Source organism: Mustela erminea, chromosome 5, assembly GCF_009829155.1.
Source record: "Mustela erminea isolate mMusErm1 chromosome 5, mMusErm1.Pri, whole genome shotgun sequence".
NCBI lineage: Eukaryota > Metazoa > Chordata > Mammalia > Carnivora > Mustelidae > Mustela > Mustela erminea.
Genome location: NC_045618.1, coordinates 13,085,316 through 13,148,669, shown reverse-complemented (window position 1 = coordinate 13,148,669; position 63,354 = coordinate 13,085,316). Strand labels below are relative to the sequence as shown.

Here is a 63,354-nt window from a genome sequence, read left to right as displayed (position 1 = left end):
CTCTCTGCCAAATAAAGAAATAAAATCTTTAAAAAAAAAAAAAGAGTGTGAGAGAAGTCCTGGAGGTGGATAGTGGACAGATGTTGGAGGGTTTGCTAAGACGACACCTGCCACCAGGCATTTGAATCTTGGGAGAACAGGTGGGTGCTTCACAGCTTTCCGGGGACCATAGCTGAAGCCAGATCACATCTGGCTGCATATCCAGCGGCAGCCGGACCAGCGGCGGGGCCTCACCTGAGCTCATGCCGTGTTTTGAGATTTCCTGTCTTTTTCACGCCCCGTTCAGCCGTGTTGCTGAGTCTGGTTACCTGGTCTACTTCTGAATTTTGGGAGTTTGCCCCAAAGCCTTGCAGATAACATTCCTTTTTACTTGAGTTAGCAAAGTTCTTTCGCTGTGGCTTATAGCAATACATTCCAGCAAATCACCTTTCTTTCGGCACTCATCTTTCACCTTTCCCTCCTCGGTTTCCAAACCGAATTCTCTCACCTGCGCCTAGAAATCTTTCCCTTCCTGCCTTTTCGGGAATCTTCTCACGTTGGATGTCCTCCTTCCCATAACTTTCTGCAGCAAAGATCCTGCTAACCAGCACCTCCCCGCCCCAGCCCTTTCCTCTGACTTATGGCCGAGGATTCTCTCTGTCTCGCCCTCGGCCCCTTGGGCTTCATTTCTCTGTCTTGGCTACTTCCTCCTCCTTGTTTACACCCCTGTCTGGGCCTCTTCCTTTTCCCATAAACTTTCTTACTCATTATACAGTGGAACACGTAAGGCACCCGTTCCAAGAGGGAGGATTTTGGCCAACTGCAGCTGTGCCCCAAGGATCGGCCTGAGGCTCACGGCTCTTCTCTGGATTAAAACACTCTGCGAAAGTACCAGGTCTCACCATGATGCCTCTTCACCCCTGGACCCAATCTCCCTCCTGTGTGTTTTGACACGCACACCATCCTTTCTACAAACATTGCGTGCATCACCATTCTCCCGATCCCTCCACAGCGAAGCCTGAGAAGCACCTCTGATCCTTTGCTACGTCTGACCCCCACCAAGTCCCGTGTGCAACCTGTCTTACCTCTGGCCCTTCCTTTCCATTCCCCTATCGCTCCCTGCATTCAGTCCATCTTCCCCTGACAGCAGGGTCATTTCTGAGATAATTACCTTTCTTCTAATGACTTTTGTTCTCACCTTTCTCATACACATCCAGTAAAGATTAGTCATCAAAAATATAATGAACCTTATATGAATATTTAAGAATCAGGTACTCCTTTAGCTTGGGTGGGGTAAACCTTGCCATTTTCTACGTTATCATGTTCTCAGCATGAATTACTTTAGGGAGATGCTGATCTCTGAGCATCCAATGTGAGCTGACCGTCCCTCTGATCTAACTGACGAGGTGTATCGGAGGGAATTTTCGGAAGATAAGAAGGTCAGCATTTTGTACCGAAAAGGACTTTGTCTTAGAGTGGAGGACTAAGATATTCTCTTTATAATTACAATCCAGTTAGAACAGAACCTTTAAAAATTATTTAATCAACTTATTAATTAATTAATTAGATGAACTTATTAACTGAAATGTATAGAGGTGAAGTCATTGGTCTGAGACTTAGCTCAAGTCTAATTCCCCACCACTCAAATCCTAAAACTCATATTCATACCTTTTTCCTAATTGAGGTAAAAAACGCATGACATGGAATGTACCATGTACATAAAATAGGGCCCCCAGGTGCACCTTTTTTATTTTATTTTTTGACCACTTTAGAGAACTCATATGAGGGGACTCAGAATATCTGGTGTGTGTGTGTTTGTGTGTGTGACTGGCTTATTGTGTGTAACGTGATATCCTTAAATTTCATCAATATTGTAGCGTGTGACAGAATTTCCTTCTTTTTAAATAATAATATTACATTTTCTTTACTCATTCATACCACATTCTCTCAGCCCATCCATCCATCCGTTGGTGGGCCTTTGGATGGCTTTTTCTCATGGGCTACTGGGAATAATGCCCTATGAACCTAGAAATGCAGAAACCCCGTTCAGATCCTGATTTCAGTTTTCCGCAATACAGAAGTGGGATTACCGGATCATAGAGTATTTTTTAATTTTTGGAGGAAACTTCGCACCATGTTCCACAGCAGCTGCACTGTTTCACATTCCCACCCATCGGGGCTCCAAATTGTTCACGTCCCTCCACAGCCCTGCCCGCTACCAGAAGTCTTCGTGACAGGAAGGGTAGGCTGATGCGGCAACCTTGGTAGTCGTCGTCTTTGAAGAAATTGCCACAGTTTTCTATCAACCACCACCCTGATCAACGTGCATCGATACTGAAACGAGACCCTCCTCCCAGCTAAAAGATTACAGCTTGCTAAATGCACAGATGACCGTTAGCAGTTTCAGCAAGAAAATATTTTTTTTTAATTTGGGTGCCTGGGGGGCTCCGTTGGCAAAGCAACGGCCTTCAGCTCGGGTCATGATCCTAGAGTCCTAGGATCGAGTCCCGCATGGGGCTCCCCGATCCACGAGCAGTCCGCCTCTCCCTCTGTTCTTCTCCCCTCTCATGCTCTCTCTCACTCTCACTCGCTCTCTCAAATAAATAAATAAAATCCTACCAAAACATATTTTTTAAACAAGGCTTATTTTTTATTTGTTTAGAGATAATGCTATTGCACACTCACAAGACTGCAGTGTCGTGGGATAAACACCTTTTATATGCACTGGGAAACGTGAAAAAAAAATGATTTCCAGAAAAAATATTAATTATTGAATTATGTGCTTTATGGTGACATTTGCATTATTGTGGTGGCCTGGAACTAAATCTGCCTGCCCTGGGCCCTGATGGCAGCACTTTCCCCCTCCTCCCTCCAGGCAGGCCCAAGAGTGGGAACAGCTCCCCCTGTTGTTAGCATCTGGGAGTCTCCCTCTGCTTTTTGCCTTGCTTTCTGCTTCCACAGCTCCAAGGAACAGAGCATCTGATACATTGGGCAATTCTCCTTTTGTGTATATACGAGCTAGGTATATTTTGCATATTATACAAATTGTGTGAACATCATTTCTTTCTCTCTTTAAAATTGTTTTAAAAATTGGCAGCTTTCTTTACTGTTCTATTACTCTCTGTTACTGCCAAACTGACTAAAAGTGCCTTGTAAACTGCATGGGGGAGGTCTGTTTGCTTGCCATCTCTGAAAAACTTATTTTCGCTACATAAAATTTAGAAATGTCTAAACATTTAGCAAACAATATCTTAAACAAAAGGAAAACAAATTTTAAAAAGTTAACAAAAGGAGAAAAAATTGTATCTTAAGATCTGCTAAGATAATTTATGAATTTAAGGTTAGTCTAATCAAAATTTTATGAAGTTGGAATAGGGAATTGTTGTTTAGGGTTTTCTTATCCCCAGTTTTTCAAATCAAAATTTATTCAGATACATATTAATTTACTTGTGCAGATGTCTAATACAAGCTTATGTGTATGAAAACAGCACAAAAAAATGTTCATGCCATAGAAAAATGTTCTTAAAAAAAGAGAAATGTTGATTATTTTAAATGTTTGTATCCATGCCACATTTTGATAATTATTAAAGTAACTGGAGATCTTTAACTTAAATCTTTAACATAATATTTTGTAGTTTTAGAGGGTCTGGTGAAAATAATACATCTGTAAGAATTACAGGAAATGACACTTTAATGGAAAAATACTATCTGAAAACTATAATGCTAAATCTACTTGAATAAAAGCAATTGTACTATCAATTAAATAACTATCTAACTAACTATCTATCTAAATAATACCTAAACTAAAAAGAGATAAGTCCAAATAACTTAAAGACAGAAAACACATGCAGATGTTATGCTGTCGTTGTGGGAGTTCAGGACTGGCCTGCGGTGAGCTCAGTCAAATTCGCAGGGGTCCCTGGTGGTGTGGCCCAGCTGCCTGGGCCCTCAAGTCCTGGCTCTTCTCCTTCCTGGGGGTGCTGATGATCCAGGGGTTCTCTGACACTTCTGGGCCTCTGTGGGCAGCTGGTGGAGGAGCAGGAGTAAAAGGGCCACTTGGGAAAAGCTGGAACATTTCCCTGTTGTGATCACTTTCTTTCTTTAGCTCCTTGAGGCTTCTCTCGGTCAGCACAGCTGCCATCCAGCTTTCCTGAGCTCTCTTTGCATGGAAGAGGATCCCCTTTTGATAGTGTATGGCATTTTCCTCCAATTGTCTCCTGGTGTCTTCAGCAATCTCCTTGTAGATGTCTCGAGTCTGAGACATGGCCTTGGTGTTTCTACGTGTGCAGGAAGGATTTCACTTAATGTCTGCACACTGCTCTTCTGCCTCAGACCATTTTCTCTCAACGGGGCTGATGCATTCTTGATATAATTTAGGCAGAGTTTGAAGCTTCTGTTTCAGCTGCTGAATCTCCTCTTCAAGCTGTGAATTTTCACGCTGCAAAGAGGCCTCCTTGGCTTGAAGATCTGTTATTTGTCCCATAAGCTCCTCATTCATTTGCTTTCCTTCCTGCAATTGTCTGTCTAGTTCCTGCTTTTTCGCTTCAGCACTTTGAAGGGACACATTGGAATCAGCATCATCAGTGACACCCTTCAGATCACCCTCTGACCCGTGGATGGGGCCATCGTCATTTTCTGTTTCCCTCTTTTCCTCGACCTCACAGTTGACATGACCCAATGATCTCCAAGGTGAGTGGGCCCGGGGAAGGTCTTCAGCAGGTTTTCACCCACCGGTACTAACTGGCTGACTTTCTCGTTCAGGGCCTGTTGGAATCCTGCGTTTGACTGTTCTAGCCTTTCTTTCTCCTGCTCCATTTCTTGGAGTCTCTGCTTCCATTTCGCAGTTTCTTGGGCGAGCCGTTCTGCACTCTGTAGATCAGGAGGGTTCAAATCACCCAGGGTTTTCTTCCAAAGCTCTTCTCCATTCTTCTCTGAGGCTTTGAAGATGGGTCTGTCACCAGTCTCTTGAGATGATTTAGGAGGCTGGCCCTTCAGTAACTTTTTCAGAAAGTCAACAATATTCTGAAGAGACAGCCTACAGTGGTTTGTATTTATTGCTGATAAGCACGAGGATTTTAAGGTGCGAAGACTGGCCTCCGCCCCGGGCAGACCTCGGGCATCATCAGCTTGTGTCAGCGGTTCCATATTCTCACTGCCTTTTCCACAGACTTCAGCGTGGGTGAAACACCTTTCGCCTGACACCTTCACCCTTCTCAAAATGTGTTGTTTCTTCACTGGCAAAACCAGTTTCACAGTTTATACCAGGATCTCCCAGGGAAATCCATGGAGACCTGACACGTGTCTCCAGCTTTCAGAAATCACCAGCGGAGGACCGCACAGGTGGTCTAGGACCAAGTGGAAATGGATCTTTGGCAGGCAAGAGGCCATCCACGGCTGTGGAGAGCTCCCTAGCTCTGCCTCCAAAGGCCAGTGTTTTCTGTGTCTTGACTGAAGGCTCAGAACCTTGGGGGGGTGCTCTACCTCTAAGGTAAACAGTTGTCTGACAACCAGAGCACAGCAGTTGCATTGGGGGATGGGGAGGCCAGCCAGCTTCTAGGACACAGTTGCCCTTTCACTTTGCCCTGAAATAAAAAGTGATCTCACTTTTGGCTTCATGCTATGGATGCATTCACATCTTTTCTTATGCATAATTAAAGTAGAATCAAAGGAACATTTTCTTGAGCAGTTGCTATATGCCAGACATAAAGCTATGACCGCCATCTCATCTCATTTAAAACAACTTTCTGTGATTATTACTATTATCATTATTGTTATTAATTTAATAACAGTAAAAGACAATAAGATTCAGGGGATTTAAATACTTTGCTGCAAAGGCCTTGATACCTAAGAGGTGTAGATTTGAGCTCCACTCTGTTGCAGGAGATGGGAAAGGCGGCCTAATCACGTAGAGACAAGAGTACAGACGCAGGTGTGCCAGGCTTACCACAGCTGTCCCAGATGACCAGGTTCCGGCCTTCCTTCAGGTCGATGGTGAGGAGGTAGGCAAAAGGACTGGGCAGGTTACTCAAGCCATCACTGGCTTCCCCAAACATCTACACAGACAGAGAAGTAGGTTAAGTCTGCTGTTTGGCGATCGAGGGAGAGAATTTCAGAGCTGAAGCAAACCTCACTACATAGGCAAATCGTCAAGCTGCATCTCCCACACCCCATGCTTGATGGCCTGGCTACAATGATTTATTAGCACATCCTTCATGTTTCTCCCCAGTGGGATTTTTTACCAGAATTCCTGATCATATCTTTGCAATCTTAACTCTGTCCCAACATAATCACACACGTGGTAAGCCAGTATCTGACATACCCTTAAATCTCAGTGATTTCTGGTAGGATTCTTTCTTCTGGAACTCAAGAGACAGCCCAGAGGGAGGGAGTAGCACATGCGGATTCCACGTGTGTCCCATAGACATGGGTCCAGACTCAGATGCAAAGCGGCTTCCTCATTTTCTCTCCCTTCCCACCAAACCTTTCCACCCTGGCACACCTCCTCCACATTTCTGTTCACGACCACTCCACCGTCAACCCGGAGCCCACACATCCGTCGGATACATACCCCTCCCGTGTCCACATGTGACACATTTTGAGCGCTCTCCCTTTTGCTAATTGTCCTCCATTCCCTGCCTGCCCTGTGGTGTCTCTTCCACTTACCCTCAGTCTTGCTTCCCCTCAACATGGCTCACTTCCCTGTCCAGGAATTCATCAACTCCTACCGGCCACAAGGTCGACTCAAGTCCATTTCTGAATATTTATTCAATGAATCCAACTAAAGTGTTGAACTAGAACTTTGCACTCTAGCTCAAATTTTTGTCTTTCCAAAGAGAAAGGACAGATAAAGTAATTTATTGTTCACTTACTGGACATTCAATTAATCAATTTTGTGGCTGGGTCTCCCTTGACAGCCTTCTTTTGAAAGTTTCCCTCATCCAGGTTTCAAAGCACTTCCGAACGGCTTTGTCTCCTTTACCATCCCACTCAACTGCCTAGCTGCTCTGTATTTTTAGAAAAATCGGTCCCAGTCTGACAGATCAATAGACCCTGAATTAATCTTTCCCAGCCATAATGTGCAAGGCCTGCCTTTGTAGGTGGATCTGCTTCGGCGTGCTTTAAAAACAGGCAAAGAAATACAGATCCACACATTTGCTAAGAAATCATGTTTACTCCAGTGTTTGTTTTTAAGGAACGTCACTCACAGATTGTTCTTCAAATTGTTGGGATGTCAGAGAAGCATTCAGATCGCCACTTTCACATAGCTTCTGTAAAAAAAGAAAAAAAAATCCCGCTTTCAAAAGGCAAAATGGTATCAGCCTACAGGGATAGATAGACTTTATCAGGTCATTCGCTTTGAGTCTGCCATCTGCATGGTCAATTTCAAGTGCGCAGGCTGCCTTCCCACAGACGTGGCCAGGGTTGGCGATAACAGTTGGATTCAGTAGAGCCCCTCTGGCTACAGCCTCTGCCAACTTAGTCCTCGATCGGAGGACGAACAAGGCTGACTCTGCTCTACCACCAGGCTGCTCTGCCATCTTTCATTCAACCAGGCTCTAGTGGGCAGGCAGCATGAAGTGGGAGCACCTGAGCCCTCCCACCAGGTCCCTCCCACCGCGGGCCTCCCTGGTCCTCTGCCACCAAAGAGAAGTGGGCAGATCACATGGCGGAGACCTGGGCTCATCGCTCAGGAGGGAACATTTCAAAATGTGATCTGGAAGACCTTCCTCCCACCTTATCTTCCAGAGTCTGTACAATCCCCAAGCAAAAAAGTAAAAAATGGAATTCTGAATGAAAGCTCAGAATGAGATGGGTGTGGCTTTCCTAACTGAAGATACCTATGAAATGATCCCACAGGGCAAGGAAACGGTCGGTAGTTAGTGTGGGATACAGTAAACATATCCACTGTGCAGGTTTTAGATGCAGATTCAGGGTCCAGGAGAGCTCTCGGACCCCTTGAGGTGTTCTGGGCTGGAGATAAGGACAGCTGTCTGCACAGAAAGGCAGAGTGTAAGGGACATGAGTTAACGGTCTTCCCGCATTTTGGATATGTTCCTGCTGGGCTGGTGCCTTAGCCAGGGCTGATTTCTTGTGTGAGAAACATGGGATTTCTCCCTCCAAACAAGGCTGGGTAACTCCAAAGTTTCAGGAAAACTGAGGCAGGCAGTCAACCTGCAAAGACAGCTTTGATGACCATGAATCGCTGAGGGTAGACACTCTGAGGACCAGGAGCACTGTGGTCACTCACTGGGCCTTCCCATCCACAATGCTCATCAGGGACGGCCAAACACAAGTCAGAGATCCTGCCTGGAGGGTAGGCTACCTTCCAAGACATGAACACACACACACACACACACACACACACACACACACACACACACAGCTTGTGTATGTGTGTGTCTCTCTCAAGTAGAGCTTCAGGCAGCAAGAGATTCTGGGTTCCCAAGCAGCAGCCCCCAGAAGATGGGGGGATGTGAGGGGTTACAGACAAGCTGGGGTCCTCTGGTTCACCCCCTCTGCAGGCAGTGACAACATGAAATGCTACAACCAGGCAGCAATGGGCCCTGACCCCAGGATGGCCTGAAGCATCACACATCCTACCCACTTAGAACGGAGGCCCCATGGCTCCTGCATCTGTGGTTCTCACACAGGCCTCTTTCTCCACCCATCCCAGCCCTGATGTCCCTTGACTGTGTATATAATTCATCTTCTCATTCATTCATCACGATCACAAGGGTGATTTCAGACACTTCGACCTTTCCCCTAGGCTCCCAGCACCGCAGCCACTAGAGGCCCCTGGCCCTGGAAGGACCACCGCTGCCCAGACAGGAAAGGATCCCCAACCCTGTGTGTGGGAGACCTGTTAGCAGACCGAAAGGGAGGCACCAGCGGGGCCTTCACTAGTCACCCTCCTCTCTGGCTCTTCATACTTCCCTTGTTGCTCTATGTAAAAACACATCCTAGGGTGTGTGGACAGGACTATCTGAGGACTGCGTTAGGAAAACAATCAGAATCTCACTCTACTCCCCCAATTTCAGTGTTTGCCCTCATGCCTTTTACACTGCACACTATTATTTCCTGGAAGCTTAGCAACTCTTCTGCCTGATTTACAAAGCGAAGAGAGACCAGACACATCTTCACGGGCAGAACCAAAAAACCTCTCCTGTCTGATCTTCTGCAGCATGAAGACCCACTGGTAATGTCTCCCATTTTGCAGTCCCACATCCTATCACAAACCTACCACTGTTGGGCTCAAAGTTTCCATTCAGAGTGCACAGTTACTAGCCAAAGATCCAAAGATTGTGGTGGCCCAGAATCTTCTATCACCAAGAAGAATGGTGGACGGATAGGGCCTTTAAAGCATCACCCCTCAGAGGGCACACCCAACATGCTCTCCCCCAAACTAGCCTCTCTGTGCTTAATGATAACATTAATTAAGGGACAAAATGAGTCCACACAACCACCGTCACTTACACGCTATCAAACATGAGCACAGAGCTCTTACTCAAATATGTGACAAGTCTTCCACTTACAACAACATGGAAATTAAATGTGAAGAATGACATTAATTCAATATTATGGCTGGTTTTACTCATAGAAAAGTCACAGAACTTAAAGTTATGGTTCCCACAGCCACCGTAACTGTCACACACCATATATACACACCAACGAAGGAAAGTGATCACATAAAGAAGAGCAGAAATGCTACATAAGCACTGAGGACCAAGTTACGGCCACTGGGGGACACATAACCTTGACTATTCCCTTCCATTCTGCATAGAGACGAAGGTATTATCCACTGAGTAGAAGTTAAATGATTTCACTTGTTTGTAAACCTAGTAACTGCATCAATGAGTTCTTCTTTAAAAAGAGCACAGTTATGACTTTCCTCATAGGAATCCCTGGTATCCCACAATCACGAGGATATATTTTTGATGTTCTCAACAAGCATAATCAAGCACTCTGTTTTTCATTTGACTTTTAAAAAGTTAACACACAAAAATTGTTGTGTACAGCATTACAATTTTTAAGCCACGTATAGATTTGTGGGACCATGACAACAATCAGGACAGAACAGTTCTGTTCCCTGATAGCACTCATTCATTCAAGCCCACTGGGGTCCAGCCTGTCTTCCCCATGTAGTTTCACCTTTTCCAGAATATCCTGCACATGGATTCATACCGTATGCAAACCTGACATCTGACATATTTCACTCAACACAATGCCTTTGAAACCCATCCTCGTGGTCCTCTGCATAAATTGTTTAAATTAAACCTTTTTCTTTGCTGAATAGTATTCCACTGAATACATGAGTCGTAATTTATCCAACAAGTGCAGGTTTCAAACATTTCAACCAAATGATTTCCAAGGACTCATGGAAAGATAAATAATTTTGAATATCATGAACACTAAATAGTTTACTATGACAGGGGCACTTTTGGGGTTCAGTAGGTTAAGTGTCCAGCTGTTGATTTCAGCTCAGGTCATGATCTCAGGGTTGTGAAACTGTGCCTCACATCAGGCTCTGAACAGGGCATGGAGTCTGTTTATGATTCTTTCTCTTCTTCTCCCTCTGTTCCATCCCACCTCACCACTTATGCATTTTCTCTCTCTCTCTCTCTCTCTCTCTCAAAAAAAAAAAAGAAAGAAAAAAGAAAAAAGTTTAATATGACTAAAAAAATATAGCACCAACATTTTAGCATAAAAACTAGTATAAGGTTAGCCAGCTCTCACACAACTCTCATTGCTGCTTTTTGGGTGAGTGGTTTTGTGCTTTTGGTTTGGTTTGGTTTTTAAAGACACAGACTTTGCATTGGTATTTCCTTTCTACCTAAATAGAAATTGGTGGGAAGGTAGTATATTTTGCATTCTCTTTAGTTGAGAGTACTCTATCTGCAAGAATGCAGGTTTATTAAAATTCAGCAGGATATGGGAAGAAATGAGCATGGATGGGCAATGATATAAAAAAGAAAATCTCCCCTACTCACTCACCAAGGATCTTAAGAGCAAAACACAGATGACAGTAAACATCTTCCTTTTGTGTGTGCAAAGCGTGATCTTGTACAAATACCCCCTCCCATGGGGCTCATCGAACGCTCTCACCATGAAGCACACACAGGAAGCCAAATTATAAATCATGTAAACAATCGCTGGGCATTTAAACCTCAATACAAGGAGACATAAACCCACATCCCGAAAAGCTAAGTGAGTAAAACGCTGGCTGAGAAGTGCACTTCTACAGTGTCTGAACAACACTCAAGAGTACGTCACTATAGCGAACAGTACATGGATACAGATTTACTTAACGACCGTACCCGCATCTAGGTTCCCGAGAATTGGGACACTCTGGATGGCAGCGTTCATACACACAAACACCTACCAGACAAAGGAAGTAGCAAAATGCACGAAGGAGATGGGATGGCTGGACAGACCCCAACGCAGAGCCTGGATACAGTGACAGAATCAAAACAACACACGTGGCGATGAGAGGACAAAATTAAGACATCAGTTGAGAAAAATCCAGGTCTACCAAATGGCTGAGTTCATGCCTATTAAATTTGTACACAACTTTTCAAGGGGCTATTTACTGTACAATCGTCAGCTACCTAGTTAGTTCCCCCCCACACACTCCCAAGATTGTTCTCTGTAAGTGATTACCCCGGGATACTGAGATGCAAAGTAGAAGTCACACATGCATGCATGTGTGTGTGTGTGTGTGTGCATGTGTGCATACAAATATGCTCTATTCAATCACATGTCAGTTTAAAGCACTGGTCAGCAACGTCCAACCCACCACCTGCTTCTACAGATTAGGTTTAAACTTTGGAACACAGTCCTATCTATTCATTGACATGTTTATCTATGGCTAATCTCACGATACCGTATGGGGGCTGGGATGTTGCAACAGAGGCTTGTGGGCCACAAAGCTAGACATATTTATTATCTGGTCCTTTGTGGAAAAAGTTTGCCAACCCCTGGTATAATCAACCTTTATTTTCACGCTCAGTAATATCTGTCCACTCACCTTGCATGCACTGTTTTCACGCTTGTTACCAGCAGGTAGCTTAAAAGAATAATGGTCCCCATTACACTTTCTTAGCACTTTGTAATTTACAAATATACACATGCTCCTGTTAAGGGGCCCACAAGCTGTCATCAGTATCACTGATGTAGGAATAAGGAAGCCGATGTGAACAGGATAATTGGCTGCTGGAGGGAGATTAAAGAGTTAGACTTTTACTGGAGTGTCCTGGGTCCTCCACTCTTTTCACGGTGCCCAGATCCAGGAGAATCCAAAATTAGAATGCCCAGCTCTGTGGGGGGGATACGAGACTTGGGAGTCAGAAAGACCTGATTTCGAATCCTACTTGTTCTACTTCCTATCTTTGGGTTCTTGCACAATTTACTTAAAATTCAAGACATGAGAACATCTCCAAAAGGGCCAAAAAAGATACTTACTTTACAGATTATTTGGAGAAAAATTAATTCATTGACAGGCTGTCTCTGGGCCAGACACTTTACTAGGCTGCTTGTATGTAGAGGGAACCAAACAGATGTGGTCCCATAAGATAATATTCTTATATTGTAACAAGCACAGGTCCTTATATGTAACCTCTCAGAAAGTGATACTGGTGTTGCCTCTCTGTTACTATTGCTGTCTTACTAGTATGATTGTTATTAAGGTGGGGGATGTGTTTAGGAAGACTGGAGGAAAAAGCTCAACGAAGGTGGTCAGCCAACCAAGTCCCTTCCTTCGTTCCAACCATCCCTTTCCCTCTGATACTTTCATCACAACAGAGCTAGAGGGCTGGTAATGAAGTCTCAGAACAGTGCCCCCACCCCTCCCAAGCACAGCTCATTGACCTGTGCATGCTTCCTCCATGGCTCTCCTCCAAGGCAAAGCTTCTACTTACTGCTATTCCCAGGGTCTAGAGCAGGTGTTATAAGCACCACCTGTATACTACTTACCCCTGCCTGTGAGCAACACCATTATTGAGCCCAAAGGGATCCTTCTTAGCCCATTCTTTGGTACCCCCAGGTAGCCCTATGGTCTCACAAGCTTGCCCAACAGAAAAGGAAAGCCCACATGACGTACACAGCCTCCAAAGTAACTCACATCCCCAATCACTGTCCCCTCACACTGCTGCCCTGCTATTCCTGAATCACACCAGGCACTCCTCTGCCTTCCCGGAGCCTGTACGCTTACTCTTCTCTCCTCTAGAGAAGCTCTTTCTCCAGACACCGACACACCTGAATTCCTTGCCTCCTCTAGGTCTTTGGGTAAATGCGACCAGCCCAGAAGAGGTCTTTCCGGACTTCTCTGTTCAAGCACTCCCAATCACCTTCTCTGCTTTGTTTTTCTCTATTACACCTGGCCCTCTCTGAACATATCTGTAGCCTGCCCCCATTGGGACCAGGATGAGATCTCCACGAGATAGTGGGTGTTTGTTCGGTTGACGGTTGTGTTCTACAGCAGCATCTGCACATAGTAGGCACTCAACAGAGGAGAAAGGGGGGAGGAAAGAAGAAGAAAGAGGCCAACCCCACAGAAGATCCTGGAACACGGCTGACGTGCCCGTCTCGTGGACACGGTGATGGTGAGGAATGATTCTGGAGATAAATCACTAACAGTACAGAACACGGAACTGAAAGGTAGAGAAATTAATGTACCTGTTCAGTTGTGCCAGCTGTAAGCTAGTTCCTCTGTACTGCTTTGTCACTGTGCTTCTCTGTGGTCACGAAACTGAAGCTCTGTGGTTGCCTGGTAGTGTTTCTGGAAACCTCCCAATAAGGTAAGGTACTTCTCTAAACCACTCAACTCATCTGCATAAGCTAGCACCAAAGCTAGTTATTTAAAACCTCAACTGCCAAATGAAATGTCAGGAAATCCCTAGTGGGTGAATACATGGACAATGTGGTGGTAGGAGGCAATAATCCTTTCATTCAGGATTATTAGTCGCTGAGTACGACAATAAGGCCATTCAACCACTATAATTATCCTCGCCTTTAAGAGGGCACAGTGGACACACAAAAATAACTACCTTCCTTCGAGGGGCACCTGGGTGGCTCAGTCGACTGAGCGCCCACCCGGCTCTTGATTTTGGCTCAGGACATGATCTCAGGGTGCTGGGATCAAACCCTGCATTGGGGGTTCCGCACTCAGCATGGAGTCTCCTGGAGCTTCTCTCTCTCTCTCTCCATCTTCCCATCCCCCTGCTTGTGTGAGCTCTCTCTCTAAAATAAATAAATCTTAAAAAAGAAAAAACTCCCTTTGACTACCAACTTTTTTAGATCAGCGGCTCTGAGTCATCTCATTTCCAAACTCCTGATGTACACAGAGTTTTGCACTTGGATTCAGACAATCCTGGATTTAGCTCCTGGCTCTAACACCAGCTTGATGATGTTAGGTAAGTCATTAAACCTCCCGGGCCCTCATTTTATTCTGGGAAATGTAATGGTTGAAACCACTATAATAACTAATAAATACAAACATAATATGCAAACCATGTCAGGTGCTTGTGCCCTCAACCTATTTCTGAGCTAAGAGCCTTTCATTTTTTTTTTTTGGCCTTAAAATTTTGCATGAAACTCAGCAACTTGGCTTACTCCCTGCCTGAGCTGGAGCGGATGTGCCCTCCCTCTTCAGGCCCTTTCCTGACCACCTGCTACATGACTCCTCCCCATTCACCTTGCCCAGTGATCCAGCACGGATCAGGGGCCGGGACCACCTCAGATCTTCATCATTGTCTTTGTGAAATCTGGGCCTATGCTCAACTCCACCATCAACACCAAGGAGGGGAACCAGTGGCAACTTTCTGTATTTTCTAAATACCTGACTTTATAAAGCAGAAGAGAGTATCTTATAAAATGAGTACCAGGGAAGGAAGTGAGAAGAACAAAGGCAAGGGGGGAAAAAAAAGAAGAAAAAAGAAGCTACTCTACCCCTTAACTGTATTTAACCTGACACTTAGGAATTCCTTTAGAGCCCGCCTTCCTTCCCCCAGGCCTCCATGTATCACCACCTTCCCCAACCCAGCGGAAATTCATGCAGCCCCGCAGTACCTAGCATGGGCTGTGGCTTGAAAATCAGCTGTGGAGAAACATGAGTCAATATATTTCACGTAAGGGCCTGTGGGTGGCTCAGTTCGTTGAGTGTCCAGCTCTTGGTCTTAGCTCAGGTCATGATCTCAGCGTCGTGACACTGAACCCCACGCAGGGCTCCACGCTCAACATGCAGAATCTGCTTGAGATTCTTGCTCTCCCTCTCCTTCTTCCCACCACTTAAAAATAATTAAATATTTAAAAATGTGTGTGTGTGTGTGTGTATATATATATATATATATATATTTTTTTTTTCCACATAAATGAGATGTGCAGAAAGCTGGAATGGAAAGAAAAAAAAGGTATGGTGTCTGTTCCTCAGGAGCTCCCAGTCTAATAAGAGATGCCAACTTCAAGTGGCGCCTGGGTGGCTCTGTGGGTTAAAGCTTCTGCCTTTGGCTCAGGTCATGATCCTACGGTCCTGGTATCAAGTCCCGCATCAGGATCTCTGCTCAGCGAAGCCTACTTCCTCCTCTCTCTCTGCCTGCCTCTTTGCCTACTTGTGATCTCTGTATGTCAAATAAATTTTTAAAAAATCTTAAAAAAAAAAAAGAGAGAGAGAGAGATGCCAACTTCTAAACAACCAATGAAAATACAAAATGGTGGAGGGGTTTGGCAATAAAAAAAGGTGCCCTTTACCACCTCCTATCCCCAAGTTTTGGTGATGAGAGCAAGCAGGATAAAACTGTAAGACCACCTTTCATCCATCAGAGGCCAGACATACAAAGTCATGTAAAGGAGACAATCTGGTTTCCGGGCAACCATGTGACGTTCTCAGCCTGACTGAAAGTGATATTTACACAGCTAATCAAATAGTGTGTCAATCCAAAAGAGGACAAGGTCATGCAAGAAGACCTGGATGAAAGTTTGGACTTAGTCCTGAACCCTATGGAAGGAAGAGAGAGCCCAGCCCACAGGACTCTAAGAACCTTGGCCTCATGGCCTAGGCAGGTTGGCATGTGGGCATCATGTCATTGGCCCAAGCCAACAAAATGTGAGTATGTCAAGTCCTCATTCGGAATTTTCGGAATTCAATCGCTAGTGGGAGATGGATGGCTATCTACACCATTCAGTGCAGAACCTATCCATTCTCTTCTCAGGGATTTGAGTCCACAAAACAGTCTCCTGATTCTATGTGACTTGTAATGCAGGCTGACTTCAGGGAGCCAATACACCCAACAGGCTCTCCAAAGTATTTCTAGGCCCTGATATAATTATTGCTCACTTCACTTTAATGAAGTTGATGCTCATTATGTTTTGACTTCCCAAATAACTTGACAATAATGACACAGTGAGCTGTTTATATCAAAATAAATATGAGAGTCTACATAGTATTTAATTCTCATTGCATATGAGTCACCATTTGTCATTTCTAGCTCAGTCTCATGGGTATTGGGTTATCATGAGGTGGTACTCTGAGCCAGATGGCCAGTGGACAGTTAATACAGGTCTTGGAAGCTAATGATCTTCTCAGGGTCTTACTCAGTGACACCTTTGCCGACTACCCATTGGCCTTCCCTTCCCTACTCCCTCTATTTGCTCCAAACCCTTTCTCCCTCTACAAATTTCTAGAGAAAGCAGAATGAGGTTAGTGCTCCATGACAGCAAAAGTGACATGCTGTGTAAACAAAGGTAGGGGGAAGATACAGATTATATAGTCAGGAAACCCAGACAGGGAAAAGAAATTTTCAGCTGGGCTTTGAAGGATTGAGAGAATTTATGTGAGAGAAGACAGATGTGAGATGGGTCTCTGAAGATTACAGAGACCATGAGAAGCAAGGAAAGGGGAACAGTCTAACATCATTTCATGTCATTTCACGGGTGCCACCTGGTGCATAATGGTGATGTTGCCAAGAAACAAATGTTTGTATCTGTGAGAGCACTTCAGAGAGACAGAATTCTGCCAGAACCAGTTGTGATCAGGTTTCTGTGGACTATCCAGTGTGGTATGAATCTGGGACCCAAGAGAAAAGTCTGGAGAATCCTCTTCCAGCAAATGCATCCTTTATTCTCAAATGACTTTCTTCTACTTTGGTCTTAGGGATGGTTGAGCACCACAGTGAGACTGTTCCATACTTGACTATTTCAGACTTCCATGTGGCCTCTACATTCTCACATCCCTTTTTCCTCTTCCTTCTTAATTTTTTTCTTTGCTTTCTCATTCCATTTCCCCTAAATGTAAGCCCATGCCTCACTTCATTGCTGACCCTGACAGGAGTGGGGAAAAAACTGGAAGACACTCAGCCAACATCATTATCTGGGGTGTTATCCCACTGCTGCAGGTTCAGCCTGGAAGTTGCCCTTGGACATAAAACATGGGAGACAAACATCAATGGGTACTTGAACCACAGATGTTCCTTGCTTTACCCCTCCCCGCTCTGGAAAGCTAGAAATAATATCAGCCACACCATGAATACTCAGCAAACATCTTATTGTCCTTGTGGTACCCCAATATGGTGGAAGGAGCTAAAAGGGGGATAGACAGAGCAATGCACTTGACCACATGTGATCCCATAGGCCTGACTAGCTACAGCCCAGTCCACGCCAATCCTTCCTTCCCTCCTCATTGCTTCTCCCATTCCATGAGAGTGATAGTAACCTGTCCACTATTCATCAGGAAGAAAAGAGATAACCTGTATCCTAGAGACAGATTCACCAACCCCCAAACTCACACGACATGGATTCACCAGAACTTCCATCTTCATTGAAAAAAGGACAGAAGAACACATTCAGATTTAAGGCTAGTATCATACTTGGGCTGAAAAGTCTATACCTGTCTAAATCTCTCTGTTTTCAGTGAAATCATATAGATAGAAATTTCATTTCCAGTATGTTTCTTTCTAAAAAATCCTAAACAAATAAACAAAGAAATTCTGACTTTAATGAAATTATAAATTGAAGAGAACTTACAACAAAGACACTGATAAAAACTGTATGAACCTGAATGGATACATTACTATCGTTGATTTCCTCATATGTAAATAGTGATTGAGCACATGCTCTGTGTCAGGCACACAGCAAGGCCCCAAGAAAACAAAGACAAATTAGACATGACTCCTTTAGACCTACCCACAGACCAAATTACACAGCTTAGTGGGGAAGATAAGCAAGGGAGTGGTAACTTCTATACCATGCAATAAAGTTTAGATCCTCGGGTAGTGTGAGAAGCCCACTCAATATGGTGGAAGGGAGCTCAAAAGGGGGATAGACAGAGCAATGCACTTGACCACATGTGATCCCATAGGCCTGATTAGCTATAGCCCAGTCCCGCCATCCTCTGCAAACCAAGCAGATACGTAGCACTCAAGTGACCATGGGAGGATCAGTCTCAGTTTCTACTTTGCATGTCCTAGGACAGGAAAATAGAAGCAGAAGATTTGTATTCAAAAAAGAGGTTTAGAGACACCTGCCTGGCTCAGCTGATGAAGCACATAACTCTTAATCTCAGGGTTGTGGGTTTGAACCTCAGATTCAGGGCACAGATGACTTCAAAATAAAATATTAAAAAAAGAATTTGCTTTCTTTTCATGGGTGAGTTAAAAAGGAAAATTATTTAAAATAAATTATTCCAAGAGTTTTGCATTTAGCCCAGAGAAGAGAAAGTAACCATACCAACCATCCATTTTCCATCCTTAAACAGCCCCTCAACACAGACCACCCTTCCTAGCACACATCACACCAGAAAGTTCCTCAAACACCTATGTGAGGAGCAGCAAAATTCTCACCACCTCCTAACTACCCCACTCACACTTCAGGTTGTGTCCACCATATTTCCTCACCCATCAAATCTACGCCAGCTTGGGCAAGCCCTCACGCCCTGTCACAATGTGTGTCTGTCCCCACGCACTGATATCCTCCAACCACCAGGCTGCCAAGAGGCAAGGCTTAGATGTTTTGCACAGAGAGTTCCAATATCTTCTTGCCTCTTAAGATTCCTTTAGAGCTACACAAAGCTGTCTCTTAATACCTCATAACTTAAAGGCAGGGTTACTTTCCTAACCTTCTCTATTTCTAGTCACGACCTTTATGGTGCCTGAGTTAGAGTAGGTACTCGAATATTTATAGTCAGCAAAACAACTTCACTGCATTAACCTAAAAAAAAAAAATTATTCTGGGGCCACCTGGGTGGCTCAGTAGAGTGTCTGTTTCTTGGTTTCTGCTCAGGTCCTGATCTCAGGGTCCTAGGATTGATCCCCACGTCAGGCTCCCCACTCAGGGGAGTCTGCTTGTCCCTCTACCCCACCTCCTATCTCCATGCTCCTGCTTTCTCTCTCTCTTGCCCATAAATAAAAATAAAATCTTTTTAAAAAAAGTAATCATGGGCGCCTGGGTGGCTCAGTGGGTTAAGCCTCTGCCTTCGGCTCAGGTCATGATCTCAGGGTCCTGGGATCGAGCCCCACATCGGTCTCTCTGCTCAGCAGGGAGCCTGCTTCCCCCTCTCTCTCTCTGCCTGCCTCTCTGCCTACTTGTGATCTTTGTCTGTCAAGTAAATAAATAAAATCTTTAAAAAAAAGAGTAATCTTAAAAGAATTCTAATCCGAGAGTGTTAGCCTATCAAAGCCAAAAAACCCACACATTTTCTTCTGATCAGTTAATAATGTAACAAGAAGATAAACTTCAGTATCCAATTCTACATTGGATATAATTACCCCCTTCACACCGAACTATGAATTATGAATTATGTTTAATAATTCACCTGATTTATATTTTGATTACTGGAAAAACATATTTCAAATTTATAAACAATGGTAAAAACTGTAACATGGTTACGAAAAGAATTTCATAAAAGTAAGTGGTAAGGAAAAAGATAGTTAAGTCATTGAATGGTTAATCGTGACTTATCATCAAGTTTCCAAAGGAATCTGGTCACAATGTACTCCAGATATCCAAGATCCATTCCATAATGACACCCAAATATATGACACAATTAAATATAAATATATGACACCCCAATATATAACAGTCTTTGGTTAAATAAAAAAATTTGGTTGAATAACAAAAATCCCAGTTGAAGATCCAGGTTTGTATGCAATTATAACAGAAACCTAGAGTCTCCACAAAAAAAAATTCACTTCTTCCCTCAAAGCTGCAACCTACTTTAGTGTCATTGATGGGGAATTAAAAAAAAAACTGATTAAACCAGTCACCATGATTTACTAATCTGGGACTGAATTTATATTAAACGTGTTCTAGATATACAAGATTTTCTCATAATTGTATTTGGCTATTTATCTCATCAAAATACTAAAGCATTAAAAAATCAATGAAACCATAAGAATTTGCATCCTTCAGGTTTTTTTTTAGAGAATGCAAGTGAAGCTGTCCACAGGCAAACATGCACACGTGTTCACAAGCACACACAAATGCACACACATACAAGTGAGACTGAAGCAAGTTCAAACCCTCTGACAGTCAAACGGAGACACACATTCATACATTTCTTAGGAAGATGAATATGCAGGGGTCCCTGGGTGGCTCAGTCAGTTAAGCGACTGCCTTCGGCTCGGGTTGTGATCCCAGGGTCCTGGGATCGGGCCCCATGTCAGGTTCCCTGCCCAGCAGGCGAGTCTGCTTCTCCCCCTCTCTCTGCTCATTCTCTCTCTCTTTCAAATAAATAAATAAAATCTTTTTTTTTAAACAAATCAGTTTATTCTCTGATAGTTTTTGAAGTCAAAATCTGAAATAGGTCTCCATGAGCTAAATCACTGTCTGCATAGAAGAGTTCATTCTGGAAGTCTGGGGAGACTGTTTTCTTTTCTATCCTAGCCTTAGAGACACCTGTACTCGATGGTTCATGTGTCCTTCATTTACCTTCAAAGCCAGCAAGAGGACATCCAAAAATTGTACTTTGACTCCACGTCTTCAACCTCCCTCTTCCACATTTGGGGAACACTTTTCATCTATTTTACTTAATTTTTTTTTAATTTTAATTTTTAATTTTTTAAATTTCTTTTCAGTGTTCCAGAATTCATTGTTTACGCACCACACCCAGTGCTCCATGCAATACATGCCCTTTGTAATACCCACCCCCAGGCTCACCCAACCTCCCGCCCCTCCAAAACCCTCAGATTGTTTTTCAGAGTCCACAGTCTTTCATGGTTCATCTTTTTTTTAAAGGAATATTAACATGCATTTTTGTCTACCATAACACTGAGCAGTGGTGGAGACACACACACACACACACACACACACACACACTTAAAGCAAAAAGTTCGAGGAAAAGTTATGCTCTTAATTTCTTTGCCAGGAACATGGGAAAAGGAAAACTCATCCAATAGGGCTTTTAATGCCTTAAAGTATCCCAGAGAGGTTATTTGTAATAGTTTTAAAATACATAGAGGTCAACCCTAAAACGAATGGGAACAGTGGGTGCAATCAATATTACCTGAATTTAAATTCTTATAAATGACATTCTCTCCATCCAAGCGAACCACAAAAATAACTCCAAACCAAATCTTCCAAGGGCAAGGAGTACACATAGAAAGGAGAAAAACAGAAGAAGGAGCAGGAAAGTGCCCAGCCCTGGTCTCACCTCTGGCTCTTCCAGGGCCTCGTCTCCAGCCGGCGTCTTCTGCAGCAGATCCAGGATGCCATTGCTAGAAGGCCTCCTGTCCTCGGCGGGAGAGGCATAGGCCTCCTCGGAGTCCGTTTCCACCACACGGAGGTAGCCGGCTTCTTCCTGGCTCCAGTCCAATTCCTCCTCAGACTGTTTCAAGGAGTTACTGCTGCTCTTGGGCAAAATCCCCGCCATTGACAGGCTGCTGGGCACCGAGGTGTATGATGACTGGGGCCCAGAGTAAGGCCTGCCCTCTGGGGCCAAGGCCTCAGCCTCCAAGAGGTCAGGGACAGAGAGGCTGAGGCGGCGGTCCAGGGAACGCCTTGCCCGTAGGTCTAGGGGCTTGTTCGGGTTCTTTTTCACCCTCCTCTTGCTCAGGTCGATTAACAAAGGCCTGGTCCGCTGTTTCAAAGAGCCCCAGACAGACGGTTTATCCTCCATGGCTGCATGAAGACCCAGGAAGTCACTCCATGAGAGAGCTCCTCTGTGTGGGAAACAACCGCAGTGGCTCCTAGAAAACACCATGTGAGGAGAGAGAACACAAATGAGCCTTCTCGGTAGTATCTAAGCACATTGAAGTGTAAGATGTGACTGGAAAATCTCACACATTCCACTAAGGGACTGAGATGGAAACATTTGGTTGGTAATGTTTACAAATATTTTTAAAGCATTTTTTAAAAAGATTTTATTTATTTATTTGACAGAGATCACAAGTAGGCAGAGAGGCAGGCAGAGAAAGAGAGAGGAGGAAGCAGGCTCCCTCCTGAGCAGAGAGCCTGAGGTGGGGCTTGATCCCAGGACCCTGGGATCATGACCTGAGCTGAAGGTAGAGGCTGTAACCCACTGAGCCACCCAGGCGCCTCCCTTAAAGCATTTTTAAGACACTGAATTTTTAACATTTTTGTCAGAGGAGCCATAGAAAAATTCTAGTCATGAATGGAACTGTGAGGTTGATGTGAAAAGAATGTTTCATAAGAAGACTGCTTTCTCTGACTTAGTTCACTGCATTTAATGTCCTCCCTCCTGGTTCAGCCATGTTGTTGAAAATGGCAGGATTTCCTTCTCTCCAGATGCCTAACTCATATCTCAATGTGTCTCACATTTTTTTATCCATTCACCCCTCAATAACCACTTAGATTGTTTTCCTCATCTTGGCAACTGTGAATAATGCTAAGGTGAACAAGGGAGTGAGGAAATGCTGATTTTAGTTTGGGAGGATATATATACCCAGAGTCATATAATACTTCTAGTTTCAGTTTATTGAGGAACCTCCATATTGTTCTCCATGTGTCTGATCAGTTTACCTTCTGACAACAGTGCACAAGGGCTCTCTGTCTTCCACATCCTCACCAAAACTTGTGATCTCATATCGTTTTTTTTTTTTTTAATAATGCCATGTAGAGTTGAAGTTTGCTAAGAGAATACATCTTCTGTGATCTCACCACACATACACAAAAGTTCTAAATATGTGAGGTGAAATTTACAAATTAACAAGTTAATATGTTAATTAACTTGATTATGGTACTCATTTCACAATGCATGTAATTAACTCATGTTGTCTACCCTAAACACACACACACACATAATTTCTACACATACAATATTTGTTTCATAACTAAAAGACTACTTTCTTATGTTGCCCCAGGGGAAAGCAGAGCCAAAATTTGCCACCACAATAACAGCATCTTTAATCAATATTATCAAATAACCAGTACCTTTTAGTGTTTGAACCAGGGTAGACAAAGATTCTCTGTATGAAATCAGTCAGTAAATATTTAAGACTTTATAGGACACATGGTGTATCACGATTACTCAGTTCTGCTGTTTGGCACCCAAGGAGACATGGACAACACCTAAATGAGTGTGGCTGTGTTCCAATAAAACTTTATTTACATAAATTCAGCAGAGTGTAGTTGGCCAATCCCTGCTTTAAAGTTACCATCTTCCTTTCCACCAAGATAGGTGCATTTTGAAGTATACACACATACTCATGTTGACAAAAATTCGACCTGATAATCTTAAAACTTTATAGTAAAAATAAGGTTGACTAAAGAGAAAAGCATTTATAGAAGTAAGAGGCCTGTTCTTGTTCCAATGTACCAAGTCAGAAAAATTGACAAAACTATAAGGGAAATCTCAAGAAATGCAAGCTTCAGAGCTTTAGCTTCAGAATATATGATTGAAAGTGTTTCCCGCAAACAGTTAGGTGTGAATTACAGGAATGCTTCACAAATAACATGTAATTATACAGAGTGGTAAATACTATGCAGGAAAAGGGGTGACTTGACATATTACAGGTTGGACTCATTAGGGATCAAGTCAAAGTCAAATCTTGATGAAAAAGAATGAAATTGACCACTTTCTTCACCATCCACAAAAATAAGCTCAAAATGGATTAAAGACCTGAATGTGAGACCTGAAACCATAAAAATCCTAGAAGAGAACACAAGCAGTAATCTTTTTGACAATGGACATAGCAACATTTTTCTAGCTATATCACCTGAGGCAAGGGAAATAAAACAAAAAATAACCTATTGGTACTATGTCAAAATAAAAATCTTCTGCACAGTGAAGGAAACAATCAACAAAATGAAAAGGCAACCTGCTGAATGGGGGAAGATATTTGAAAATGACATATCTGATAAAGGGTTAGTATCCAAAATATATAAAGAACTTATATAAATCATCACCCAGAAAACATATAATCCAATTAAAAATGGGCAGAAGACATGAAGAGCCACTTCTCCAAAGATACCCAGATGGCCAACAGACACATGAAAAGATGTTCAATACCACTTATCAGCAGAGAAATGCAAATCAAAACCACAATGATATATTACTTCATACCTGTCAGAATGGCTAAAATCAAAAAAACAAGAAAATACAAATATTGGCAAAGATGTGGAGAAAAAAAAGAACCCTCATGTACTATTGGTAGGGATGCAAATTGATGCAGCCACTTTGGAAAATAGCATGGAAGCTTCTAAAAAATCAAAATAGTTCTACCCTTTGATCCAGGAATTGCACTACTGTGTATTTACCTCAAGAATAAAAAAATACAAACTCAAAGTATTACATGTACCCCATGTTTATTGCAGCATTATTTATAATAGCCAAACTCTATGGAAGCAGCCTAAACATTCATCAAGAGATGAATGGATAAAGATACACACACACACACACACACACACACACACACACTAATTAACTACTCAGCCATAAAGAAGACACACACACTTGTCAAAGAAAACCTTCCCCGTATATAGATTAAAGTTGCAGATAAAAACAGAGGACCAAATCAAAGCCCTAGTGTTCTCTTTTTGAAACCACCCTGCCAAAAATGCAATTTCCGAGTTATCAAAAAATAGAATCTCTCAAACAGCACTCATAAAGTTTCACTTTTTGGTGTTATCACAGAGGCTTATATTGAGAAAATGCTATTTCTTCCTTCCCTCCCCCTTCAAGGTTGAAGCAGCATCCCATCTTCTAACAAGGAATGTTTACTTCAGAACAGCAAGCTGGGAGGCAATCAGCCCTGTGTTCTCCAGGGCCAGAGAGCCACGTGCCAAAGCACATTGGCTATTGCCTAGGAAACCCCCTTCATGGCAATAGGATCTGGGAAATAAACTTTTTAAAGTGACCTTGTGAAGCCAACATCAATGACCCCTGAATAAAATTTCATCTGGTGGAGCAATTTAGACACCATAAATACAATGGAGTGCCGATTGAGAAATCTGGGTGTAAAAATATAAACAGAGTTTGGATTTATAAGGCCTCTTTTGGATGTGACAATTCACACAGTGAGCATTACGAGTCTGATCTATCAAGTAGAGAGTCAGGTTGGGAGAACAACGTTTGTTTCGAGAAGGGAGAGGCAATGTGACAAATAGAAACTTTCCTCAGCCTTGGTGAAGGTACACAGATGCATACACACACACACGCACACCCAAGAACAAACACCCTCACACACCTACGTGCAAATGCCTAATTGAAGCTGCTGCTGCTCTGGGATACCTCCCGAGGTTAATCTTGCAATTCACCACAGATCCCAGAGCAGGGAACGTCTCAGAAACAAAATCATGACCATATTCTTTTGACCTATTTCTATATTAAAAATGACCCTAATGTGTTGCCCTAACAATGAGTGTTCAGCATAATATTTTTCCTGATCTTCCCCTCAAGAATGTCTTGCTTATTGACTTCCCTATATAACCCTAGTTGTGGAAAGGGCTCCATACATCTTTCTTTGAAAGGCAAAAGATTTACACCATCTTTTTTTTTTTTTTTTAATTTTTGACAGACAGAGATCACAAGCAAGCAGAGAGGCAGGCACAGAGAGAGGAGGAAGCAGTCTCCTGCTGAGCAGAGAGCCTGATGCAGGGCTCGATCCTAGGACCCTGGGATCATGACCTGAGCTGAAGGCAGAGGCTTTAACCCACTGAGCCACCCAGGCACCCCGATTTACACCATCTCAAGAGAAACCAGATCACCTATGTATCTTTTAATAATCTGTGTTTATTGTAGAAATAATTATATGAGATCTTAAAAAACAGCAAAGCATTTTTGTTTAGAAATTTCCATTTGATTTTCTTGTCTCTCTGAGTGAGGCTACTGTTTTCCCAAGCACCTCTGGGAACTTAGATTTCAAGTGACTCAGTGTCCCCCTCTGAAAAAAGCATACGGAGGAAAGTTTTTCGAAGACAATGTTTCTTGATGGTATCATGGAGATCTAAGTGGCTTCAAAGGTTTGCTATTAATTTCTGATAAGTAAATGGTCAATAAGTGATACTACTTGTGAATTATGCCTTTGCTATAGACTACGCCGCAAGACGCCTGCAATTTGGAGGATTGTTATGGCTGTTAGAGTGACGATGCTATTACGGCCATTTTTTTTTTTTTTTTCAGATATCAAGTCTTAGAACAAAATATTCTTACTAGTTTTTTCCCTAAATGTTAGGTTATTAAAGTTATTAATACTTGACCTACTGTATTAAGAGGAAAGACAATCTTAAGATATACTTAGCAGATATAATGCTGGGGGCGGGGGCATGGTTCCTTTCAAAAATTAATAGCTTTGAAACAGTACCATACTGGATTTACTGCCTTTTCCTCCTGGTCTAGCCTATGTCACTTTGCAGTTCAGCTTTCTACATCTACTATCACTCTGAATATCAAGTAGTTCTGTTATTTTAGTGCCTAAAATTCATTTCCACATTTCCATTGTAAAGGTTTCCAAGTGTGCCAAACTTACATCAGCTAATAGTTCAAAACAAAAACTTGGAAAAGAGAGGTTAGGCTATCGCTTCCTCTTAGTTATCCTTCCAAATTTTCCTCCTGTAGATAAGAGAAGAAAGATCAAGGACACTGGCATATCTCCTTTAATCAGAGAGCAAACCATTTGTTTTATTCCTCTTCTAGTCCCAGCAGAGTATTATTACATATGATGATCCATTTCCAGAACCCTTAACCAATTCCATGGATATGGAATGTAAGCTCACTAGAGTGGAATGTAAGCTCCATAAGGGCCAACAAATTCAGGTGGATTGCAATTTTCCCCCAATGATAAGAATTATAAACAATTAGAGTAATGCCTGGTACGTACAGATACTCAGTATTACCTAAATAACTTCTTCCCTTATAAATGTCAGTAAATTTTTTTCACTTAAGCTAGATTTTTAAAACATAGTATCAAATATTTTATGCATTCATTTCTGCATACATAAATATGTACTGATACATAGAGTCTGATGTGGAGCAGGTGAAGGGGAACAGAATTTTTCACCCCAAAAATCGATCTTTTGGGCATAAGGATTATTTTATTTTATTTAAGAAACAGCAGACACAGGAGAAGCTTTGAAAATCAAGTAGAAGTTACCCTTTTGTAAGAGATCTTTGGGTTTATAAGGGAAATTTCCCCTTGTAAGGACATCTCTTTTTCAAGATGGGGAGGGTTCTGTCTCTAGAAACTCCTCAGTGGAGAAATCAAAGACTTAAATCTACATAACATTACCCTTATTTAGTGTGCTTTTCCCAGTAACCTCTCATAACTGGCATTCTCACCCTCCACCAACATCTTTTTTTGTCTGTAACTGAAGATAGTATTTAAGGTGCTATCTTGGGCCATTTTGGGGAGTTACTCAGTTTTCCTGGGTCTCTCCCATGTATACAGGACATACATTTTTAGACAAACAAGGGAAAAAACAAAAACAAAAAAAATTGTCTTTTTATTACAGGAGGGTCCCAGCCAATAACCTAGGAGGGTAAAAGGAAAATTATTTTCCCGCATCCACACAGGGATAATGTAACGGCATAGGCCCCAGTAATAGTAGTTGAGTGTTCATGGAATTTGCATTCTGATGGACCAGCAGGCAAACAGAATATAAGTAAGCAAATAAGTAAGCAAACAGATATAAAATAAAAATTGCAGAATAGGAATGATATTATAAGAAAATAAATGGGTGCTGTGATAGAGAATAATAGAAGAAACTACTCTCAGGCTTTTAACAAATCTTTATTTTTTTCTTTTCCCTTTCTTCCTGAGCCTAGAATAATAAATAAAATCTCTCCCATTTTACTGAATCTTCTAAATAAGAGAGAATATTGTAAACAAAATTGCAGACGGGTTTCTTCACTATGGCATAGAATTTGTGACTCACAAAACCATTTTAACTATGAAGGATGTTAGTTCAGTCATATATTTCAGGCTTACTTAAAGAAAAAAAGACACATCTTAAAAATAATTGTATCCATGTGTACAATATATTGATTCTCTTATTAGTTATAACAATGGTGTAAATAGAAAGATGGCAAATTCAAGAAATCATTCAAATTGGTATTTTTCTTCTTATTGGTCAGATTCTCAAAGTCATATTAACCTACCACACTTCCTTCATTCCTTTACAATTTGATGTTTATTACTTTGTAGTAGGTAACTTTTTTTTTCCCCAAAGCATAATACCCTTGTTGTCCACCCAATTTGGTATATGTTTCAATATTGTGTTCCTTTTCAGTGCTGAGTAATGTTTTTTTAACCCTTCACCCATTGAAGGACAATAAGGATGTTTCCATTTTGAGATCATTACAAATACAGTTACTATAACATTAAAGTACAGGTTTTCATCTGGATGTAATTTTTCATCTCTCTGGGATAAATGTCCAAGGTTATGATTACTAGGTTCTATGAGAAGAGTATATTCAGTTTTTAAAGAAATTACTAAGATATTATCCAGAGAGACTATCCCATTTTACATTACCACTAGCAAGATATGAAAGATCCAGTTTCTTGCATCCCAGCATTTGGATTGTCTTAATTTTAGCTGTCCCAATAGCCACATAGTGATATCTCATTGTGGTTTTCATTCGCATTTCTTAAAGACTAATGATCCTGAATATATTTTCATGTGCTTGTTATCCATTGGTCTTTGATAACCTGTACTTTCCTGGTGTTTCCCATTTTCCAGTTTTGTTGTTTATGGTTTTGTCATTTTTTATGTATTGTATTTGTCAGAGGGAGAGCACAAGCAGGGGGAGCAGCAGCAGGCAGAGCAGGCAGAGGAAGAAGCAGGTTCCCTGCTCAGCAAGGAGCCTGATGTGGGTCTTGATCCCAGGACCCTGGGATCATGACCTGAGCCAAAGGCAGATGCTTAACCAACTGAGTCACCCAGGTGCCCCCTTTTTATGTATTGTAGACATGATTTCTTTGCCAGATATTTCCTCTAAGTTTGTGTTTTGTCTTTTTATCTTAAGGTATTTTAGAGGACAAAAATTGGTCTTTGATGAAGTTCAATTTATTGTCCTATACTTTTGTGGGTTTATTTCTGGGTTCTCTATTCTGTTCCTTTGATTGGTTGGTCTTCCGCTCAACAAGTTCTATAGTCTTTTAAAGTTTACATTTCTTAATTTTTATTTTTGATAAATTGCATATATTTTAAGTATATAACAGTCATTTCATATACTTTGCAAAATGATTGCCACAAGCAAATTATCACATATCTGTCACCTCACGTACATTCGCACAATACACACATACATACACACATATACCTTTAAGATCTACTTAGCAAATTTCAATATAGTATGTATACAACACAGTATTAACTAGAGTTACCATGACATAAAATAGACTTTCAGAACTTCCTGTTTTGATTACTGTTTCCTTTAGTAGACATAGTAATTTCTACCACTTTTCCAAAATTGTTTAGCTATTATAACACCCGTTGCCTTTCCAAATAAATTTTAGAATAAGCTTGCCAGTATCTACAAAAATCCACTAGAAATTTAATAAAAGTTGCATGAAACTTGTAGATCAACTAACTTGGGGAGAACTGACATATTTACTATGTTCATTCTTCCAATCTACAACCACTGTATGTGTCTCCATTTATTTAGTTCTTTAAAAAATTTTTTTCCATAAACATTTTATAGTTTTTGGCATATAATTCCTGTACCTGGTTTATCATATTTATATCAAATATTTCACCATTTAATTGTAAATGGTATTTTAATTTCCATTTTCACATGCTTCTTGCTAATATATAGAAATGCAGTTTATTTTTTTTTAATTGATCTTGTATCCTAGCATTTGTTGAACTCACATAGTTCTAGGAGTTTTGGAGGACTAAGTTTCTCACAATTTTCTACATAGACATGTCATCTGCTCATAGAGATAGCATTGTTTCTAACTTTCCAATTTGTGGGTCTAATTTCCTTTTCTTGCTTTATTGTGCTGGCTAGAATATCCAATACTATGTTGAATCAGAGTAGTAAGGGTAGAAATCTTGCCTTGTTCCAGATTTTAGGGGTGTATCATTCAGTTTTTCACCATTAGGTATGTTAGCTGCAGGTGTTTTAAAGATGATTTCATCAAATTTAGTTTTTTTTTCTATTCCTAGGTTTGTGGAGAGATTCAATCATCAATGAGTGAGGAATTTTATCAAAAGTTTTTCTTGTATTGATACAATCATATGACTCTAGCCTATTTTTTTTTTTTTTAGATTTTATTTGTTTATTTGACAGAGATCACAAGTAGGCAGAGAGGCAGGCAGAGAGAGAGAGAGGGAAGCAGGCTCCCCGCCGAGCAGAGAGCCCGACGTGGGACTCGATCCCAGGACCCTGAGACCATGACCCGAGCCGAAGGCAGTGGCCTAACCCACTGAGCCACCCAGGCGCCTGACTCTAGGCTATTGATGTGATGGATCACAAGGACTGATTTTTTTTTTAAATATTGAACTAGCTTTGCATTTGGTTGTGGCATATAATTTTTTAATTGCTGGCTTTGATTTGCTGTTATCTTATTGAGTATTTTTGAGCTATGTTCATTAGAGATCATCACCTGTAATGTTTTGGTTGTTTTTTGTTTGTTTTTCACTGTTTTGTCCAGTTTTGGGTATTTTTACTGAATGATCAATTCAGGATTTAATGATCTAATCCACTAACTCATGAAATAAAAAGCTAAGCCCTGGCACTCTGCCTCCAACTGCCCCATCCCAGAGAATCCTGAGGAGACTGGACAAGTCAGAAGCATAGCTTCTGGCTGGGTTTGCAAACAATGTTGCCAAACTCAGATAAACTGGAGTTGTTCTAGAGTTTTACACCTATGAACTCAATTTCTTTAACAATTATAGCTCCAATCAGATTATTTTATATTGGGTGTTTTTTTTCTTTGTGTTTCATCTTTTTTAGTTGTTTCGGTAGAAGGCTTCATTTGATACCACTTATTCCTCCATTGCTCTAAACAGAGATCTTTTGAAAATAATGCAAGTCACATTTTTAAAAATTGTCTAGAAAGAAGGCAGCAAGTCTCTGCATAATTGAGACCTCAAGAAATAAACCAGATAAAACACTGGGGCGTGGGGGCCTCTCTGGACAACACTGAAATTGTTAACAAAAAAAGTTTGGAAACTGATAAAATGAATTTTGCTAAGCAGTGCAAAAATCCAGGTGAAAAATAAACACAATTATGATACTGAATAATTATAATAAAATATATCCACAGATATCTTAAAGACTAATTGCTGGCATTAGGTCTGAAGCTAACTAATACCTATGTATATCTTACAACATTTATTTTGGAAGGCCCTCACAGGCAAAAGATGGGTGCCCTGAACCAGTGCAAGAATAGGTCCTAATTCATTTATGAAAATCTTACAGACTCCAAAGTGAAATTGTTTGATTACAACTATTCTTACCTTTATAAAATACAATTCTTAGAAAGTATAGAAGTGGCTTTAATTTTAAAAACAAGTCACAGCAGTCTGCTGTGACTGCTGATTTGTTAAAATCCTGCTAATGGTAGATTGCTTAGACAGGACTCAGATTTACATAAACATTTAAAATAATCAAAGATCAGAGATCAAATATCAAACTCAGGCAAATGTCCATTTCCCTCTTCTTTGCTTCAACTGAAAATCAAAAGGGCTAATTTTACTAGTATCAAAAACATTTCCCCTTCTTAATAACCCCATGAGACTGAGGCCAAATCAAATGTGATATTTGCTTTTATATAAAAAACAAAGTAAACTTTTATAAATCAAATTTTATGCAGTCTATAATGTAAAGAACCAATGAGAGAGATTTATCTCAAAATCCATAAATTGAACACAAACTCACAGAATAAATTAAATCAAATATGAAAGAAAATCAACATCTAGGTTTAGGGAACAATAAATATGTAAAAAGATTGAAAAATAATATAGCAAGGCAATCAAAACCTCCAGCAAAAGGAGTGGCAAGGGATTGGTCCTACAGATAGAAAAATGAAATACAATGAGAAGAATGGTGTTAAAAGAATTTCCACGTCACTATCCGAAATGAGCACAACATTACCTTGTGGCCCTGCGGCAGGGATAGAGTTTCTGAGCACTGATCTTATTTCCATCTCTATAGTGCAATGGCTTTCCCTGGTCCTCAGAAAATAAAGCTTGCTGGGAAATTAATTTTGCAACTACTTAGTTCAAAACGATTTTTTGTAAAAAACACTAACGTCAGAGAAACTCAAGCTTATCTGAAAGGGAAGTGACAGCCACTTGTAATTGAAGATCTGAATCATCATGCTATTGTTCAAAAAGACTAAGCCAATGTGGCTAAACCATTATCATCTATAAAGAAATTGTTGCCATACCCTGAGAGTTTGTGCCTCTATCATAGTAAACATTTAGTGGATATGTGTTTATGGTGGCAATACAGAGGACACTAATGGGATAGAAGATGAAAGGAAAGTGTGGATTTGTCTGTTTTAAGATTTTATTTGATGAGAGCACAAGCAAGGGGAGCAGCAGAGGGAGAGGGAGAAGCAGGTCCCCCGCCCTTCCCTGAGCAGGAAGCCCAGTGCAGGGCTCGATGCCAGGACCCGGGGATCATGACCTGTGCTGAAGGCAGACACTCAATCAACTGAGCCACCTAGGTGCCCCGAAAGTGTGATTTTAGTAATTATATGGTGTCATTTTATTTAAGAAAGGGGTGAGAAGGAAGAAACAAAAGGGAAGAGAGAACAAGGGGAAAAGATTGAGTTCTCTTGGACACTGCCTCCCTGGACTCCTATTGCCTATGGCGGCTGGTATCTATCATACTAGTATGGCATTCCAAGATAGCATTAGCTCAGTAGTAATGACAATACCATTTGTTAAGCACCCACCACAGGCAAGATATATCATTCTAAAAACATGATCATATCTAATTCTCAAACCAATTCTGCAAGATATGGTCTTTACAGATAATGAAACTGAAGCCCTGAGGCAGTTAAATATACCGCCAAAGGTCACACAGCTAGTAAGTAGACGAGTTCAATTCACAAGTCCCTACTTTTGGGGCAAGTGGGTGGCTCAGTTGGTTTTACATGGGACTCTTGATTTTGGCTCAGATCATGATCCCAGAGTTGTGAGATAGAGCCCCATAATATCCATGCTGGGTATGGAGCCTGGTTTGGACTCTTCCTCTCCCTCTACCCCTAGCCCCTGCATATATGTGTGTGGTCTTAAGAAAAAAAAAGTTTCTATTTTCACCACTGTGGTAGACTAGCTTAACTTTTTTATATAATTCTTCATAAGAACAAGTCTTTTTTCTTCTTCTCCTTCTCCTTCTCCTTCTCCTTCTCCTCCTTCTCCTCCTTCTCCTCCTTCTCCTCCTTCTCCTCCTTCTCCTCCTTCTCCTCCTTCTCCTCCTTCTCCTCCTTCTCCTCCTTCTCCTCCTTCTCCTCCTTCTCCTCCTTCTCCTCCTTCTCCTCCTTCTCCTCCTTCTCCTCCTTCTCCTCCTTCTCCTCCTTCTTCTCCTTCTCCTCCTTCTCCTCCTTCTCCTCCTTCTTCTTTTTAACCGATGTAGCTTGTAAGCTCTTTCACATCTATGTTCGGACATTAGTTTTATTTTCTCATTTATTAAAAACGTTTTACTTAAGTGCAATCTCCCAAGATTCCTTCAAGCTCTATTACTATCTAGGTTTCTAGTCTGTAAAAACCTCAGCCTTAGACGAGCTCTCATCAGCATGATAGGTGCTCAATAAAATATTCAAAAATGACTTGTTTAATTAATGGATAACACCCCCCCCCCATTTAAGAAAAAAAATGTTATAACATCAGTAGCCACTGAAGTGTCCATTTTGCTTGAGGAACTCAAAAATATTTAGAATAAGACGATAAATTTGGTTGTTTTATGCTTCGTTAAGGAGTGAACTGGCAAAGTATTTTATGAGATGCCTATTCCAATTCTTTTTAAATTATAGCACTTCTGAGTTTGTATATATCACTTTCCTTTTCATAGTCTAACTTACTCGGTCAAACCCCATTTAACATTTCTATTCCTACCTAACATTTTGCAAAAAGCAAGGATTCTCAGTCATTAATATATCTCAAATTATACTCTGTCATTGTTATTATATTTTTGAATCACAAGACTTTTACACAATGAGCTATCATTCCAAAATGATCTTAAGTAACAATTTAAAAAAATTCCAATCCATTCTGTTGTGCCAGTGTATTATATTTCAACATATTTTATCAAATATTTTAAAAACCACACAATATTTTTCTGTAAACACTTACGCATGTGTCAGTGCTTGCATCATTTTATCCAATACTCTTGATAATCCAGTAAAGAGAATTCCCCCAAACTAAGCTGATTTGTTATTCCCATAATCTATGTTTGACTATAGGTAGGAAAAATAAGACAAATTTGCAGAAGCATTTAAATAGGCTATTCAACATTCCAGACTACTTATTTAGGCTGAATAAGTATTTGGCAAATTAAAAACCACACAATTGTCTTTGTGCTATAAACAATCCAAGGATAAAGATGTGGGAATAGTTAGATCAGAAAGATTCTAGGTGGCAACAGGGATGCAGAGAGGGAGGGAGTGACCATAATATTCTCTAGAACAATGATTTAGGGCCAAGTAACTTGGATAAATCTTGTCACTGATAAACAACGGTATCTATAACCATTTCTGTGGAGTAACATCTTCTTAGAACATTCACCATAGTAGAGAAACAATCTCAGTAGAGGCATCCAGACAAGTAGAGGTCCTAAAAATTTATGGAAGTAAGCAAAGAAGATCAACCAGGTAATACTAATGACCAGAAAGACTTATAACTTTATCTTGGAATTTTTCAGGCTTAAAGAAAATATGAATAAGCATATATTTATTACATATACTTATTGACATTTGTATGTATAGACACAGATACAAATATAAACATATTTTACCATTTTTGAGATAGTATCTACTTCCTTAAATTCAAGCAGCTTTGGTTATAGCTACTGAAAGATTGTTTACAAAATATTTTTCACTAAATATTTAAATCCAGATTGTTTAGGCAGATTTGAGACACTACAACCATTCCTGAAAGAGTAGAATGCAGTAAAAAACAAAGAAACAAACTCATCTTTCCATAAGAGGTCACAAATACCATAAGCTTGTGAATAGAACATAGAGGACAAACAAGTAAAAATCTCAGGTTCTGAAGTGGAAAAAGAAAGTAAGTAATAGAGCCTTTAAAGCCACAATGTTTTAGGTCTGAAGAAACCACTGAAGGAGACTGGAAAACCACCAAAAAAACACAAATACATCTGTGGATAGAAGACCACTGCCTGGCCAAGACTCATGTGGTAAGCATAAATACAGTTACCCAGGGTGCCTGGGTGGCTCTGTTGGTTAAACATCTGCCTTTGGCTCAGATCACAATCCCAGGGTCCTGGGATGGAGCATCACATCGGGCTCCCTGCTCAGCAGGGAGTCTGCTTCTCCCTCTCCCTCTGCAGGTTTGTGCTCTAGCCAATAAAATATTTTAAAAAAATAAAATAATACATCAGTTAAATCAGATACACAGAGATTTTATTTCTGTTTCAAAAAGAAGAACGTAAGCCACAACAAAGAGAAATAAAGTTGACCCTACATCACAAAGTCCAAATATTCTCAAGGAGATGGTCCTCAGTAATCAACAACTACAATACCTTCAAAACCAGAAAATATTTTCCATTAAATCTTGCCTATATATCAAGTTCTGGAACTTTCCTAATGCCTATAATAAAGGGGCACCAATGTAAACGCTTGTCTATGTTAGAGGCCATTTTGAATTAGTGAGGAAAAATTTGTCAGAAGTCTGAGAAAGAAACCATCCCCACCTTGTGGGCCTCTCCTTAGGTGGCAGCAGCTGTCATAACTCAAGAAATCATATTCAGCCATGAACATCAGCGGTCCAAAATCAGAGGCTTTCCCTTAGCTAATTCACCTTTCCCATTAATATTGAAACTGTGCTACTTTGAGAAAACTTTACAGTTAGAAGCATCTCTTTGTGGTCACAGCACTATGAGTGTAAATAGGCTGATCACTTTATTTTTCAAGTTTGTTGCAGGTCTGAAATCATAATAAATAATCCATTAGAAGTTACCTATTAGTTAGGTAGTTATTGGAAAACATCCAAATAACACGAAAGTTTTAGGTGTTATTTTATTTGAAACTTTTCCACTCAGGGAGAACTTCAATAATATCTTGACATGTACTGTCACTTCTGTATAAGACGAATGTGCTGGTCTAGGTTTCTCCATGATATATCTCGATAACGTGGACAGACTGCTATATTTGGGGGCCTGAAGTATTTTAAGGAAAGTTTCTGGAGTTGGGCTATTCAAATCCAACAGTAAATGTTAACACTCAGTTGTCTTAAAATCTTAATTACCCTCACATTCCCATAGACTGCCGATACTTTCACACAAATGAAGTGTTAATTGGTATGAAGAAATTAGAAAATAGCAAGCCAACAATCTAGTATCTCTTTCAGGATTTTCAACCAGGTCTGGAGCCAATTCCTTGTTTTATTTATATTGAACCATTTCATTTCTTGAGACTTGAGCTCTGGGGAGCCCATTCCCTAAGACATTTTCTTAGAAATATGCCTATATTCTGAAAGGAAATCTTCTGAGAAAAGAGCTAAGAAAATGAAAGAGAAAGCAAGAATCAAAGAAAAGACAAAGAATAAAAACAGAATCAGATAAACAAAACAGGTGAAGTCTAGAAAATAAGAAAGCTCAAGCTAAAAGAAAATCTCTGCCAATTTGAAATAAAACTCCCCAGGCTTATTCCAAGATTCAAGCATAAGTACTACATCTGTGGCAAGGAGCAGAACATTATTAAAATTTTAATATTATAACACAATTTCTCTCTTCTTCTAAAATACCTAATTCCCATTTCCCTTATTACCTGCATTTGAGAAATATATTAATTTCTTCTAAGTCAATTTACATTTTTATAAAATGGTATAAAATACCTTTCCTTAAATATTTATTGGAAAAAAAAGTTTCAGAGAAGTAGAGTTTTGAGACAGTAATTTGTTTTTGTATTAAATCAAAAATTTCCTTTTCAAATGAACAGATAATCCATGTTAGATATGTCTATTGGCTATTAGAAGGGTGAAAAATGCTAAGAGACTGCTCATAGAAAGAGTATTTGGTATTGCCAATAATTCCCAGGTCTTTATGTTTTAGTTTGAGTTTTTTGTTAAATTAGTATAATAGTAGTACATTTCCAATGTCAAATTTAAATGAGGTTATAGTGCAGGCAATAAATTCACAATAAATGCCAGATATCAACATATTACTATTATTTTTATTGTCAGTATTATAGATAGGATTTAAAATATGTTTTTCTAGAGAAAGGGGAGTAACAAGTATAGAATCATCCTGTTTCCCCTGTTTACTCCCCCTGCTCTTGTGCTCTCTCTCACTCTCTCTCTCTGACAAGTATGTAAGTAGAATCTTTTTTTTAAAAAAATCAAATATACAATGGAGTATTACTCAGCCGTCAGAAAGGATGAATACCCACCATTTACACTGACATGGATGGAACTGGAGGGAATTATGCTAAGTGAAATAACTCAAGCAGATAAAGACAGTTATCACATGGTTTCGCTCATAGGTGGATTATAAGGAATAGCACAGAGGACCACAGGGGAAGGAGGGAAAACTGAATGGGATACTGAATGAAGAAATCAGCAAGGGAGACAAACCATGAGAGACTCTGGATTCCAGGAAACAAACTGAGGGTTATAAGTATTAAGGAGGACATGTGTTGTGATGAGCACTGGATGTTAAACACAGCTAATGAATCGTTGAACACTACATCAAAAAACTAATGATGTACTATATGCTGGCTAACTGAACATAATAAAAATAAAATAAAAATAAAATCAATTGATGTGGTTGTAACATTTAAATTCTTTTAAAAAACTGGGTCTCATGAAACTGACATACAATGATTGGTTGTTCTCCAAATTCAAAGAACTCGACCCTTTAATAATATCAAGATTAAAGGAAAAACAAAATCTTCATTTTTTTATTAGGTCTAAGATATTCTCTATTAGAGATTTTCACCTGGTCAAGTATGAACAACTTACTATATGGGTCTCCAAATGAATTGCTGGTTTGGTCTCATTTGCCCGTGAAACAGAGGGTATTTACTTTGGAAATCTCTTTCCTTAGGTTTCTGTCACAACTATTTTCCTTAAAACTCTCCAGAACTTTAAATGGAAATCTATTGAAATACAAAATAAGAAAATAAAATTGAGAGAAAGAATAACAAAGATAAAATACATTTTAGAATAAAGACAGAAAAATAAAATGTGTTGAAGAGTCAGAATGACAAAGCACAAGGTGTGGGGGAAGGGTAGGAATTTGTTCTATACTCAATACATATTGCAAGGGCTGATGGTAAAATTCCAGTCTCATCTGTGGGCATAGCACAGATGGCAAGGGATATGGCAGATTTCTCATCAGTGGATTTCTAACATGCTTTAAGCTCTATGCTCAAGTTAGGGTAATTTCAGATTCAAGAGAGCTTTCCAACAAGGTCTCATACCCAAAGCAAATTATCTGCTAAAAACTTTCCATTTTTGCAGCACTCTCTTTTAACAGTTTCTATAATTTCCTGAAAAATACATAAACAGAGAACTCAGCTGGATGCAAACAGCTGCATGAATTCAACTCTTCTTGACTGATCTCCAATTCCCTCATTTTGTCCCCAAGGTAATTCTAAGTATTAGAATGAAAAAAAAAAAGTAAACAAGAGATAAAGAAATACGTGCTATCCTAAGGTCTCTTAGACATAATTCTTCCAATAAAAAGTAACAGGAGAATTTTAATAAGTCAGCAAATTTTAACCATTTCTTAATTATACAGTCCCACACATAATAGTCATCTGAAAGAGGCCAGTATAACCGGTAGGTCATACAGAAAAGACAGAATTTTAGGTGAGGAAAAAGATGTACTTACTAAGGACAACTGGGCAAATCACTAACATCTGGAAAAGGGTGCTAGAGAATGTTTGATTCTCAAGATTATGACTAAGTTTCTTGCTACTGCTAGAGAAGTTTCCATGCAAGGTTGCTGTTACAGACTAAACTGTCTCCCCCTGGTATTCTTACATTGAAGTCCTTACCTCCAAGAACTCAGAATGTGACTCTTGGAGATAGGGTCTCTGAAGAATAAAACAAGTAAATAAGGTCATTAGGGAAAGTTCTAATTCAGTATGACTGGCATCCTTATAAGAAGATAAGAGAAGATTAGGACACAATCATCCAGAGGGGAGACCATGTGAAGATACAGGGAGATGATGACCATCTACAAACAAGGAGAGAGACTTCAGAAGAAACCCACTTGCCAGTACCTTGATCTTGAACTTCCAGCCTACAAAATCATGAGAAACACATTTCTGTTGTTTCAGCTACTTGTAAGACTGAGATATTCTGCTAAATGGCAGGCCTTCCAAACTAATAGTTTGGAAAATGTTACTATGGTCAACTCGATTTTTTTTTTCAATAATCAGTACATAGGTTCTCCAGCTAATTTTCCTCCCTTTCTAGTTCATTAACATATTTCCCATAAACTGAATAGGAATTAAAAGAAAAATCAATTTGGTAAAACATTTGTTGCTGGGAGTTTACTTAAGAAAAAACATCTCTTTCCTCTTCTTGAATTCAAATTAGAGTTAGGCCCTCTCTCTTCATGCTCTTCCTATGGCACTTAGAGTATATTATAGCTCATTCCTAGATTATGAACTCTCTGCAAGTACATTTTTTGCACATCTATAACTGCCCTTATATTGCCTGGGACAGTATATTCCTAGTACCTTAGGTAATGCTTGACACACATCAGGCATTTACTAAATGTAACAGGTATTCAGTGTTTGCCGAATCAGGGAACCCTACCACATCATTAACTTTCCTCTTTTTTTTTTTTTTTAACTAATTGAGAAACAAAACTTAGGTGACTTTTCCAAAATCACATCAGTTTTGTTTTTGAAGGGACCCAACAAATCGCACTCCTCATTTCCTTAGTTCTGAACCATTAATGAAGACAAAGGAGTCTAAAAATAGAAGCCAGAATGTTATCTTTATTATGAATATTGAGTTAAAGAACATAGTCTAGGTTTGTAAGAACCAAGGGCTTCCTAATATAGAACTCTAAAAGTAGATGTTCCTATCATTCTCAGACAACGGAATTGGAGTGCACATCATGTAAAATATAGAGCATGGAAGAGAAACCAAAATGACTTATTCCTTGGCAACTGGATTGTACACAGAGGAAGAAATAACTGGCATTTTGACACTCAAGAACAAAATAAGCCGCTGCATTCTCCTAGACAGTAGTATGCCTGGGAGTTAAGAAAAATCAGAAGAGTTGCCCTAGTGGAGCTCCCTCTACAGGGAAGGAAATGCAAGGAGCAAGTGTTGCCCAGCCGGCACCTTACCAACCAGCACGGAATGTACCGCGCTCAGACTCCTCTTCTAACACCAAGACTTCTCTTACTATATTTGCCTTCGTAAAATGATTCCGCAGATTTGAGAAAAAGAGTCAACCTGACTTCAGAGGTCTCTCTAGATTTGAATGGTGACTGTTTGGCTCTTATGTTAGTGTAGCAGTGAAGTTTTTAAAGACTTATTATATACAAAGCTCCACATTTGGCACGTGATAGAAACCACACAGAGAACACAAAGACCATCTAGTAAGATATCACACACACACACAAAATCCAACTTGGAGCATTTCTGACCTGGTGCAAATACAAAAAAAGACTGGAAATGAGGGTTGGGAACAGAGAGAGATTAATAGTGGGGGAAAGGAAATTTTTTCCTAAAAGATTTTCAGCTGCATTAGTGCAGCTACTTGCTATTTTCAGAAATAAGGAACAAGAAAATTTGTTCTCTGGGTTGTCAAATGATCCTTCCAACTAGCCCTGAGTGCAATTGTAAGGAACTATTGCCTACCACCACTGGTGTGCTGGTCAGTGTTTTAACAACGGGCTCTTGGAGCCCTGATTTGTAACGTTTGCTGATTTCTAGCATTCACTGATTTCAGTGGTATAAATATTCTAACCATAGTCCATTTCAAGCTCCTGCAGGACATCAACAGCGCACAAAATTCCTGAAAATTTAACACTCGGTTCTCACCAGTCAGCGCAGGCTTGGTCCAGAAAGATGCCTAGAGAAGTAAAGCTCCACTGGAAAGGGTACAGATGGCCAGTGGAGGGATTCAGCTCTGTAATGTAGCAGGTGAAACAAGACTCTTGGGAGCCCATAGATATCGCCCTCGCCCCGCAAGGACGACAAGACGCCCTAGTTCAGATGCATCTTCTCTCTCTTTATTTCCGCAAGTCTACACACTTATATACGCTCACATGACCAATCAGTGAGCAGGGTACAGGAGGGAGCGAATCAGGCTGTGCACCTAAACGAACAACTTCACTAGCAACCAATGCTGTTTACTTCCTCTTTGGGTGTTCCGCTTAGTCTCACAAGGCAATCCTAACCTGGCAACTAGCCAGGCGCCATCTTTTAATGGCGGAGGCCGCCCTGACCAGGGGCCTGCCTCCAACACATAGAGTTATCCAGGGAAACACACTAGGGCTTGGCTTGGGAAAGACACTGCATTCTGGCACACTCAAGAACAGTTGAAGAATGGGTTTAGGCTCAAGCTGAGGGGTAATCTTACAGCTTTTTCCATCAATTTCTAATTCTAGACATTGGAAATAGGAAATGATTAAAACAAATAAACAAGTAGAAAGAGCTATACCAAGAAGAGACATTCTCCCTCGATAATAGCAGTACTGATCTCAGCTACGATTCTAACGCTGCTAACGAGAACTTCTAGTTTTTACATGTCAACAACCACTGATTACTGGATGCTAAGACTGTCAGAAATAAGGAACAGCCAAGGTAATTAGTAGAAATAATACACTGAACATTTCAACTGACCTCATGCTGAGAATGATAAAACTCATAATTTACAGCCAGTGTGTAAAAGGATGAAATACAAGCATTTTCCATACATAAAAGGCTTATATATGCACAGAGGCACAGGATGAAACTTTAATTTTAATAGTGGGGGCTTTTTGGGGTTCTAACCAATTGTGGATCTCTTTGTGGGCGCACAGTGACTTTTCTTAGGTAGTTAGAGACGGTGTCTGACTAAGCACAATGGAAACGTGAAAAGGTAAATTAAGATTGAAAAAACCTCTGATGACAGAAGAGATTACAAATGCTATTAAAGATTGAGCAGTAGGAGGGGGTAATGGAATGCAAACTTTTTACAGTTCTTGGATATTTGCATACTAGATTCCTACTGTTTATACCTGGAAATATGGGGAAGAATACAGAAGGCAGAGGAGGAGAAGGCTGTTGCTGCCTTGTGATTTGATATTATCTTTCCTCAACAGTAATGAATTGCTCTTTCATTCTCTCTCATGTTTAAAATATGGTCAATAAAGTCCTCTTAATTTGGAAAATCTTTGGATTATTCCACCCTTGCGAATGCCCACCTTGCATCTTTTGCAGGTGGACCTTTTAAATCTGAACTCCTCTGAGAGGTCCTGTACCACTACAAGGATTTATTTATTGTAGAGGCTTTTCAAAAGGTGGTTAGACTTGCAAGGTTTTCAGGTCAACAGGTCACACCCATAAAGCCTGGGCTTTGGAGCTAGACTGATGAGTTCAGATTATAGCACTGCTTTGGCTGCCTGTAGGAGCTGGAGCAAGTGATCTAATCTCTGAATTTTCATCCCCTACCCCCACTTTGTAACTTGATAGTAATATGTTGCAATGTAATCCTTGTGACTTAATAGTAGATAGTTTTTGTTTAATCATGTGTCTAGCCCAGTGCCAAGACCAAAACAATTGCTCAACAATCATTGAGTATCCACCCTTCTTCTTAACTTTTCAAAATCTATTTTCCTAATATCTAGTACTACTTCACCTAAAACTAGGTTTAATTCTGTAACTACATGTTCTTTAACAACTGTTAGCAATGCTTTAATGATCTATGGCTCCGTATCAATTAGAAGCAAATCTAAGGCAGATGTGAAAAATGTATCTGAATCCGCTCCCCTCCCTCAACAAGGAGTGTTTGGTGGGGGACGTTGGTGGGGGGGATTTTGCAAAGGCAAATCCTCTCCCACCACTGATCTAGAACATCAGCTGTACTGGTTGTTTTCATCTCTCTGAGTAAAAAACAAATCACCAACTAAGCAAGGAAATAATTTATCAGATATTTTGTTTAAGGCAGAATGGGGCTTCAACACATGTCTGAATGTTGGCATCTTTCCACTGATAATACAGTTGAGATTTTACATTAGAACAGAATCACATTACACCTAAAATGTATAGGATTTTTTTCAACCTTATGGCTTTCTCTATTTTTATTATTATTCAAATATGTCTAGGAGGGCTCTATCTTCAGATTTATTCTAGAAAATTTTGTATTTTCTTTTTTTACATCTCCTTTTCCTGTTTATTTCATTTACTTCTTCGGCAAAGTCTTATTTAAATGCTTATAGGTTATCTGTCCCAACTTCAAGAATCAGTGGTACCCCCTTTATGAGAATATTTACCTGTCAAACTTAAAGCAAACTTTGAAGGGCGCCTGGGTGGCTCAGTCATTAACCATCTGCCTTCAGCTCGGGTCATGATCTCAGTGTCCTGGGATTGAGCCCCCGCATCAGGCTCCCTCATCTGAGGGAAGCCTGCTTCTCTCTCTCCCACTCTACCTCCTTCTGTTCCCTCTCTAGCTGTGTCTCTCTCTGTCAAATAAATAATTAAAATCTTAAAATTAAAAAAATAAAGCACATCTTGTATCTTCTATTGTATATTGACATAACACCTATTTGAACCTCTTGGTGCAGCTCTTTTTTCATTCTTTTTATTCTTCTGTGAAACACTACTCAGTCCTTTATTAATTCATGATATAACCAATGTCGACCACACAGCAAGTTTCACAAATTTACCTACTTCTCTTTCTTCATTAATGCCATCTCCTCAGATTCCAGTTTACAAAATTATTTCACTTAGAACTAAATCTATTTCTAATTCTATTGTTTGGTACCCTACGTGAGGGGGCAGATCTACCACATTCTCACGTCTTAAACCCTCTTGTTTATTTTCCAAAGTCACAGCATAAAAATCAACAAAAAGAGAAATTATGGTACAGCCTGCCTCCTCCTAACCTTTAGCTTTTTAACAGGACTTCTGACTTGCCAAAGGAATCAATGAGAAAAGTTCTCACAGTATCATTTAGTCAAACTGTCCAGTAGCTCGTGAGTTTTATAAATTTCACTGGGCTCTCCAGCAAATCTCCGATATCTACTCAAGAAATACCCCACTCACCTTTCAACAAGTCGTTTCAAAACTGGATGCGGCGACCTTGTGTGCCTCCTCAGGAAAGAGATCTGCTGAGGTCTGTCCCTGTTTGTTACATTTGCAGGCACCTGTGAAAGCTCCTTATTAGTCTGATTCTTAAGAACAGACTGGCTCAGAGTCTTCCTCCTTCCCCTCAGCCTTATTCTTCCATCCAAAAGCCAGTGAAGACACTGGTCTTCATTCTCTACCACCCTTGCAGAGGATGTGGGTTTCTTTTAGGCCTAGCTTTAGTTGGATGACTTACTCTGGCTTATCTGAAGGTAGCTAGCGCTTACTCACAAGTAACTTACAGCACAGAAGATGGCTCTCCTTCCTTCGACCCGCTTACCCAGCAGCCAGACTTACCTTTATAACGTGTTTGTCGCCCACCTGAGGCAGAAATCCCACGAGCCTCTAGCTCATTAGAAGACTGGCCTCAGTTGTGTACAATCAGTTGTGCATATCACTTCAATTTTTGCATGAAAGATAGAACAGAAATATATTTAAGTCCCCCGTCCTCACACATATCAAGAAAATCACATCGCGTACACTTTTAAAGCATATAATGGTAGCCAAACACTGGATCGGTTCACTGAGGAAAACAGGGAATTTACCTTTAAAGACTGGTCTCTTAAAAATAGATAAGATGTTGAGCTATGCAGTTTATCACTGGCACACAGCCTGGAATCTAAAACAGATAATGTTGCAGACAAGTAACACTTCATTCAAAATTGAAAATATATTACTCGCATCAGTAGTATGCTCCTTTCGGGCTTCCTACACTGGGTGTGTAATCTCCATGACAGTGATCCCAAAGAAGGAGGCTAGGGTGCATTTTGCTGACCAGGAAATTACATGAGCTTCTGATGATATTTTTCCTGCAAATGGTTTATAAGAGAACAATAGCCAGGAATTTGAAGCAACAGTTTGGAAAGGGCATTTAAGGCTCTGAGGACAGGCAGACTAGCAATCTCAGACACCTGACTTGCACAAGTTACTAGTCTGAATTGGGTTTTAAGTGAAGATTTCTGTTAGTGGACATCCATTGCCAGAGATGTGCTTTTCCTGTGTGCTTTTCCGGGCTCGTGTTTTGGGGTTTATATCTGGCATGAGTCACTCTTAAATGATCCAGAAAGAGTGCTGCAAAGAGAGAGACTTGTACTATGAGCTCAATAGCAAAATAAAAACAATAGCAGTGTCTCAGGGCTGTTTCTTAGAGATTTATTGGGCCTTATTAAATTTGGAAGCAGTCAAGAAGAATACAACAGCTGTTGTGACTCTCAGACAAAAGCAAAACAGCCTCTTCTCTGTTTTCCTCCTATGTAGCATCCCTGTAAGCCGGTAAACTGTGTGGGCAGGATCTGTCTTACTTATGCTTACCAAGTGGAAAACAGTGTTTACATATACAATGTGATACAAGTAAGAATTATCCAAGAGATTTGTTTTGATTTACTTCTCAATTCAGGGCATTTAGGAATAGCTTATATAAAGTAAAACTAAATTAAAAATGAATAAAAAATAAGAAAAATAAAATAAATTAAATAAATAGATAAAAATAAAAAACAAAAAGCTTTACAGAACGTGACTTCCACAAAGCCAAAAGACTTTGGAGTTGTTTTCTTTGCTATCTCTGTTCTTCTCCACACACTTAAATCTTCACTAAGCAATTCTAAGAACTGATTTAAAAGTGTAATTGTGGGGCGCCTAGGTGGCTCAGCGGGTTAAGCCACTGCCTTCGGCTCAGGTCATGATCCCAGAGTCCGGCATCAGGCTCTCTGCTCAGCGGGGAGCCTTCTTCTCCCCCTCTCCCTCTCTCTCTGCCTGCTTCTCTGCCTACTTGTGATCTCTGTCTGTCAAATAAATAAAATCTTTAAAAGTGTAATTGTGACATACAGAAACAGATATTGGTATTAATTTGAACTTAGGCCTCAGGAAAACTGGAAACGCTAAAGCAAGCTCCCAGTTAACCTATTTGAGAGCAAAGGTCCGGGTGCAATCTGATTTTGAAACAGTAAAACAAAACAACAAACAAAAACATCACAACGCAAACTTTTGTTTTGGGTATTTTCCTATATAAGGAGTTCCCAGCATGTGACCTCATGGTAGGGTGGGGGAGGAGAATCACCTGGGATTTTAGGGGAAATTGTTCTTAATTATATCAGCATAACATTAGCTAATAAGGAATAGTGTTTTTTCAGTAACAAATTTGAGTTTAGCCTAAATATGAGAAAAATGAGTTTACTTGCTACACCAAGCATTTACAAATGAAGGGTTGAGATGACTTAACAGATAATTAACATTTACAAGAAGAACTTCACCACAAGAATTAGTATTCTGGGCCAGCACGTGAGGCTCACTACTCACTTTGATGGAAAAGTAATCAGGGAGGTGCCTTCAGTTTGAGGTCTTAACAAATAAAGAGTATTTAGGAGAAGATGGATTGAAATCTTATGTCTGAGTTTCTTTTGATGCACTCCTGTGGCTATCAGCTTTATGAGCCAACATCCACTCAGAAGACAAAAGTCAGACTTGTTATTTGAACTGCGAGATTTACCATAAAGAATGTTTAGCTCAGGGCGCCTGGGTGGCTCAGTGGGTTAAAGCCTCTGCCTTCAGCTCAGGTCATGATTCCAGGGTCCTAGGATCGAGTCCCACATCGGGCTCTCTGCTCGGCACTGAGCCTGCTTCCTCCTCTCTCTCTCTCTCTCTGCTTGCCTCTCTGCCTACTTGTGATCTCTGTCAAAGAAATAAATAAAATCTTAAAAAAAAAAAAAGAATGTTTAGTTCAGGTATTGGAAAACTCCAAAGTCAAAGAGGGAATATGAAGGCATCAAGGAGATAGTAACAGCAGGAGCAGCTACTACCCTTAGGCTAGGGAGGGAAGAAATGGGGTTAAAATTTGTGTTAAAAGTTAGAAACTTGGAGATTGAGGGAAAAAGACAACTATCATATGATCTCCCTGATATGAGGAAGTGGAGATGCAACATGGGGGGTTAAGTGGGTAGGAGAAGAATAAATGAAACAATATGGGTTCGGGAGGGAGACAAACCATAAGTGACTCTTAATCTCACAAAACAAAGTGAGGGTTGCTGGGGGGAGAGGTGTCGGGAGAGGGGGATGGGGTTATGGACATCGGGGAGGATATGTGCTATGGTGAGTGCTGTGAAGTGTGTAAACCTGGTGATTCACAGACCTATGCCCCTGGGGATAAAAATGCATTATATGTTTATAAAAAAATTTTTAAAAATTTTAAATTAAAAAGAAAGAAAGAAAGAAAGAAACTTAGAGATTGAGAGGCACCAGAGAGGGTGGGCTTGCTGAGTCTCTGGGGATGCTGGGTCTCTGGCCAGCTGGTATCAGGTCAAAGAAGAGACTCTGCAGCCAGAACCCAGACTTTGGGAAGGAGGAACCTGTCAGCTGGTGATGGTATCTCTGACAAGGTTCAGTGAGGCTGGTTTGGGGAAGTGTCAGAAAAATAGCAGACTGAAAAACCTGTTGCTATTAGGAAAAAAATACATTGCTTCTAGAGTGAGGAAGCATTGTTAGGATAACAATGACAGGTGCAAAACATAAAATCAGGAATAGAAAATATATGGGGGGGGAATATATAGGAAGGAGCCTGTCCCTTCTGCTCCACCCAGGCTCCTGGTCTCTCTCTAGTGCCTCCTACAGGCCAAGTGCAGGAGTCAAATGCAGTTTACAAGAACGCAGTTTACAGAATACCAACCCCAGCTTCCCAAAGCTCCCAGTGGCCATGTGGGCCTAACGCTGCCAGACCATAGCTTCGTAACTGACCTGGTCACTGTAACTTGATAGAGATTCGCTGAACTGCTTCCCCAAATCAGGTACTTTTGAAAACAGACATGTCTTAGATCTCTAACTTGTTCGTCTGCCAGTGGTTCACAGCTTGTATTTTTTACTGATATGATAGAGTAATTCAACACTGAACTTGAAACTGCAGGGGAAAATGTAAGAACATTGCTGATTTGTTCCAGGAAGTGAGTGCATTCACACTCAAATTGTTCATGTGGATTGGGCCAATGTCCACTGGAGACGCCATTCACTTCTACTGCTAAACTTCCCTATAGTCAATGGAACCATGGTTACTGAAGAAATGCAGTTATTTACTGGAAATGCAGTCAAAATTCAGGGAAGATTCACAGTCTTTGAGCATGAATCATGATTTAAGTTTCCATGATTGCTTCTAGAGTGTGAACCTCTGTGTGTGACTGAATTGTCAAGTATCTGCCATATCATTTCAAGATGATTTTATTCTGCCTGGTAGAATTATGTCTATCAAAAAGACAGAGTATCCTGCAACTTTGAATATAGACGGTGTAAGTACAGAAAATTCCAGAATGATTCTGTAATTGTTGGCTATATAAGTATTTTTGGCTCTATAAAAGTGTGTTCTCTTTTAAAAATGATGAAACTAAATCTTATAGCCATCTGGTCATTATCCGACTAAAAAATAAGGCATGCCCTCAAAATCTTGAGAAAAGTTTATTTTATTAAGTATCGAACAGAATTTTGTTGTAGTTTTACAACTTCAATAACTAGCCTTAGAATTCCTTTTATATATAAAAAGTGAACTGTTTTTGATGAACTGTTTTTATGTTTCTGTAAAAAAATCTACATACTATGTATTTGCTGTACATAAATAGCCAGAGTGATGGTCAAGTTCACAGACAATCCCAAGCCTTTGAGGCTACACGTGTTTCAGAACTCAGAAGTTTTCCAATTAAAAAAATAGTAGTATGGCACAGATACTCAAGTACCATTTGAAAATTCACATTAACTAACGTCAGTAGACTATGAATAGTCTCATGTCTATGCATACCAAATCAGGGTTTATTACCATGTAGTACCAGATGAATTATAAGGAATCTTTTGATTTTTAGAACATGTCAGGTTTTGGAATTATAAATAAAGAGTTGTATTTATGATTACTGTCAAACAAGATATCTACATGTCTGGAAATTGGTCTATCCAATCATGTAACCTCTAAATATGACCTGAGAAAGCTTCATAAATGTGATTTTTTAACAAACAGAAAAGACTTTAGCATGTTTACATGCAAAAGAAGAGAAATTGAGATTCAAAATTCAAGGGGTAGAAGTAATAGATGTCATAAGAAAAAGAAAAAGAAAAATAGAGAGATCCTTTTGCTTCTTTCACTTAAACCATCATCTGCTGAGTGACTTCTGTATGCCAGAATTGTGCCAGATATGGAAAATACAAAGACAAATAAGCCCCAGTTCCTGCCATCCAGAGGCCTCCAATAAAGTATGAAATTCAATAAAGTATGAAAAATTATCCTAGAAGGAAAATCCATAGATGTACAGTGGAACAAAAAGGATGAAGTTATTGATTCTTTTCAGAAGAAAGAGTCAAAATATTTCATTGATAGATGATACTTGAAAAATAAATAAGTATTTCTCAGGTTGGATGTGGGAGAACTGAAGGGAAGAAAATTACTTTTAGATAAGAGGAGTTAGTGAACTGTTAGTGCAGTTAGTGCACATGGTTGTGAGACTGTGTGTCATGAGAAATGTAATCAACAGCATAGATAGAGTCCTTGATATCAATGCAAAACACTTTTGAGAGCCTACTGTATGGTCTACTTACACTGTACAATATGGTAGTCAGTGGGCATTTGTGGCTATGGCACACTTGAAATGTGACTTTTGGATAAGTAACTGAATTTTTAATTTTATTTAAATTTCTTTTTTTAAATGTGTTTATTATTTTACTTATAATAACCATAATAAACCCATTATATATTCACAAACTACATATCTGTTATAAAAATAGCAGTATTTTCCAAACTACTTTGGGATATCCTACCCTGAGATAATTTTTACTATGCTAGTAGACCCATTTCCTGGTTGAAAAAAAAAAAAAGTGGAGGGCATCTGATGGTGGGCCTGAAGTCATTTCAGTTCAACAAGGATGGTAGTTAGAAAGAAAACTGGACACATAGCTTAGAAAATTTAGGACACCTGGAACACATGAAGACAATTAAAACTGACAAAGACAAACTACTGATAGTTACTACTGTAACTATCTCTCACCATATCTAATCCCAAGATGAATGAGGAGCTCCAGAGCATCCTCGTCGAAGAGATGAAACAGCCTTTGTGAGTTTCAGTAGCACGTGGAGCCTTGCACCAACCTGGAGAGACATGATCAGCCAATTTTTTTTTAATTTATGAAATATCTATTAATAGGTACAGAATTGATAGGCCATAAGGTAAAAACGTTTTAGACTTTGCAGGTCATGTGGTTTGTAGTCACCTAGCTCTGTCATTGTAGCATGAAAATAGCAGAAGACAATATATAAACAAGTGTGTCTGGGTTCTAATACAACTTTATTTACCAAAACAGTTGGCATACTGAATCTGGCCTGTGGGCCACAATATGCCAACCATGCTTTGGAGTATAATCATAACTATTTTACATTCATATTCCAAATCCCACACAGATTCGTCTAGTGGTCAGCACTAAACTTAAAACATACAGAGAAAAGATGTCTAGGATATGGAGCTCCACATTAGGTATGTTGACAGTACAAAATCACCAACCCATGTTCTCAAACTGTCTGCAATTATCCTGAGTTACTCCTATAATTGGGGGGGGAGGACCAATAACTCATCAACACTATAAAAATATACCTGTGGTATATAGATAGACACTATTCATGTCTTTACGGCCCAGGGGAGTTTGGTAAATGCAAAGGAGAGAGCATGTGCCTGGCAGCATCACGGAACTTTTTATAAGGAATGTCATAAGAGTGATGAACTCTTCAAAGGACTCTGCCTTTCACAGGATAATTCCCATTGAGATAAACAATTCAAATGGGAATCCTTAATTCAAAGGTTTTTGGAGAATTATATTTTACCTCATTCTGTCCCATATAATGTGTATAGTTCAGTGTTTTTAAAAAATAATTTTTTAGTAGCACAACACTTTCTTCAGATGAAATCTTAATCAGAGGTGGGAATTAATAAAACATAAAGGGGGGCTTCTATGGGGAACTGTAAAGAAATAAAGAGATTAAAGTTGAACACCACCAGTTGAAACCATGCTAGAGATGGGGGAGTATTTGCATTACAAAGGTGGCTATTCACTACAGGCCTTACCGATTTTCTTTTTTATATAAGTAGAATTTTAATACATTAAGGTACATCTATGTGTTATTATGAGCACTCCTCTCAGCCTATCCTGTATACTGGCTGTATACTTGTATATGTGAAGCTCAAACTCATGACCCTGAGATCAAGAGCCACACACTCTTCCAAATGAGTCTGCCAGGTGCCCCCATAGTTATTCTTAACTCTAATATTATCCTTTGGTCTGATAACTCAGGCTACCTTAATATCCTGGGACATCAAGATAAAGATATTCCCACAGCCAGATTTTCATTAATACTCTCCAAAATGGGGGCAATTTTAATGATATGTCTAAAAACTATTATTTCCTATAATCTCTAGGCATGAGGGGTACATCAACAACACTGCTGAAGGAAGAACCATCCTTAAAAAAAAATTCAGATATTGCTACAGAACACAGATCACCTTCTGAAAAAGCACCTAAAGATCTGAAAATTCTCTCTCTGTATCCTCTAAACACCCAGTAGATCTGCAAGACAATTTGTTTGATTGACAAGAGAGAACTATTTCAAATGTCAGTGGGTAGCCTTCCAGCAAACAAGACTACAACAAGAATGTTTTCCCCCTACTGTTAATGGCTAATCCTGGCACTGAGCCTTTGGCTGCTGCTTCCCAACATGGGTATCCTTTTAGTAAATGTGCCTGCCACAGCTTGCCTCAAACAGATATGGTGTCAAAACGCAGAGAAAAGAAATGAGTTTAAGAAAGAGAAAACTGGTCTCTATTAGCCTCATATCCATTAGGGTGCAGGGTAGAGTCAGCTGGAAGGGCAAACAGGCATTTGCCCAGACAGAAAGTCCATTTGTTCACTATGATAACATACAAGCTTCTGAAGATGAGATACCCTAATGCTCTAAGCCCTATCCATGTTTAAGTATAGAGTGCAATTCTCTTTTATTAGTACTCTTTTCTTTTTGGGCTTTTGATCTTAAGAATGGAAATACTCAGAAATCAAGGGCAACAAAAGAGCCTAACCAACACGGAGCTTATATAGCAGTCCATACCCTAAGATGAGAGCACAGTTGACAACAGAGATCCACATGAGTAAGCAGAGCTTGGAGAAAAATGCCCTGCATCGTGATTCCACAGCATTTGGACAAAGATTGCCTTTGGTCTCATGATCATAGCTGCTATTTGAAAACCCTGGTGCAGTTCTTGACTGTGCCTCCTAAGCTTAGAGTCATCTCAAAGCCTTTCCTCAAAGATAAATATAAAGCGTTATTAACCACCATCCAGAATGATAGTGTAAGGCAACCAAGAACATGATAAGGACTACCTAAGTCCCCGGTCTCAAAAGGCCAGTGTTCTAAAAGAGGCTTTGCAATATTTTCTGCATAAATTAGTGACACAATGAGTATAAGATTAAAATTGGGTCAAATCTAACCAATACTAATCAGGTAAAACTAATACATGGTCATAAAAATTGGAAAAATAAATATGCTTCTTTATGATTTCAAATGTCTGCAAGAAATGGTTAAATGATCTCGGGAAGGAATATTAACTTTTAAAAATAATATATATCAGATGTTTTCAAAGGTTAGAAAATTGGTACTTGTCATACCAGAACAGGTAGGAAAATCAGAAATATGCACACCATCCAAAAGCACTATATTATGTGACTCTGGCATTCTTCCACCTAATGTATAATTAAATTACATTAGGCATTTATTGAAGCCCACTATGTACCCAGCATTGAACTAGATGCTAGAAATAGAAATACAAGTGACATTTATTTCTTGCTTTCAAAGTGGAGCTCATAATTTAATGGAGGAGATAGAACTCATTGAAGATTGAATACAAAGATGAAATTCCTGTTCGGTTGGGCTCAGTTGACCCTACTATGGAAAACCCATCTTCCTTATTGGGCCACTTTGGTACTAAAGTGTTAAAAACATCATGTGATGAGTTATAAACAAAACAGTATGAACCAAATACTCTGGAAATGTTCCAAATGACATGGAAAGGTTTCACCAAGGTCAGAACAACTGAGCAAGGCCTCAGTCAGTGAAGAGCATTTACTCGGCTAAGAAGGAAAGAAGGAAAGGGGAGATTGGGTCAGCATGATCTATGGAGATTTGAGAGTATGTCACATCTGAAGAAAGATAGCCCATTGTGAACAACAGCTGGGGATATATAATAGGGATGGGGAAGTGGGAAGTAAATAAAGAATTGCAATTAGAGCATAAAGTAGCTAAATAATCTTTGACCTAATAGGTTTCAGTGATGTAATAAATCTATCTTCTGAACTTTATGTTTTTAAATTTGACAATGACAGAGCTCTTGGTTTTATTTAGAGTCCTTGTTTTCCTAAATACCTCCATGTTTATATCCATTTCACAATAAAACAAACCATAAAGGATAAATTCATAGCTACTCATCCTGACCAATGCATCAATAATTCTTTAACATAGAGTTCAGTAATTATATGTTTAAAAAAAATAGTAAGAAATTGAAGATAAAAGTTCATGGACCTTTGCAGTATATTTCTATCTGGAAGGTTAAAACAAGGCAAGTGTTAGGTGGAAGGGACTTAGAGTAAGAGAACAATAGTGAGGGGTGCCTGGGTGGCTCAGGTGGTTGAGCTGCTGACTCTTGATTTCAGATCATGTCAAGATCTCCGGGTCCTGGGATGTAGCCCCATGCCTGGCTCCATGCTCTGCTCTCTCTCTTTTTGTCCCTCTCCCGGCTCACTCACACACTCTCTCTCTCTAATAATAAATAAATAAATAAATCTTTTAAAAAATGCTGAAAATGGAGAAAAAGAGATGACTCAGAACGGTGCTTTAAAGTAAGAATCAAAATTAGTATAAAGAGAAGTAGATGCCCTACACTACAAATTCTGGGAGAACAGAACTCCCTCCTGCTACTGGGCAAGCTAAGACAAAGTGAGACAGTCGTTTGCTTGAGCAGTCCTCACCTCCTTTGCCACCCTTCTGTGTTTGACTCTGTTGGCACATGACAACCTCTCTCTGGCTGGCTTCTTGTTAGATTCTGCCACTCTGAGGTACTGGTAGATATTGGAAGATGAAAAAGAGGGGAAATAAATCTTTTTTTCTTTCAAGCCTTCCTTTCAAGAGCACCTTTCGGCACTTCTGGCACCCACAGAGTAGAGTCTCTTCCTCCGTCCTGGTTCCAGTGTTCACATGCTCTCAGCAGTCCTAAAACCTGGCTGCCCAGAACACCCTTAGCATCACTGGTCCTGGCTTCTCAACAATTGCTCCATGGTTCAAGCACTGACTAGGTTCAAGCACTTCCTTGGGTGCCAGGCCTGTTTCGTACACCAAGTCATAAGGTAGAGAAGTGTCCCTGACCTCTAAGAATACACCCCCCCTTCTCCTTTGTTTCCCAGACTTAAGGACATAAGCTTCATTCTGCATTCATCTCTGGATTACATCAGCTTCCGTTTTTTGTTCTCTTAACTCCTCAACACATTTGTAACCAGTCACCTCAGTCACCTCTGTTTGAAAAACAAAGCACTTTACTGACTAGACCCTAAATTATTCAATCCTTGTTAGCAACAGTCAGCCCACAAAACAGATTCACCAAGATTAAATTCTTAGAGTGAGTTCCTGAGCTATGTGACTTTAAATGCAGAGATGTCATAAATCCCACAGGAAAACAGGATACTTATAATCTATGGCATGCTTTGGATTCATGATTTCTTAAATTAACGACTGAGATTATTTGAGATCAATTGCCTATAGAAGGCAATAATTTGGGAGAACAGTTGGGTGTTACATTGAGTTCTTATGGTAGAAATGATTTTACGTACTATGGGGTGAAGTGTCTGCTTTTGGAGAGTTTACAGAAATAAGATCATAATCACAGGGCTTTAAACTCCTAGAACAAAACATCATCAAAAAGTATCCCTGAAAAAAATCACTTTTTTTTTTCAGTGCCAGGCAGATATTGGATTATTTATTATTATTATTATTATTATTATTATTAAAACCACTAATCTCTTGCTGAAGATAGGGTAACAAATTTACCCAGGCAGTTGCCTTGTAAGAGGGTAACTGTTCTCCTTAAGATAAGGAGAACACCCATCATTATCTCTATATCCCTAACTGGAATCTTTTTGCATATACCCCAATGGGAGCAAATACAAAACCCAACCCAGGAAAAAAGAAACACCAAAATAGTTACAACATTTCTCTAATTCTTATCAGCAGATACCTGGAGAATATGGAGGAAATAAATTCCAAGGGTGGTAAGCCAAGGAGAATAGAATATAATAATGCATGGAACCAGATTTTTTACTCTGGATACACTTATCTGAGATACTGAAATTAATGGGTTAACTTGAACAACTAGAAATGTTCTGATAGTTGGCTTTGTTAGTTTACTAAACCAGGACTCAGTGGGTAACCTGTATTCAATATTTAGATGAAAAAATTTCCCTAGCATAGAGAAAAGAATCCATAAACCTAGACAGATGGAAATGTTAGCATGGATTTACTATATATGATCCATCACATTTCCTCCCTATTTCTCAAGGGGTCCCAAAAGACATTCATTTTCTTAAGCATTAAAAAAATGCTTTATTTTGGAGAGAACCAAATCATGTAAAAGCTCTGTGTGTCTGTCCTCTGAAGACTAAAGATGATAATGTTGAGAGATACCCCACTGACCCAAGTTTCCTGATTTCAATGGGAAACAAGAACTAAAGAGACAGAGGCCAAATAACAGAGAAAAGATGAGCTTACTTTAATGAAACGGGCAGAAGGAAACAATGACAATCAGACAGAAATCCCTGTTTGGATAGAAATATTTGGTGGTAGTTAAAGAACTATGGTGTTCTTAGGAATTAAATAAGTAGATTTATTAACTAATCTATATATCTAAAAACAACTCTAGGAATCCAAAATGCCACTGTGGTACCATTTGTCAAAGTAGGAATTTATGAAGCTAGATAATATACAGAATTTGGACCTAGATTTGCCTTATAATATGTTCAGATATTCATGATTATTTCTTCAGCTCTAGAATTTATAACTGAAATAGATCAGTAGAATTTTCACACTGACTCCCTGACCCCTGGAGCGAGACACCCCAGAATATTAAAACAAAAGCATTACCTTATTTTCATGGAAATTGACAAAATTATTGCTATCATTGAAACCTTAAAAACATATTTTCTTTTTTTCCTCTGTCCTGCTGTGTGTGGCTGACTGTTTCTGGCCATGTCTTCTCACAAGACTTTCAGAATCAAGTGATTCCTGGCCAAGAAACAAAAGCAGAATCATCCCATTCCCCAGTGGATTTGGATGAAAACTGGTAGTAAAATCAGGTACAACTCCAAGACGAGGCACTGGAGAAGAACGAAGCAGGGCCTATAAGGCATCACATGTCATGAAATGACATACCTAACTGGCATCACGTATTTAATTAAACTGTATGCAGATCATGTGTTCTATCCTATCACTCTATAAATATCCTTCCTACCTGGCCAACAGACATGTTTTATCAGGGAAATGCTTTTTCTGCTACTATGCCTTTGCACCAATAGGTTGGTTTGGTATTAAATTTGAGAACTTTTAGTGCTAAAAAAAAACAAAAAACAAACAAACAAAACGAACAAAATAAAAAACCTTGAAAAATATTACAGTGAGGGCCGCCTGGGTGGCTCAGTTGGTTAAGCAGCTGCCTTCAGCTCGGGTCATGATCCCAGCATCCTAGGATCGAGTCTCACATCAGACTCCTTGATCGGCGGGGAGCCCACTTCTCCCTCTGCCTCCATCTGCCAGTGCTCGTGCGCTGGCTTTCTCTGTCTCTCTCTCTCTCTCTCTGACAAATAAATAAATAAATAGATAGATAAATAAAATCTTTAAAAAAAAAGAAATATTACAGTGATGATATCTACCAACTCCCAGTATTCACCTATGTACAAGGGACAGGTGGATGTTGAAGAATAGCTATAGATTATGATAGATTTGATTATGTGCTGGTTCTAAGTGCATCTGATGATCTATATGTAGGATCTTCAGATATGGTCTAGATGTGAAGCAAATCAATTCAGAAATTAACTGTGCTATTTCCTCTATACCAATTATAAAGAATTGGAATATAAAGAACCAGAGCAATTTTCTTTTACCAGTAAGGGTCAGCAACATACCTTCATTTTTGGGTTATATTGACTCTCTTACTCTTTGTAAGCTAGTATTCAAACACCTTGATTATCTTGACATCCCACAGATATGTTAGTGAACTAAATGATATCTAAATAACTTTTATTTTTTAATTTCTTTAAAGATTTTATTTATTTATTTGAGAGAGAGCATGTGTGCATGCAGGAGCGAGGCTGGGGGAAGCAAAGGGGCAGGGAGAATGACAGACAGACTCTGTGCTGAGCTCAGAGCCTGACGTGGGGCTAGATCCCAGGATCCTGAGATCATGACCTGAATCTGGAGCTTAAACAACTGAGCCACCCAGGTGAACCTCTGACTAACTTTTAAAATGCAATTGCACATATATTGTATTCTTTGGAGCTGTTGAAATAGCATTCATAATCTATTCTTCAAAGGTATGGTAGAAAGAAAAGCTACACAAGGTAATAAACTGACAACGTTCACTATTTCCTCCATGAAAATTAATCTAATTTTTATATCTCTTTACTGGTTACTTTTTGTAAATTATACTTTCTTATAAAATTATTATTTCATTCATTTGTATCTTTTTCTTTTTTAACCACTAGCATGGGCTAAGAGGAAAGTTTAGCCATCTATTACATGTTTATTTCTCTATCTTATAGTTTTTGTTTTATGAAGTTGAGACATTTGGCTCATAGATATTCAACACTATTATATTTTTATTGTGAATGACTCTTTTTAACATTACAGAATGTTCTTTGTCACAGTTAATGCTTTTTGGCCAGAATTCTGCCTTGACTAATATCTTATGACTCCAGCTTTGCTTTTGTCTTGTATAATTTGCTTTCCTTTTATTTTCATTCCTTCTAAATTACTTCTTTTAGTTATTTATCATGTATACTATGATACTGTGATTTATAAGAAATATATATTTGGTCTTTGTCCACGGTTTCCGACTCAAAGCTCCTAAAACGCCTAGCATTCAGAGAGCTTCCAGGTTGGTAAACACATGGAGATCTGGGAAGAGTGGCACACCTGGAGAGGGCATAGAAACTCTGAATCCTTTTTCCATATCTTGTCTTTGCAACTCTTTCATCTGCCTATTCCTGGGTTATATCCTTTTATAATAAACAAGTGATCTAGTAAGCAAAATGTTTCTCTTTGTTTTGTGAGTTGCTCCAGCAAAGTAATCAAACCCAAGGAGGGGGTCTTTAAAACCTTCAATCTGTAGCTAATTGTTCAGAAACACAGGTGGCAACCTGGACTTGCAATTGGCATCTGGCAGGGGTGGATGGGGCAGCCTTGTAGGATGACCCCTTAACCTTTGGGATCTAATGCTATCTTTGATTAGATAGTGTTGAAATTGAGTTAAATTGTATGACACTCAGCTGGCATTGGAAAATTGCTTGTTCGTGTGGGGAAAGTCCATACACACACACACACCCCTATACAAACACACATGTTGGAATTGGTGACCAGAATCTTTAATGTATAGAGAGTGTGTGTTTATATATATTTGTATAAAGTATTCTGCTTTCTTGAAAAATTTTTCTGAAACTATGTTCATTTATATTTATTGATAGTTCTGATCTTATTTCTATTATATAATTTAATGTTGTTGATCTTTTATAGATTTTTAAAGACTCTTAATATCCTGGTCCCCTTTCTTATTTTTTATGTGTAGTTCTTCTGGTAGTAAAGGAGGTTTGCCCTTTCGTTTTAATCATTGTTTCATAATTATGACTTTATATCATGTCATTACTTATTTATGTCTTTTGACATAATTATCCCTACTTTGAATAATGATAAAATAGTGTTCCATTTTATTTCTTCTTCTCTACTTCCTAATTTAAGTTGATAATATTAACTGTAACTATATTTATGTTTATTTTTTAAATACGTCTATAATTACATTACTGGTTTTTCAGCTCTGAAGGATTTAACTCCTATCTAACAGAGCACCTTTGTTTTTTGTTTTGTTTTGTTTTAAAGATTTTATTTATTTAACAGAAAGAGATCACAGGTAGGCAGAGAGGCAGGCAGAGAGAGAGGAGAAAGCAGGCTCCCCATGTGGGGCTCGATCCCAGAACCCTGGGATCACGACCTGAGCCAAAGGCAGAGGCTTTAACCCACTGAGCCACCCAGGCACCCCTAACAGAGCACCTTTGTAATCAGTGATCTTATCTTTCATGTTGTTTCCTCCTCCTTTCCAATTTTAGTTAGCTGTCTCATTTCTACATATATAGGCATATAACTTTCACATTCTGTTCTGTCATCATAAGCCCCACCTTTGTTTGAGTCCTGGTTTTATAGTTACATATGTTCAATACTCAACAAAATAATGTCATGAATTCCTTTGCCACAATTTCCCCAGCTCATCTCTTGGTTTAAATTAATTTTCCAGTGGTTGTTCTCAAGAAAGGTTCATGGGAAAATATTCCTTGGTTTTTTACATATTCAAACTTGTTTATCTGAGGTCTTTATACTTGAAGAACATCTTGGTTGAATAAAAAAAAAATCCTGGATCACGATTTCTTCCCCTGAGTATTTTGTAGCTCTTCCCCTCTGTCTGTTGCTGTGGAGAAATCTATGGATGGCTAGATTCTTTCCCCCCTTACAAGTCTCTTGTTCTTTTTATACCACTACCCAAAAGATTCCTTCCTTATCTTTAGAGTCCAAGTAATTTACTTAGCCATGTCCTAATATTGAGTTTTCTGGTCAGGGTTTTTTTTCCCCATAAAATGTGCCTTTGCAATGTACAGATTCCAGTGTTGTTTCATTTTGTTTTTTAAATCTCAAGAAAGCTTTTTTGAATAATATCTTGAACTTAATTTCTGTTCCTTTGTTTTGACTTTATTTTTCAGATACTGCAGCTATGCATCATTTAGATATCTATTTCTTGCCTTCTAGAATGTCTTTGGTCCTCTTTGCTCAGTAATTTTGAGAAGATTTTATGTGTATTTTCATGTTTATGAATTATATGTGTCCCCTAATTTTAAACTATTTTTTTAAAGATTTTATTTATTTATCAGAGGGAGAGAGGGGGAGAGAGCGAGCACAGGCAGACAGAATGGCAGGCAGAGTCGAGGGAGAAGCAGGCTCCCTGCTGAGCAAGGAGCCCGATGTGGGACTCGATCCCAGGATGCTGGGATCATGACCTGAGCTGAAGGCAACTGCTTAACCAACTGAGCCACCCAGGCATCCCATATGTGTCCCCTAATTTTAATGAAGATAGAGAATGTGGGTCTTTTTTTTTCCATTTAAAAAAATTGCTGTTAATTTTGAGCCATTTCCAAAGAGAGATGGTGTCTTATGAAACCACGTTTATAAAAGAAGGCCCTCCAAGTATTTAAATTAAAATCAGTAACAATCTATAACCACTGCTATTTAAAGTTTTACTGCAGATCCTGGTACATAGTAAGGAATAAGAAAAAATGTCACAAAGATTGAAAAGGAAAAAATAAATGGTCATTACTCACAAATGTATGACTTTTTACATAGAAAACACAAGATATTTGTTTATAAATTATTAAAATTAATAAAAGTTTAAAGGGAGCTAGAGAAAATACAAATAAATATTCAATTTCATGTCTGTGCCACAAAAACCAAACAGTACAAAAATGCAATTCAAAAAATTTACAATAGCAACAAAATATGTAAGGTACCTACAAACAAGTCTTAAAAAATGTAAAGAAGGCAAAGACCTATATGGAGAAAATTATAAAACTCTATAGAACAACAGTAAAGAGACCTAAGTAAAAGAGAGTCATCTAATCTTAATGGTTAAGACTTCTCAATATAAAGAGGTCAAACCTGGCCCACATTGAGCCAAAGATTTAATAATTTTAAAATCATAGGCATGGCTGGATCTTATAAGGAGATCAATAAATTAATACTAAAATGCATATGGAGTCCTAAAGAAGAAGAAAAAGTGGAAGAGCCTCGCCCTACAAATTATCAAGACATTAGGAATTTACAGTAACAGTACAGTATGATATTGGCATAGGGATAGACAAATATCCAACAGAGAGCTTGGAAACATGCCTATGTATGTAAATTTGTTATATGACAGAGGTTGCATTGCAAAGCTGTGAGAAAATGAAGAACTGTTTAATGAATGGTGCTGATATAATTAATTGCCCATATGGAAAACAAGTCTATTGTACTCCTACTTCAATTCCAGAGAGATTAAGATTTACATGTGAAAGTACACCTCTTTCAAAACTCAAAAGATAATATAGAAGATTATCTATATGACTTTAGAATAAGGAATGATGTCCTAAATAAGACACCAAAACTATTAACTGGAAAAGAAAAGATAATAAATATAACCACATTATAATTTCAAAACCCCCATTCATCAAATGACATCATTCAAAGAGTAAATCAATAAGCCACAAAACAGGAGAAGATACTACAACACATTTAGCCAATAGGGTGTTTTTCCATTAAATTGATAGAAAGAAAAATCCATGTAACAACACGGAAAAAACAAATCACAGAAGACTACACACAGTGTATAAGCATTTTTGGTAAAGCTCTAAAACAAGCAAAAGAAAACAAATCCTGTTTAGGGTTACATAGGTTTGGGATGCAACTTTTTTTTTCAAGAAAAGGAAAATAAATAAAAAATGCAAATCAGTATATCAGTTACCTCTAAGATGAGGAGATAGAAATGGATAAAAGTGGAAGCATATAGATAATAAATTCAATGGTATTGATCATTTTTAAGTTCTTTATTTGGATAATGCTTCCTGGTACTTCTAAGTATTTAAAGAAATCTTTAAAGGTTTTTTTGTATGCTTTATATCTTATATTACTTATATTCTTAAAATCAAATATATTTTTGAATTATAATATATGCACAGAAATATGCATAAATCATTAAGTATATAGGTCATTTATCACATTTATCACAAATTGGTCGCATCCATGTAACTACCACCCAGATTAAGAAATAACACCTTATTATCACAAACCAAAAGCCTCTCCCTTCTCATTACCTTTAACTTCCTCCCGCAATAACCAATCTCAAGTATTCTTTTGTTTGTATGTAAATGTATATAAAAATATCATGAAGAATGTTAAGCAAGGAGAGCATGTTTCTTCTGAAATCAATTATTTCCAGGAAAATTTTCATTTTCAACCAGGCAATAAATTTTATATAAGAAAGAAGGAAGAGGACATCTACCCTGCACACAGTTCAAATTACTATACCCTATTAGTCAAAGGGATGATAAAAGATAATAGTTAAAGTCCCTTTCCTATGGTATCCATTCCTTGAAAAGACAGACTTGTGACTACTACAA

The 63,354-nt window shown here is 39.3% G+C and overlaps 1 protein-coding gene and 1 pseudogene across 3 annotated transcripts; one reads left to right on the top strand and one right to left on the bottom strand.

Annotated features, from left to right (window-relative positions):
• Nucleotides 1-5,452: 5,452 nt before the first annotated feature.
• LOC116590406 (multiple C2 and transmembrane domain-containing protein 2-like) lies at nucleotides 5,453-22,328 on the bottom strand. Of its 3 annotated transcripts, XM_032342135.1 has the most exons (4): nucleotides 21,614-22,325; nucleotides 7,185-7,247; nucleotides 5,924-6,032; nucleotides 5,453-5,561 (listed from the first exon to the last, which is right to left on the bottom strand). In XM_032342135.1, exons 1-4 carry the CDS (start codon nucleotides 22,160-22,162, stop codon nucleotides 5,533-5,535), a joined length of 750 nt encoding a protein of 249 aa, XP_032198026.1. In that variant the 5' UTR covers nucleotides 22,163-22,325; the 3' UTR covers nucleotides 5,453-5,532. The 3 variants fall into 3 exon arrangements, with proteins under 3 accessions (XP_032198026.1, XP_032198025.1, XP_032198027.1); XM_032342134.1 differs by lacking the exon at nucleotides 5,453-5,561 and having other exon boundaries at nucleotides 5,593-6,032; XM_032342136.1 differs by lacking the exons at nucleotides 5,453-5,561; nucleotides 7,185-7,247 and having other exon boundaries at nucleotides 5,593-6,032; nucleotides 21,614-22,328.
• A 34,811-nt stretch (nucleotides 22,329-57,139) lies between these two features.
• On the top strand, nucleotides 57,140-57,295 carry LOC116590264 (annotated as a pseudogene).
• Nucleotides 57,296-63,354: the final 6,059 nt, after the last annotated feature.

Coding starts and splice junctions, on each gene's coding strand:
- LOC116590406 (XM_032342134.1), bottom strand. CDS start 22,162: ATGGTGTTTTCTAGGAGCCACTGCGGTTGTTTCCCACACAGAGGAGCT. Junction 7,248..21,613: donor AGGCCCTGGAAGAGCCAGAG/GTGAGACCAGGG, acceptor CTTTTTTTACAG/AAGCTATGTGAAAGTGGCGA. Junction 6,033..7,184: donor AACAATTTGAAGAACAATCT/GTGAGTGACGTT, acceptor CTGTCTGTGTAG/ATGTTTGGGGAAGCCAGTGA.